Source organism: Monodelphis domestica, chromosome 7 (assembly GCF_027887165.1).
Source record: "Monodelphis domestica isolate mMonDom1 chromosome 7, mMonDom1.pri, whole genome shotgun sequence".
NCBI classification, from domain to species: domain Eukaryota; kingdom Metazoa; phylum Chordata; class Mammalia; order Didelphimorphia; family Didelphidae; genus Monodelphis; species Monodelphis domestica.
The window spans coordinates 278,938,132-279,007,038 of NC_077233.1; the positions used below are offsets into that span (position 1 = coordinate 278,938,132).

The following is a 68,907-nucleotide window of genomic DNA, read 5'->3' on the forward strand; positions in this document are numbered from 1 at the left end:
CTTTGTTGACCACTGTGGCATGGTTATTTTTCTGTGTGAATTTTAGCTTACTCCTCTGTTTTGGTTAAATACTTTGCTATTTGATTTATGGTTTCTGCTTGGGCTATGAAGAGAGAGTGTGTGGCACTGTTAGAAGGGAGATTCAACTCACACCCTATACCAAGATAAATCCAAAATGGGTAAATGACTTAAATATAGGGCAATTATAAGTAAATTAGATGAACATAGAACAGTATACCTGTCAGATCTATGGGAATGGAAAGAATTTAAGACCAAGCAAGAAATAGAGAACATTACAAGATCTATAATGAATAATTTTGATTATACTAAATTTAAAAGGTTTTGTACAAACAAAACTAAAGCTACCAAAATTAGAAGGAAAGCAACAAACTGGGAGAACGCTTTTATAACAAAACTCTCTAACAAAGGTTTAATTTTCCCAATATATAAAGAACTAAGTCAAATGTACAAGAAATCAAGCCATTCCCCAATCGACAAATGGTAAGGGATATGAATAGACAGTTTTCAGATGAAGAAATAAAAGCTATCAATAATCACATGAAAAAGTGTTCTAAATCCCTCTTGATTAGAGAAATGCAAATTAAAATAACTCTAAGATACTACCTCACACCTAACATATTGGCCAATATGACAAGGAAAATAATACATTTTTGAAGGGGATGTGGCAAAATTGGGACACCAATGCATTGCTAATGGAGTTGTGAATTGACCATTCTGGAAGGCAATTTGGAATTATGCCCAAAGGACTTTAAAAGGATGCATGCCCTTTGATCTGGCAATGCCACTACTAGGTTTGTATCCCAAAGAGATAATAAAAGAGGGTTCTATGAAAATATTCATAGCCTTGCTTTTTGTGGTGGAAAAAATTGGAAAATGAGGGGGTGTCCTTTGTTTGGTGAATGGCTGAACAAATTGTTGTATATGATGGTGATGGAGCACTATTGTGCTGTAAGTAATGATGAACTGGAGGATTTCTAAATGAACTAGAAGAACCTCCATGAACCAATGCAGAGTGAAATGAGCAGAACCAAGAGAACATTGTACACAGAAAGTGAAATATTGTGGAATAATTGAATGTAATGGCCTTTGCTACAAGTAGCAGTGCAATGATTTAGGACAATCCCGAGGGACTTATGAGAAAGAATGCTGTCCACATTGAGAGAAAGAACTGTGGGAGTAGCAACACAGAAGAAAAACAAGTGACTCATCACTTGTTTATATGGCTACATGATTTGGGGATTTGTTTTCAAAAGATTGCTCTATTGCAAAAATGAATAATATGAAAATAGGTATCAAGTGATAACATTTGTATAACCCTGTGAAATTGCTGGTTAGCTCTGAGAGGGGAGAGGGAAGAAGGGAAGGAAAGAAAATGTATCATGTAAATATAGAAAAATATTTAAAAATATTTATATAATATACTCTTTGTGGTGGAAAAAATTGGAAAATGAGGGGGTGTTCCTATATTGGGGAATGGCTGAAAAATTGTGCCATATGATGGTGATGAAATAGCTATTGTGCTATAAGGAATGATGAACTAGAAGATTTCTAGATGAACTGGAAGAGCCTCCATGGACTGATGCAGAGTGAAATGAGCAGAACCAAGAGAACATTGTACACAGAAACCGAAACATGGAATAATCAAATGTAATCAACTTATATACTGCCACGGGCAAGGTCCAGCCTCACTCACGACTCCAGGGTCCCAACAGGTGGCGAACGATCAGTCAAGAAAATAACAAATGGAAGACAGCTGTATATTTAAAGCCATGGGCATGCTTTACATCTGATAGCTGCTCTGCCATCCCCAGGCTTGATGTTTATTTTTATACCCATTTTCTTGGCACACAGATATGTTACCTAACACACATGTCTAAATAGAGATAATTGGAAAAGTGATACATCAACTTTTAACAAATCACTGGATTAACACTCTATATTCTTGTATTGTGATTACAGATTCTTGACAGCATAATGGTTTCACAGGTGAATTAATTGTCTCATTACCCTGTGAGGAGTTTTGAGCTTACAAACAATCAAGGAAATTTACTTATTAGAAGTAATCAGTCAGAAGTTCTTAAAGACAATTCAAGAAATATATCATTGAGGTTGAGAGGTACTGGGAACACAATTCAGATTTAATATTAGAATGATAGTTTTTCAGGGTTTACTAGGGAGTTTCTTAAGGGGAAGAATCAAGTCACTGAGGCTTAGTGATGAAGCTTAGTGTACCTGTACATTTTGTATGGGCCTTTATGATTGATTTGTGTGCTGGCTTCATGAGAATAAGTTTCTGTAAGTGGGAAAGTTCTGGGCTTGGCTTATAGCTACAGTTTTATTGGAAATTATGTACCTAAGTAAAAGTTAACCCATGGTAGTCTTTTGGGATTGGGTTTGAAGGTCTGATCTTTGGTCATGTTTTAGAGAAATAGAGTACAGGTATTTTCCTCTTGTATTATTCCTTCTGAGGTTAAGGGGAATGGTAATCATGTCAATTCCATAGGTAAGGGATGTTAATGAGAGAGGTTATGCAAAGGGGATTGAGTGGGCAATCACATCTAGCCAAGGGCCACTCTGTAGCCTCCTTAGCTACCATGAGTGACTTTGTCAAGGCATCTTGGCCTGATGGCTTCCAGCAACATACTACTTATACTCAATCAAAGATGAAGGGTATTTTCCATTAAGATCATTGCAGAAATTTTCCCTCTTACCAACATCCAGTTTGTTTTTTCTTTTTTATTTCTTTTTAAATATTTTTCCATGGTTACATGGTTTATTTTTCCTACTTTCCCTCTTCCCTTCCCACTCCCAGAGCTGACAAGCAATTCCATGTTACACATGTTTTATCACTTAATACCCATTTCCATATTAATCATTTTTGTAATAGAGTAGTCTTTAAAACCAAAACCCCAAATCATATACTCATATAAACAAGTGATAAATCATATGTTTTCTGCATTTCTACTCCCACAGTTCTTTCTCTCAATGTGGATTAACATTCTTTCTCATAAGTCCATCAGGATTGTCCTGGATCATTGCATTGCTATTAGTAGCAAAGTTGATTATATTTGATTGTTCCACAGTGTTTCATTTTTTGTGTACAATGTTCTTCTGGTTCTGGAAAGCAGAAACTTATGACCGAAACAAACTTTTGTTCAATTTCTATTACCATTGGATCACAGATTTTTAACTGGAAGAGACCATTAAAGGAAAAATTTCTGCAATGATCTTAATGGAAAATACCCTTTACCTTGGATGGAGTATAAGTAGTATATAAATGAAAGGCATTGTGTGTGGTATAACATGCTGGACCTGGAGCCTAGAAAATCTGCATTCCAATCCTGCCTTTGACACTTCCCAGATGCTGTAATAATTAAAGGAATTGTTCTAGGATTGAAGAAGTACAGGGGATAAGGAAGGTTTTGTAACAGGGAATGGAGGTTTGCAGGGATAGAGGGAATATGGATGCTGGTGAGGTAAAAGGAGAGAGATACCCCCTGCTGAGAGGTTATCTTTGAAAAATGGAGTTGGGGGAATGGACCAACTATGATAGCCTGAGGGGACATCTTCTCTATTGATTGATGTTGAAGATACCCCAAAGCAGGTAAGCACAGATTTCCCTGAGGGACAAACCTCCACCTGGACCAAGGTCACCTGGCAGGGGTCCAATAAGGACCGTTTATGGTTGAATGGCTGTCCTTAGGTTCTACTTCCTCTACATCCTCCTGAAATGATAGTTTTCCTCTTATCTGACTTTGGGTTACTTAACTCAAGATGAATTTAATAACAAGTTTGGATAGGGAAGATATCAGGGAAGAGAGAATCAGGATTTTCCTAGATGGGTTTGAGTCTCTCTCAGATTTTGAGCTGAGGTCAGGCCTCATAGGCTAGTGGAGGGTTTCTTTTATTACTGACTATGCTAATCTGTGCTAATTTTCTTAAATTAAAAGTCTTTAGTAGTAGACAGCAAGAGGAAGAAAAGGTTCTGACCTTCAGAGCTGGTTGGACCTGTCTCCTTGGGCTGATGCCCCTAAAGACTGGCCTTCCAGTTCAAACCACTCCCCTTAAATCCTTTTGATCAATGGCATGATCACAGGAATCCAGGTAGAGCACAGAGTTGGGAAAATCCAGGAATAGAGATACTTCTATCCAGAGACAGGGAGAGAGGGCTCCTCCCAGTCTGAGGGCCAGGAAAGAAAAAATTCCCTTCAAGAGCAACTGTCACTCCCCAGGACGTGTCCCTACCACCCCAACTGTCATTGCTGTTTATTAATTTCACTCTAACCTTCCAAGTGCTGTTTGCTCCACCCCAGTGGCAGAAAATCCAGAGCTTGATTCAGTTTTCCTTTCTACAATGTGTGACCATGGACACGATCACTAACCTCTTTGAGCTTTGGTTTCCTCATCTATAAAATGGGATAATAAAAGCATCTTCCCTCCTAGGCTTGTTTAAAGCTTCATATGAGATACTATATGGAAAGGGTTTTGAAAACTGTAAAGTGCTATAAAAAATGTCAGTTATCATTATTAAGTTATCACTGCTAGCCAATATGACAGAGATATGTACAGCATGAAAGGAAGGGAAATAGGGAGCCAGGACTGTTTAAGGAAGAAGGAAAGGAAACCAAAACATGACCCCATTCCCCATACCCTTTAACTCCCATCCCCTGCCAATGTGTTTCTTAAATTCTCTACTCTAGTTTCTTTGATTCTATGTCCCTTCTCCCCTCAGTCTTGATATCATACTATCACCAACATTCATATTATCCTAGAGAAAAGAGGAATAGAGGACAAGAGGGTTGAGGGGGGTAAAGGAGGAAAGAAGAAATGGAAGCATTAAAGAATAAAAGATTAACCCAGAAGGTTAAAGTCTAATAAGAATGACAGGGACTTAATGGGTCAAGAATATCCTAGTTGAGGGGTCTTCCTCTACCAATGCAAATCCTTCCAAATTTAGTCTTTAAGAGTTCTTGTGGGCTTGTGGTCAGATAACTTTCCCAATATAACCAATATATGTCAAAGGTGGGACTTGAATTCAAGTCTTCCAGATTCCAAAACTAGATCTTGGTTCACTACCCACATTGCTTCTAATAATAATAGACTACATTTAAGAATTTTTTTATACTTACAAAGCCCTTTCATAAGCATTATAGAAATCAATTCTCAAGAGTAGAGAGAGAGATTTAGCTCTCAAAAAAGAGCAAAATGGCATACAAACCATTTGTTAAGTTTTTCTCTTTCCCTCATCCCCTTATACACCTGATTGTACTGTTCCTAACTGAGAGTTTGATGGAAAGATTAAAGAATTGTTACTTAGTAAGCTTCTTGCAAAGAAGTGCAAGCCAATGAATTAAAAATATGCAGGAGTTATATTGTACTTCTAAATTGTTAGCCTATTCTATAGCACTCTTGGAAGAGCCATAGGACTCCAGTCCTTTTATTGTAAAACTGGGGCACACAGTAACCAAGTGATTTGCCCTAAATAGACTAAACTGCTCTCTTAATGCTCTTCTGAGAGATGAGATACCAGCATGGAAAAACTGTGGTCACTTCTCTGCACTTACTGCCCTCACTTTGGATGTATAGACTGGAGCAAAAATTGGAAATGGGGTACAAATTCAAAGTGAGAACTGGAAGGGATCTTAATGATTGTCCAGTCCAAACCCTTTTAAATTAAAGTTTTATTGATGCCTTTAATTTTACCTAATGGTTATTTCCAAATATATCCTTGCAAAAACATATAAATCCTCCATTTCTCTTCTCTCTCTCTCTCTCTCTCTCTCTCTCTCTCTCTCTCTCTCTCTCTCTCTTTGATCTCTTATTACTCTTTTCTCTTTCTCATGTTTCTGTCATTTCACTTTCATCTTTCTCCTTCTCTCTTTCTCTCATTTCTCTTTCTTTTTAAAAAATTAAATGAACATTTTAACCAGCTCATACCTTTTATTTTTTCAATTATATATAGAAACAATTTCTTTAAACCCTTACCTTCTGTCAATACTACATATTGGTTCCAAGGCAGAAGAGTGATAAGGGCTAGGCAATGGCGGTTAAGTGACTTGCCTAGGGTCACACAGATGGGAAGTATCTGAAGCCATATTTTAACCTAGGACCTCCTGTCTCTAGGTCTGGCTCTCAATCCACTGAGCCACCCAGCTGCCCCCAGAAACAATTTTTAACAATATTTTTTCTGACCTTTTGCAATCCAAATTCTCTCCCTCCCTCCCATTCCCCCTTCCCCGGGAGAGAATATGATGATATAGGTTATTCCAGCATTGTCATGTAATACAAATTTCCCTGTTCCTCATGTTGTTAAAGAAGATATATACCTCACATGTAAGAAAAACATCTCACATAAGATATAAGGCAAGAAATGGCATGGTTCAATATGCATCTTTACTCTGTTACTTTGGTGGTTGTGGATAGTATTTTTCATCATGAGTCCCTTGGAGTTGTCTTGGGCTCTTGCATTGCTGATGATAGTGTAGTCTGTCATGATTGATCATCAAACAATATTTCTGTTACTGTATACAGTGTTCTCTTGGTTCTGATCACTTCACTTTGCATCAATTCATGCAAGTTTTTTCAAGTTTTTCTGAAATCATCTCATTCGTTTCTTACAGTGCAATAGTATTCCATTACAACTATACACCACTACTTGTTCAGCCATTCCCCAACTGATGTTATCCCTTCAGTTTCCATTTTTTTTTGCCACCACAAAGAAAGTTGCTATAAATATTTTTATGCACTTAGGTCCTTTTCCCTTCTCTATGATGTCTTTGGGACATAGCACTAGTAGTGGTATTGCTGGGTCAAAGGGTACACAGTTTTATGGTCTTTTGGGCATAGCTCCAAATTACTTTCCAGAAGGTTGTATCATTGAACATCTTCACCAATAGTGCTAAATTAGGGTTTCATTTTTCCCACATTCTCTCCAGCTTTTATCATTTTCCTTTTTTGTCATATTAACCAATCTGATAGGTATGAAGCGGCATCTCTTTCATCTTTCTTTTCTTCCTCCCTCTCCTTCTTCCTCTTTTCTCTCCTTCCAGTCCCCTTCCCTCTTTTCTTCTCCCATTTCTCTTATCTCTCTCTTTCTCTTTGATCTCTATCCTCTCTTTTCATCATTCTCTATCTCCTCTTTCTTTCACTGTCCTTTTTCTCTCTCTTATCTTTCTCCCTCTAATTCTTTTTCATTTCTATCCTCTTATTTTTCTCTCATTTCTCTTTCTCTCTCCTATTTTTCTCTTTCATCTCTATCCTTATTTCTATTTCTTTCATCTTTCTCTCTCGTACACATACACATGCCACATAGATATCATAAAGGAAAACCGTTAAGAAGACCTAAACAATGCAGTGACCACATCTGGCATCATAAGCAACATCCCACACTCACAGTTTTCCATCTTCCTAATGAAAGATTATCTCATTTCTTCTTTGAAGTTAAGATAGGTCAATGCAATTACACAGTGTCTGGTTTCTTGGTCCCTTATTTTATTTATAAGGAAGCAAAACCCAAAAGAAGATAAATATCTTGCTCATAATTCACATATGGTAAATTAATGGCATGGCCAGAACTAGATCAGAGGTCTCTTAACTCCCAGACCAATGTTCTTTTCATTATACTATGCTTTATCTAATTGATCAGGGCTCATCTCAGATGAACTTAGAAGAAATAGGACTGACATTTGCTAGAGTTCTACAACATACTGTAAGACCATTGTGGTTGGCATCAGTGAATCAGGTTTTTATTTTCATATGTCCATCTTTGGTTCAATTCTATAGACAAAACTTCAGTTTCCTTGATCATTGGCTGTGAATCTTAAAAACTATTCAGACTATACTTTAGAAGATTTTATTTTATCAATTTCCTTATTGTAACAATGGAGATACTTGGTCTAACAAGAATCAGGAATGTATTGGGAACTTTTAAAATTACTCCACCCTAATTAGACATACTTTAGGGGAAGATAAAGTTGTAAACTCCTGACTGAACAATGAAAGTCTCTTACATACCTTATAGTAAAGCTAGAATCTTAAGATAGGCCTATTTTTAGATCTAATACAAAAAAGGTATTAATTACCTATAAAGGTTAAATTAATCACAAAAAGGTCAAATAACTTACAAAAGGCAAGCTTAACAAAGAGATGTGAAGTACTCAGAAGATATAATCTAACCAGAGAAGGTGAGAACCAAAGAAGATGAGAACTAAGAATGGGCAGTCATGGAAAAAAGCATCTACTGTGATTGGTAGATGTGAAAATTCAGGGGAAGTGACATAAGAGAAAATTCTCTTTAAAAGGAGGCTAAGGAATAGTTCAGGAGCAGTTTTGAGTTCGGAGTTGAATTGAGTTAGATTCTGAACTCAGTTCAAGAGATTCCGTGGAGGACTGGAGCTTTCATGGAGACAGTCTTGTGGTGAGTGATAAGTCTGACTCCCTCTCCCTTAGCCTCAGGGAGGCCACTTTGGCCTAGGCCTTTAACTACTGCTTGGCTCAGCCTGAGCCAGAGCAGTTTAAATTAATTCTCTCTCTCTCTCTCTCTCTCTCTCTCTCTCTCTCTCTCTCTCTCTCTCTCTCTCCTTCCCTTTGTTCCTTCTCTCTTTATTAATTAAAATCTCCATAACCCATGGTGACCACTTATTTAGATTTCAAGTCACAACACTAAAAATTATCCTCACAGTTTTGGCGTTTACATCACATTAAAAATTTTAAACTAGTAATAGAAATTTGCATTTTAGGGCTATGAGGCTTAAGGAAAAGAACTCTTTACTCAACCCCCTACTTATCCAATAGAACCAAAATTGTTTCCTATGTTCAAACCACTGCATACCATGATGTCTTTAAAAAAAATTCCAGTATTATTATAGATAATCATAGACTGTCAGAATTGAAGAACTTTTGAAGATATTTAGTTCAATGCCCTCTTTTTACAAAAGAAGAGTTCAAAGCCTAGAAAGGTGAATTGACTCATGTCGGAGACCTGAAGGGAGGTAGGCCATGAGAATGTAAGTAGGAACTTACAGATGTTTATCTACCTGGAGAGGTATGGGACTGAGACAATAAATTCAGCCCCAAACTTTCCATTAGAAAAAAGGGGGAGAGTAGGAGATTTCTCACTTGAGATGATAGTGTCAGACAGGAGAGAAAGGCAAATGCACTGGAGGAAGTTAGTAAGGAACAAAGGGATTGCAGCCCTGATGCTGAGGAGAGGTAAGAAAGGATGCTGCTTCCCTTTTCCACCCTTCCCTACCATACATAAGCTTGAGCCCAATAGCACCTCACCAGAGAGGTGACTCAAGACTAAATAATAAGGAGAGATAAGAACTCAGCACTGCTACAATTCCAACTGGGAATGAGAAAGCAAGAATAATATATTTTAACTGAGCAATCAATGCAAGACCATACAGAATAGCAAAGTATAGTAGTTAGTCCAATTTACCAAGAAATCTTGTGGTAAAACTTTTATTTCCCTGGCTCTTACTTCACTCTCCCACAGATCCAAAATATTCCATTCTGTGTTTCTTTAAAAGTTAAAGAACTACATATATTTTTTGCCTTGTGTTCTCAAAAGGAATGGGTTTATCTAGGATATAATTTATTGTGTTTATGAGTGTCCTTAAGGAAAAAGGAAGGAAACTAAGCAGGAAGCTATGGTCAACTATATAAAAAAGAGAGGGAAGGACATTTTCTTGCTAAATTGCTAGAGTACCTACTGAGGGCTCAAATAAATCAAAGGGATTTTAATGAAAGCATCTTGTTAAGCTCTCCAAAATCAGAAAATGAAATGAGTCTAAACAGTCATGGATCTTCCTGGAAACAATTGAGATAAGCAATCATCTTGGGGTGAGGAGAAAAAGGCTTGGTGATAAAGGGTAGTAATTGTTTCCTCTAGAGGTAGTTGTCTTGGATAACTCCTTGTTTTACTTAACAAAGTTTAAAGAAATCTCTTCCCAAAAAGGAAGAAACTGAGGGTCATGGCTAAAGAGCAAGTCACTCTTGAAAAGAAATGAATAGGAAACAATTGTTATGCTCTCTCTTGCTGTCCAAGGCCTATGATAGCAAGACAACCAGAGCTGTCCATTATGCCCGACAACTAAATTTCAACATGCTATTGTAATTGTTGTTTATTCTTCATGACTCCACAGATTATAGCACACCAGGCCCTTTTGTGTACCACTATCTCTCAGTCTTTTCAGATAAAAATTAATTGTTTCCATGATACTATCTATCCATCTCATCCTCTGTCTTCCTCTTCTCCTTTCCCCTTCAATCTTTCCCAACATTAGGGTCTTTTCTAATGAGTCTCATCTTTATTATGTGTACAAAGTATTGGAATTTCAGCTTCAGTATATGACCTGTAAGTTAATAGTATGAATTAATTTCTTTAAGTATTGACTGATTTGATATTCTTGTTGTCTAAGAGATCCTCATTGATTCCACAGCATTCAGCTTTTCTTATAGTCCAATTCTCCTAACCACACATTGCTACTGGGAACCCCCCCCCCCAAAACATACCTTTGACAGTATAGAATATTGTCAACAAGGTAATATGTCTGCTTTTTTAGTATGCTGTCCAAATTAGCCATAGCTTTCTTTTATTTTTAAAATTTAATTTAGAATATTTTTCCATGGTTACATGATTCATGATCCCCACCCCACTTCCTCCCCCTCCTCACAGAGCTGACAAGCAATTCCACTGAGTTATACATGTATCATTGTTCAAAACCTCTTTCCAGGCTATTCATATTTACAGTACAGTGATCTTTTTTTTTAAATATATTTTATTTTATCATTTCCAAGCATTATTCGTTAAAGACATAGATCATTTTCTTTTCCTCCCCCCACCCCCCATAGCCGACGCGTAAATCCACTGGGCATTAGTTGTTTTCTTGATTTGAACCCATTGCTTTGTTGATAGTGTTTGCATTAGAGTGTTCATTTAGAGTCTATCCTCTGTCATGTCCCCTCAACCTCTGTATTCAGGCAGTTGCTTTTCCTCGGTGTTTCCACTCCCATAGTTTATCCTTTGCTTATGAATGGTGTTTTTTTCTCCTGGATCCCTGCAAGTTGTTCAGGGACATTACACCGCCACTAATGGAGAAGTCCATTACGTTCGATTAAACCACAGTGTATTAGTCTCTGTGTACAATGTTCTCCTGGTTCTGCTCCTCTCGCTCTGCATCACTTCCTGGAGGTTGTTCCAGTCTCCATGGAACTCCTCCACTTTATTATTCCTTTTAGCACAATAGTATTCTATCACCAGCATATACCACAATTTGTTCAGCCATTCCCCAATTGATGGGCATCCCCTCGTTTTCCAGTTTTGGGCCACCACAAAGAGCGCAACTATGAATATTCTTGTACAAGTCTTTGTGTCCATTATCTCTTTGGGGTACAGACCCAGCAGTGCTATGGCTGGATCAAAGGGTAGATATTCTTTTGTCGCCCTTTGGGCATAGTTCCAAATTGCCCTCCAGAATGGTTGGATCAGTTCACAACTCCACCAGCAATGAATAAATGTCCCTACTTTGCCACATCCCCTCCAGCATTCATTACTTTCCTTTGCCGTTATGTTAGCCAATCTGCTAGGTGTGAGGTGATACCCCAGGGTTGTTTTGGTTTGCATTTCTCTGATTATAAGAGATTTAGAACACTTCTTCATGTGCTTATTAACAGTTTTGATTTCTTTATCTGAGAACTGCCTATCCATGTCCCTTGCCCATTTATCAATTAGAGAATGGCTTGATTTTTTGTACAATTGATTTAGCTCTTTATAAATATGAGTAATTAAACCTTTGTCAGAGGTTTCTATGAAGATTTTTTCCCAATTTGTTGTTTCCCTTCTGATTTTAGTTACATTGGTTTTGTTTGTACAAAAGCTTTTTAGTTTGATGTAGTCAAAATTATTTATTTTACATTTTGTGATTCTTTCTATGTCTTGCTTGGTTTTAAAGCCTTTCCCCTCCCAAAGGTCTGACATGTATACTATTCTGTGTTTACCCAATTTACTTATGGTTTCCTTCTTTATGTTTAAGTCACTCACCCATTTTGAATTTATCTTGGTGTAGGGTGTGAGGTGTTGATCTATTCCTAGTCTCTCCCACACTGTCTTCCAATTTTCCCAGCAGTTTTTGTCGAATACAGTGATCTTTTAACACCAAAACCCGACATATCCCTATCCATCTATGTGATTGATCATGTTTTTCTTCTGCATTTCTGTTCTCACAGTTCTTTCTCTGGATGTTGATAGCGTTCTTTTTCATAGATTCCTCTGGATTGTCCTGGATCATTGCATTGTGGCTTGTAGAAAAGTCTATTATATTTGATTGTGCCACAATGTATCAGTCTCTGTGTACAATGTTCTCCTGGCTCTGCTTCTTTCACTCTGCATCACTTCCTGGAGGTCCTTCCAATTCACATGGAATTCCTCCAGTTCTTTAAGCCTTTAAACACAATAGTATTCCATTACCAACAGATACCACAATTTGTTCAGCCATTCCACAATCGATAGACTTAGTTCCTTATATATTTGAGAAATTAAATCTTTTTCAGAGAGTTTTCTTATATAAAATGTTCTCCTGGTTTGTTGCTTTCCTTCTAATTTTGGTTTCATTGGTTTTGTTGGAACAAACCCTTTTTAATTTGATATAATCAAAGTCATTCATTTTACATTTTGCAATCTTCTCTCTCTTGCTTAGTCTTAAATTCCTTCCTTTCCCACAGATCTGACAGGTATACAATTCAATGTTCACCTAATTTATGTATGATTTCATTCTATATATTTAAGTAATTTGCCCATTTTGAATTTATCTTGGTATAAGGTATAAGATGTTGATCTAAACCTATTTTTTCCCATACTGTTTTCCAATTTTCCCCAGCAGTTTTTGTCAAATAGTGAGTTCTTGTCCCAAAAGGTGGGGTCTGGATTTATTGAACACTAGTTTACTGAGGTCCTTTACTCCTAGTCTACTCCATTGATCCACCCCTCTGTCTCTTAGCCAGTGACATATTATTTTTTTTTTACTTTAAAAAATGCATTTAATTAATTTAGAAAACTTTCCTCTCCTCTCTCTCCCATTCCATAGCCAATGAGCAATTCAACTGGGTTTTACATGTATCATTGATTCAAGACCTATTTCTATATTATTAATATTTGCAGTATAGTGATTGCTTAGAGTCTACATCCCCAATCATATCCCCAATTGAACTATGTGATCAAGCAAATGTTTTTCTCCTGTGTTTCTATTCCCACAGTTCTTTCTCTGGATGTGGATAGTGTTCTTTCTTATTAGTCCCTCAGAATTTTCTCGTATCATTGCATTGCTGCTAGTAGAGAAGTCCATTATGTTCAATTGTGTCACAACGTATCAGTCTGTATACAATGCTCTCCTGGTTCTGCTCCTTTTGCTCTTCATCAATTCCTGGAGGTCTTTTAAGTTCACATGGAATTCCTCTAGCTCATTATTCCTTTTAGTACAATAGTATTCTTTCACCAACAGATAACACAATTTGTTCAACCATTCCCCAATCGAAGGGAATCTGCTCATTTTCCAAGTTTTTGCCACCACAAAGAGCGCAGCTATCAATATTTTTGTACAAGTCTTTTTCCTTATTATCTCTTTGGGTTATAAACCCAGAAGTGGTATGGTTGGATTGAAGGGCAGGCATTCTTTTAAAGCCCTTTGCGGATAATTCCAAATTGCCTTCCAGAATGATTACATCAATTCATAACTCCACCAGCAAGGCATTAGTGTCCCAATTTTGCCACATTCCCTCCAACATTTATTACTTTCCTTTGCTATCATATTAGCCAACCTGCTACTTATGAGGTGGTACCTCAGAGTTGTTTTGATTTGTATTTCTCTAACTATAAGAGATTTAGAACACTTTTTATGTGCTTATTAATACTTTTGATTTCTTTATCAGAAAATTGCCTATTTATGTCTCTTGCCCATTTGTCATTTGGGGAATGCCTTGCTTTTTTTGTATAATTGATTTAGCTCCTTATATATTTGAGTAATTAGACCTTTGTCAGAGGTTTATGTTATAAATATTTTGTTTCCAATTTGTTGCTTCCTTTCTAATTTTGGTTGCATTAGTTTTGTTTGTACAAAACCTTTTTAATTTCATGTAATAAAATTTTTAAAAAATATTTTGTGTTATTTTCTATTTCTTGCTTGGTCTTTTTTTTAAACCCTTACCTTCTGTCTTGGAATCAATATTGTATATTGGTTCTAAGGCAGAAGAGTGATAAGGGTTAGGCAATGGGGGTTAAGTGATTTGCCCAGGGTCACACAGCTAGGAAGTGTCTGAGGCCAGATTTGAAACAAGGATCTCCCATCTGTAGGCCTGGCTCTCAATCCACTGAGCTACCTTCTTGCTTGGTCTTAAAATTTTTCCTTTCCCATAGATATGACAGGTCTATTATTCTATGTTCACCTAATTTACTTATAGTTTCCCTCTTTATATTTGTCATTTACCCATTCTGAATTTATCTTAGTGTAGGGTATGAGATGTTGATCTAAAGCTAATTTTTCTCATACTGTTTTCCAATTTCCCCAATAGTTTCTGTCAAATAGTGGGTTTTTGTTCCCAAAGCTGGGATCTTTGGGTTTATCATACGCTATCTTGCTGAGGTCATTTACACCTAGTCTATTCCAATGATCCACCCTTCTGTCTCTTAGCCAGTACCATATTGTTTTGATGACCACTGCTTTACAGTATAGTTTAAGATCCGGTACTGCTAGGCCACCTTCCTTCACATTTTCCCCCATTATTTTCCTTGATCTCTTGTTCTTCCAGGAATTAGGTTAAGGATTTAATTAGAAAATTAACTTAGAAGTAAGGATTTAGTCTAGAGAAAGAATTTTGAATTTTACTTTGACTCCTTTAAGCAGAGAAGGAAAGAATTATATGTGGGTGACTTTAAGAGAATTGCATGATAGGAAAAGAGAGTTAGAGTACTGGGCACTCTCTGGAGCTTACTCACTTGGAGCAGGTGGCCGGAGATTTGCTCTGATCAATCTGTGAAGGATTTTGAGAGAGATAACTTTGGAAGAAGTTGAAAACATGAAAGCTTTTTTCTGAGAAAGGAAAAAGCAGCCAAGAGGGGGTGCTGTTTCCTCTCAATTGAGCAGCATCCATTTCAGGCATGCTGCTGTGTCAGGGGTGGGGTGGGTAGGGTGGGATGATGGGGGATATTACAGATCCTAACTGCCATTTATTTGACAATTAGTTTGAGGCAGCTGTAGGATTTTTATAGATAATTTAAGAAGCATATAAATTTAAGATCATCTATTAGGATAGCTTTAGTTAGATCAGAGTAGATTCACCCCAAAAGAAGCAGTCTGTTGCGGAACAATGGGGTTCTGGGTTATAGTTAGAAATCTTAGTGTTAGATTTAATAGATCTTACTTTATTTCTACCTTTTATCCTGTCCCTACCCTTTCTCTTAATTATAAATAAATAGGAGTTCACTTAAGCTGTGTCTATCTGTAGCATCCCAAGCATATTCACATCTATGAAATATAGATGACTGTATTACTACTGTGTCTCCAAGCATGAGGCTTTACCGATAAGCTTTGTGAAGGTAACCTTGACCTGATCACGAGACCTATTGCCCAACACAAGTCCATTAACATGTTCGGAGACTTGCCCGGGAAAGCGCGGTTATGTCCTACACGCCCAAAAGGTGTTCCATCCATTGTACCACCCAATCATGATTGTCTAAGATATGTGATGTAATTGACTACGTGATTAGAGACATCCCTCCGCCTCCTCATCAATAAAAGCAAGGCAACCCCTGGATTTTTCTCTTTTTTAGGTAGGTTCTTTCACTAGATAGGATTACCCTTTCTCTCTCTCTTTCTCCTCCAAGTTCTTTCCTTCCCCGAGGCTGTAACCATCTCGGCCTGCATTCTCTATCTTAATCTCCTCAACCACATTGTATTCCATTATCCTCATTTTCCTCCTTAAGGAAAATCATAGGGGTTGCCTGCCCTGTCCAACCACTGATTTGTCCGTGTCTTTCATTTCCACCCTGGTTCTCGGTCCCTACCTCTCCTCGGGTCCCATCACAAAGGTGAGCCCCTTTCCTTTGTGGGACCCTGCTGGTCAGGGTAGTTCATTAGGAGCGAACCCACACTATCAGATTCATCAACCACCTTCTTCTACTAGAGCTCCCTAACAACGTTAGACTATCAATATCAACTGGCCATCAATATTTCAATAAGATCAATATTATACCTAACATAGGTGAACTTTGTTATAATTTTTTCTAATTCTATAAAAAAGCTTTTTGGTAGTTTGATAGGTATGGCACTGAATAAGTAAATTAATTTGGGTAGGATTGTCATTTTTATTATGTGCAATTAATGTTTTTCCAGTTTTTTAGATCTAGTTTTAATTTTGCGAAAAGCATTTTGTAGTTGTGTTCATATAATTCCTTTGTTTGTCTTGGTAGATAAATTCCTAAATATTTTATATTGCCTACAGTAATTTTAAATGTATTTTCTCTTTCTAACTCTGGCTGCTGAATGTTGTTAGAAATATATAGAAATGGGGGCAGCTGGGTAGCTCAGTGGATGGAGAGCCAGGCCTAGAGACGGGAGGTCCTAGGTTCAAATCTGACCTCAGACACTTCCTAGCTGCGTGACCCTGGGCAAGTCACTTGACCCCCATTGCCTAGCCCTTACCACTCTTCTGCCTTGGGGCCAATATACAGTATTGACTCTGAGACGGAAGGTAAGGGTTATTAAAAAAAAAAAGGAAATATGTAGAAATGTTGATGATTTATGTGGGTTTATCTTGTACCCTGCAACTTTGCTATAGTTGTTAATTATTTACACTAGTCTTTTGGTTGAATTTCTAAGATTCTTTAAGTATACCATCATATCATCTGCAAAGAGGGATAGTTTAGTTTTCTCATTGCCTATGTGTAATTGAAAATTTGTTACCCTAAAAAAAGAACGACATTTCCCAGGAGTCCACTGACTTCTTGTCATTAGGTACTTCCTGTAGAGAGGGGATATTAGGCAAGGACATGAAGAATCCTGTCTCTTTTTGACCCTTTTGGTGAGCATGGTAGTGGTGAGTGTGTATTTTGAAATGACTAATCAGCCATAGGTTACCGAGAGACTACTACTATAATCAGCCATGGGCACATGGTCTTTATTTTGTATCCCTTTTATCCCTTTATTTCTAATTGATCTAATTGATCATTAATAAATCTCCTAAAATATTATATTTTTATTATTAAGATTTAATTTTAATTTTAAATTAAGATTTAATTTTTACATTGATAGCAACTACTAGTCAGAGAAGAATTTCTCAATTTTTTTTTTTTTAGGCAATGGGGGTTAAGTGACTTGCCCAGGGTCACACAGCTGGGATGTGTCTGAGGCCAGATTTGAACCTAGGACCTCCCATCTCTAGGCCTGGTTCTCAATCCACTGAGCTACCCAGCTGCCCCCGAATCTCTCAATTTTTAAAGACAACCTAGATAAATTTTTTTAAGCCACATTTCTCCTGCCAAGGCTTTTCACCCACCCCACCTACCCTCACAAACCCCGAACTCTCTTTGGAGCGGCTGCCTTTTTCTTTCCCTACTTTTTGCCCATGCAGAAGAGAGAAATAATGAAGGAAATACAAGAACTGGATTTGCAGTGTTATCTCATGCAAAAAGGAGGTAGAACTCTGGCTGCCAACAGGGAATGGGAATGGAATCTCCAGCTAAGAAAAGGAGCTAAGCAGATGGAGATTCAGCTTTTCAGCTTTTTCCCTTTTGAACTGAAGAGGAAGGAGTAATTCTCATTGAGCTTATCTAGCTACAAATCCCTCATTGAACTAAAAAAGATCCAGACTAATCATCTGTCTTCATAGTGGTTGGATAGAGACTTTTCCTGTTTGGGGAATGCAATAGCATATCCATCAGAAAATTTCCTTCAAAGCTATATCGCTATGCCAAGAAATACATCATATTAAACATACAAAGATACTAAGATCATCTGGTACTTAGTCCCTAGACTTGAGCTTCAAACCCCTGAAGAAACTATAGAAGGAAATATTGTTTGGGGACTTCCTGTTCCCTGTTTCTGAACCTATTATACCATGTGAATTTTAAAATCTCTATCTTGGTCTAGCACCCAAAATTGTGCACACCCACACTACACGGGCATGTGCTAGTCAATGACAAATCAGAAATAACTAACTGCCCACCTGGGCTGTCCTAAGCCAAGCTTGAGCCACCATTGGCACTTGTGAGGCACAGGAGGTGACGGAGAGAGCAGCCTCAGGAATTCTCTCACTTCCTGTGGACAGGGTGAGATGCCAGTTTGTGTCAGGAGCTTGAACAGGGAGGAGGCCCGCAGACAGCTTCCCTTCAGATCGGTCACGTGAGTCAAGGACTAATTCTTTTCCTCCTTGGCCTTTTGGGCCTAATCTCCCTCTTCCTTGGTCAGAGGTTGAGTAACCCCTTTCCCTTTTCTCCTCTCTCCTTCTCTCCCTCTCCTTTTCCCTACTCCCATGGTGATTAAACCTCCATAAACTCCATTTTGACTTGAGTGTTTCATTTTAGGAATTTCATAAGTAAATTCCTTGGTGGCCATAGTTCAATATTATAATAATCTTAAAGGGTTAAATTTTCACTACAACAACCAAACCCCTTATCTAATAAATAGATATTTCAACTTATTGAGAAACCAGATATCTTTAATGTGCTAAAGGGGATCATAGATACATTCAGTTAAAGAAGAAAATAGGAACAGGGATTGAAGGGGATTTTCTCTTACCCTTCAGCTCTGGTCAGATCCAACTCCATTTTCTCTTAGATAGCTCTGCCTGGGAGGGAAGTGTTGTTCCTCTTTATCTGTTCCCTCCCTCTCAGTTACCTGTCAAACTTTGGTTCCTGATCCCCCACTAGTACACTCAGTCACTCTCCCTATCAGCCATGCTATTTTTAGCTGGGGGACTCTTGGTAAAGAGGAGTTAAGTGACTTCTCTCACTCATCTGCTTGAGCTCATGTTCCTCAGTTCCTCACTGATGCCTCTGGTGTTGCTGATACTGCTGCCAATCCAGCCTCTTGGGTTGTCCCCTCCATCTGCTACTGACCTTCCTAATCCTGATCTCTCCTCCTCCTGCTCCTGGGCCCAGTCCCAGCCACAGCCCTGGGTGCCAACCCTGGTAGCTCTCCCTGTTGCTGATCCTTTTGGTGCTGCTGATTGCTGCCTCCAAGAAGCTGGGAATCCTTGGAGCCACTCCCTGGGCAGCTGGTAATAAGATCTGGGTGTGCTTTTCTTAGGCAATAATTAGCCTCCACATGGCAAGAAATCTCAGGGGGGAAGGGAAGAGGGAAGTTACTCTTCCAAACAGGAAGTATATTACAAGTATGGCACATTCTATGAAAGAACAGTGCATTACCTATTTCAAACAGCTTTTACCATTCATGAGTACACTGATCTTTTCACTTATATTGCCTGAGGTTCAGGGGAGAAACTCATCTCCCTACTACCCTTTGTCATTTGGGCCTGCCCATTCTCTAAGATTCATCCAGTTTGGGATTCATCAAAACCATGTTCCCTCTTGCTATGGGAAATCCCAGAGTTCTGACAAAAGGAATCTGAATGAATAGGGAAAGGAACTTTAAAGAGTGTAGGTGAAAATTTAAAACCTTTTCAGACTCCATTGTTTTATGAAAGTTTCTGTATTTTATTGTATTTTGGGGATTGTTTTGCTTTAAGATTTAATTTTGTTGTTTTAAGTTCATATGTTAATGAATGCAATACTATTCTGTTACACTGAATCATTTTAATCTACTGTGTTTTAATTACTATTATATTCTGTTACCTTTCCCCTACAACTATACTGAACAAATATTATTGTATAAGCCCATAAAAAGGCATTTTTTTTTCTATTTTGACTTTCTTAATTGTCACATAGATGATGGATGGACTCCGTCAGCCTGGCTAACAACCTTTAGAGAATTTAATGAGCTAAATATCTCAAATTCATTTTAAGAGGTCTTTAGACACGATTGACTGATCATTTTGCCTGCCTCTGAGTTATTTGTAACAAGAGATAAAGAGTCCATTTTAGTAGCTGAAGTGAAGCACTATTATAATCCCCACCTCCCACATTTGTAAAAATGTGAATGGATGCAATTTTCAGATAAAGAAATCAAAACTATTAATAAGCACATGAAAATCTCTTATAATCAGAGAAATACAAATTAAAACAACTCTGAGATATCACCTCACACCTAACAGATTGGCCAACATGAGAGCAAAGGAAAATAATGAGGGGATGTGGCAAAGTTGGGACATTAATGCACTGCTGGTGGAGTTATGAATTGATCCAGCCATTCTGGAGGGCAATTTGGAACTATACCCAAAGGGAGCTAAAAGGCTGTCTTCCCTTTCATCCGTCCATAGCACTACTGGGTTTGTACACAAAAGAAATAATAAGGAAAAAGACTTGTACAAGAATATTCATAGCTGTGCTTTTTGTAGTGGCAAAAAAAAATTTGTAAAATGAGGGGATGCCCTTCATTTGGGGAATGGCTGAGCAAGTTGTGGTATGTGTTGGTGATGGAATACTATTGTGCTCAAAGGAATAATAAACTGGAGGAATTCCATGTAAACCGGAATGACCTTCAGGAATTGATGCCGAGTGAGAGGAGCAGAATCAGGAGAACATTATACACAGAGACTGATACACTGTGGTACAATCAAATGTAATGGACTTCTCCATTAATGGCAATGCAGTGATCCTGAACAATTCAGAGGGATCCATGAGAAAGAACACTATCCACATCCAGAGGAAGAGCTCTGGGATCAGAAACAATGAATAAAAGCAACTGTTTGATTACATGGGTCGAGGGGGATATGATTGGGGATGTGGACTCTAAATGATCATCCTAGTGTAAACATCAACAACATGGAAATAGTTCTGATCAAGGACACATGTAAAACCCAGTGTAATTATGCTTTGTCTATGGAAAGGGGGGGGGAGGGAGGGAAAGAAATATGATTCTTGTACCCAAAAAAAAAAGTAAAAAAAATTGTGAATGGATAGGACATAACAGTCTCATACCAAAGGAGCTGGGAAATTGATCCTAGGGCATGGTACCCCTGGATGGCTCCCAAGAGGGAGCATCTCCCATTTATAACTCTTCAGCTCACTCTACCCTTCCACCAGAATGATCTAGATTCTTGGTGACATTTTTGTTAGACTCAACATCAACAATACAGAGGTTTGTTTTTTTTCTAGACTCCTCATTGAAAGAATCCACAAATCACCCCCTGTACTTAATCCCCAACTGACAATACCCAGAATGTTATAGCCAAATTCAAGAATTATCAGACCAAGGAAAAAATATTACAAATTTCTAAGAAGAAGTCCTTCAAATACCATGGAACCACAGTGAGGATAACACAGGATCTGGCTGCCTCTACACTGAAGTACTGAAAGGCATGGAATATGATATACTGGAAAGCAAGGAAACTAGGTCTACAACCAAGAATCAATTACCCAGCAGAACTGACTATATTCTTACAGGGGAAAGTATAGTTATTTTAAAAAAATAGAAGAATTCCAAGCATTTGTAAAGAAAAGACCAGACCTGAACAGAAAATTTGATGCCCAAGCACAGAACTCAAGGGAATCATCAAAAGGTATTTAAGAAAAGGGAAAAAAAAGAAAAAAACAAACAAAAAACCCAACAACTTTTTAGAGATCCAATAAGTTAAAATGATATGTATCCCCTAAGAAAAGAGGTCATTGGTAACTCTTAAAAATTGTTATTATCACCTGGGCAGTTAGAACAATTATACTTAGAGGGAACAGTGACAAACTGTATAGGATGAAATGCCAAGTCATAAATATGTATATAGATATATGTATGCATGAATACATACATATATATGTATATATACACAACTAGAGCTTAAAAAGAGGGTAATACTAAAAGAAATGGGAAAAGGAACAAAAGGGGATAAATTTATATGTCACAAAGAAGCTCATGATGGAAGAGGGGAGAACATCAATACAATGGAAGGGTAAAGAGATTGTAGATAGGAAATACTCAACTCTTATGTGCATTGAAACTGATCCAAAGAGGGAAGAACAAGCAAATACATTGGGGCAGAGAATTGATTTGCACCCTATGGGGAAGTAGAAGGGTAACAAACAGACTGGTGGGGAGGGAAGCAGTACAAGGGAGGAAGAGGGTGGGGGGTAGTATAAAAAGTCTGTAAAGAAAACAAGAGGGGAATAAGAAGGGAGGGGGATAGAAAGGGAAGTAAAATAAGGGTGGGAATTAGGGGGACTAATTAAAAACAAAAAATTGGTGTAGAAGGGAATAGTGAAAGAAGAAAAGGCAGGAGTAGAAGTAGAAATCAAAATGCTGGGAAATACATTCATACCAGGAATGCAAGGATGGTTCAATATTAGGAAAACCATCCACATAATTGACCATATTAACAAACAAACTGACAAAAATCACATGTTTATCTCAATTGATGCAGAAAAAGCCTTTGACAAAATACAACATTCATTCCTATTGAAAACACTAGAAAGCATAGGAATACAAGGGTCTTTCCTAAAAATAATCAACAGTATCTATCTAAAACCATCAGCCAACATCTATGATGGGGATAAACTAGAAGCCTTCCCAATAAGATCAGGAGTGAAACAAGGATGCCCATTATCACCTCTAGTATTTAACATTGTACTATAAAGACTCTCTGTAGCAATTAGAGAAGAAAAAGAAATTGAAAGTATTAGAATTGACAATGAGGAGACCAAGCTTTCCCTCTTAGCGGATGATATGATGGTCTACTTAAAGAATCCTAGAGAATCATCCAAAAAGCTAGTTGAAATAATCAAGAACTTTAGCAAAGTTGCAGGATACAAAATAAACCCACATAAGCCATCAGCATTTCTATATATCTCCAACACATCTCAGCAGCAAGAACTAGAAAGAGAAATTCCATTTAAAATCACCCTAGACAATATAAAATACGTAGGAATCTATCTGCTAAGACAAACACAGGAACTATATGAACACAACTACAAAACACTCTCCACACAATTAAAAGTAGAACTAAACAATTGGAAAAACTGATTGCTCATGGGTAGGATGAGATAACATAATAAAAATGACAATCCTACCCAAATTAATTTACTAATTTAGTGCTATACCCATTGAACTACCAAAAGAACTTTTTACTGAATTAGAAAAAAAACATAACAAAGTTCATTTGGAAGAACAAAAGATCAAGGATATCTAGGGAAATCATGAAAAAAATTGCAAAGGAAGGAGGACTTGTAGTCCCAGATCTCAAACTATACTATAAAGCAGTGGTCATCAAAACAATTTGGTACTAGCTAAGAGACAGAAAGGAGGATCAGTGGAACAGTCTTGGGGTAAATGACCTCAGCCAGACAGTCTACGATAAGCCCAAAGATCCTAGATTTTGGGACCAAAACCCACTATTTGATAAAAACTGCTGGGAACATTGGAAAAAAGTATGGAACAGATTAGGTTTGGATCAACATCTCACATCTTACACCAAGATAAACTCAGAATGGGTGAATGACTTGAATATAAAGAAGGAAACTATAAGCAAATTAGGTGAACACAGAATAGAATACATGTCAGTTCTTTGGGAAAGGAAAGACCAAGTAAGAGCTAGGAAAAAATCACAAAATATAAAATCAATAATTTTGATGACATCAAATTAAAAAGGTTTTGTACAAATAAAACCAATGTAATCAAAATTAGAAGGGAAGCAACAAATTGGGAAATATTCTTCATAACAAAAACCTGTGACAAAGGTTTAATTACTCAAATTTACAAAGAGCTAAATCAATTGTACAAAAAAATCAAACTATTCTCCAATTGATAAATGGGCAAGGGACATGAATAGGCAGCTTTCAGATAAAGAAATCAAAAGTATTAAGAAGCACATGAAAAAGTGTTCTAAATCTCTTATAATCAAAGAGATGCAAATCAAAACAACACTGAGGTATCACCTCACACCTAGCAGACTGGCTAACATGACAGCAAAGGAAAGTAATAAATGCTGGAGGTGATGGGGCAAAGTAGGGACACTAATCCATTGCTGGTGGAGTTGTGAATTAATCCAAGCATTCTGGAGGGCAATCTGGAACTATGCCCAAAGGGCGCTAAAAGACTGTCTGCCCTTTGAACCGGCCAAAGCACTGCTGGGTTTGTACCCCAAAGAGATAATAAGTAAAAAGACTTGTACAAGAATATTCATAGCTGCGTTCTTTGTGGTGGCAAAAAAAAAGGAAAATGATGGGATGCCCTTCAATTGGGGAATGGCTAAACAAATTGTGGTCTGTGTTGGTGATGGAATACTATTGTGCTCAAAGGAATAATAAAGTGTAGGAATTCCATGTGAACTGGAATGACCTCCAGGAATTGATGCAGAGAGAAAGGAACAGAACCAGGAGAACATTGTACACAGAGACTAATACACTGTGGTACAATAAAATGTAATGGACTTCTCCATTAGTGGCAATGCAGTGATCCAAACAACTTGGAGGGATCTAAGAGAAAAAGCACTATACACATTTGGAGGAAAAACTGTGGGAGTTGAAACACAGAAGAAAAAACAGCTGCTTGAATACATGAGTTGAGGGGACATGATTGGGGTTGTAGACTAAATTAACATCCTAATGCAAACACCAACAACATAGAAATAGGTTTTGTTCAAGGACACATAATACCCAGTGAAATTGCGCATCAGCTACAGGAAGGGTGGGGCACAGGGAGGGAGGGAAACAATATGATTATTGTAACCAAGGAATAATGTTCTAAATTGACTAGATAAATTAATTTAAGTAAAAAAAAGACTTTTTCTTCTATGTTCATTAAGAAGATTGGTCTGTAATTTTCTTTCTTTGTTTTTGGTCTGCCTGACATTGGAATCAATACCATATTTGTGTCATAAAAAGAATTTGGCAAGAGTCCTTTTTTGCTTATTTTGTCAAATAATTTGTATAGTATTGGGATAAGTTGTTCTTTAAATGTTTGATAGAATTCAGTTGTGAATTCATCTAGCCTTGGTGATTTTTTCTTAGGAAGTTCCTTGATGACTTGTTCAAGTTCTTTTTCTGGGATGGGATTATTCAAGTATTCTATTTCCCATTTTATTAATCTAGGCAATTTATATTTTTGTAAATATTCACCCATTTTCCCTAGATTGTCATATTTATTGCCATACAATTGGCAAAATAATTCTTAATAATTACCTTAATTTCCTCTTTATTAGAGGTGAGATTACCGTTTTCATCTTTGATACTATTAATTTTATTTTCTTTCTTTTTTTTATTAGATTAACTAGTAGTTTATTTCTTTTTTCAAAGTACCAGCTTCTAATCTTATTTATTAGTTCAATAATTGTTTAACATTCAATTTTATTAATTTCTCCTTTAATTTTTAGGATTTCCAATTTAATGTTATCCTGGCGATTTTTAAATTTTTCTTTTTTCTAATTTTTTAAGTTGCAAGCTCAATTCATTGGTCTCCTCCCTCTCGATTTTGTTGCTATAGGCTCTCAGAGATATACATTTTCCCAAGTATTGCTTTGACTGTATCCCATAGGTTTTGATCTGATGTCTCCTCATTGGCATTCTCTTTAATGAGGTCCATAATTTTTTCTGTGTTTTGTTTTTTGACCTACAGGTTTTGGAGAATTAGATTATTTATTTTCCAATTACTTTTAAATTTGCCTTTTTATGGACCTTTGGTAAGTCTAATTTTTATTGCATTATGAACTGAAAAAAATTGTATTTATTATTTCTGCTTTTCTGCATTTGTTTGCAATATTTCTATGCCCTAGTACATGGTCAATTTTTGTATATGTACCATATACTGCTGAGAAGAAGGTATATTCTTTTTTAATTTCTATTCAGTTTTCTCCAGATATCTTATTAACTATAATTTTTCTAGCATTTCATTCATTTTCTTTACTTCTTTCTTATTTATTTTTTCGTTCAATTTATCTAATTTTGAAAGGGGAAGTTTGAGATTTTCCCACTAATATGGTCTTACTATCTATTTCCTCCTTGAGCTCCTTTAATTTTTCCTTTAGAAATCTAGATGCTATGCCATTTGGTATATAAATATTTAGTAATGATATTACTTCATTGTTTATAGTATTCTTTAAATAGAATGTAATTTCCTTCCTTGTCTCTTTTAATCAGATCAATTTCTACTTTAGCTTTGTCTGATATCATGATTGATACTCTTGCTTTTTTTTTTTTACTTTAGATGACACATAATAGATTCTGCTCCAGTCTCTTACCTTGAATCTGTGTGTGTCACCCTGCCTGAGATGTTTTTCTTGTAAAAAACATATAGTAGGATTCTGGTTTTTAATTCACTCTGCTGTCAATTTCCATTTAATAAATAAATTCATCCCATTCAACTTCAGTGTTATGATTACTAACTGTGTATTGCCCTCCATCACACTATCCCCTTTAAATACTGCTCTATTCCCTTTCTCTCTGTTCCTTTTCACCAGTGTTTTGCTTTTTGTCATTCCCTCACTACCCCACCCTTCAATTGGCTCCTTCTTCCCTTGACTTATCCCCCTTCTTCTTCTCCCTGGGGTAAGATAGAATTCTATACCCCTCTGAGTATACTTGTTTTGCCCTCTCTGAGCCCTTTATGATGAGAGTAAAGTTTAAGCATTGCTTGTCCCTACCCTTAGAGAGAATGGGGTAAATTATATAACATAAAGAAGTGTGAAAAATCATTATGGAGAGGGGAAAATAAGAGTGGTGACAGGCAATGCTTAAACTTTACTCTCATCATAAAGAGCTCAGAAAGGGTAAAACAAGTATAGAATTCTATCTTACCCTACAGAGAAGTAAAGGGGGAATAAGACAAGGGAAGGGGGAGGTAATTGGAGGGAGGAGAAAGTGGGAGGGTTGCCAAAAGCAAAATGCTGGTGAGAAGGAACAGAGTGAAAGGGAATAGAACAGGATCTGAAGGGGATAATATAATGGAAGGCAATACACAGTTAGTAATCATAACACTGAATGTGAATGGGATGAACTCACCTATAAAATAGAAAGATCATATTGTCCTCAGTAGCAATAAGGAAATTAGAAGAATGGCATCTGATTTGAATATGTTTAGTTTGAGATGCAATGCAATCAAAATTCATGTGGATATATCAAGCAAGCAGTTGGAAATGAGAGACTAGAGCTCAGTAGACTTGTTAGGGCTTTATGTCATTTTTCAGTTAGCCAACTGTCATTACTATATTCCAGGTTTTCATTGGAAACTGAAAGAAAGACAAAAATACAGTCCTTGGTTTCAAGGAGCTTATATTCTTAAAATTTTTTGTTTTGTTTTATTTTATTTTCAATTCCAAATTCCTCTCCCTTGCCCACCCATTGAAAGGGCTCTTTCCATTACAAATGTTTAGAGTTATGCAAAACCAAATTCCCATTGTCAAAAAAAGAAAGAAAGAAAAGAAAATATACCTTAATTTTCTTTCTGAGTCTATCAGCTCTATCTGGAGCTGGAAAGCAAGTTTCATTATGAGTTTTATGGAATTATAGTTGGTTATTATATTGATCAGTCACTAAATCTTTCAAAGTTGATTATTTTTATAATAGTGCTACTACTGTACTAACTGCTCTCCTGGTCCTCATTTTGCATTAGTTCATAAAAGAGATCTTCCAGGTTTATCTGAATACCATCCCTTTTGTCATTTCTTGTAGTAGTAATATCAAACTCAAATAGAAATGGGGTGGCATAATTACTCTGAAAAACCACAAATTAATATTATCTATGTTGTATTATATTTTTACTTATTTTATTAATTCATTTCCCAATTATATTTTAATGTAGTTCTGCTGTTCCTGAGTTGTGATGGGAGAGTTTGACACCTCTGTCTCATAGTTCAATAGTATTTTATTGAATTCACATACTGTAACTTGTTCAGCCATCTTCTCAGTTTCCAGTTCTATGACAGTACAAAAAAAGTGGCTAGAGTTTTATTCACATGGGTCCTTTTCTTTTTTTTTTCTCTTTGGGGTATGGACCTAGTAGCAGCATTACAGGGTCAAAGAGTATGCACAGTTCAAAAGCTTTTTTTGAGCATAGTTCCAAATTGCTTTCTAGAATAGTTGGACTAATTCACTGTTCTGCCAACTTTATTTTCAGGATTTGTCATTTTCCTTTTTTGTTATCTTAGCCAATCTGATGGGTGTGGACCTTAAATTCTTAAAAAAAACATATTCTAAATTTAGACACAAAATAAAATGACATTCCCATATTCATAGTAGAACAAAAAAATTGGATAACATAAGAAACTGAAAATGTCTATTATGTACAACTTACTCTTCTTTTAAATGTACAATAAGTTCAACCTCTATTTTCAAGTGGTAAGGCACATAAACAGTCTCCTTATAGGACCGGCCCAACACATTCTTCACATGCTACCAAAGCTGCAACTGGGGATAAAAGATATGGGATGGAATCTCTAGGGAGGCCAAGAGAGAATGAGGGGCAAAGGAGAGAAAAAGGAAAAAAGAGAGGGAGGAGGAGTCCATGATTCCCACATAGGAATCATGGTCATGCTTGGATGCTAGAGGTCAACCACTTCTTCTCAACAATCTCCATCACTCCCCTCACCACCCACACAAACCCAGCACACTTCTTAACACACATGGCCAGAAGTAGAATTCTTAACTAAACAAGGAACAAAGATGGTCATAAAAGATATAATGAACAATTTCTATTATGTAAAATTGAATGAAAAAAAATTTGCACACAAAAGTGGTTAAAAGGGAAGCAGCAAACTAGGAAAAAAAATCTCTGAAGCAAATTTCTGATAACAGCTTTATGTCCAAGATATTTAGAAAATTGGCCTAATCATAAGAACAAGAGTCATTTCAAAGGTACAAACATTGCTTGTTTGTAACAATCTGACAACGCTCCTTCTCTTGCTTCTTTGGCAAATAGAATCTGGAGTGCCCTGTCTATTCACAGCACAATATTTCAGGGCTTTTCACTTTCCTGCCATTGGGTATCAGGAAATTATTCATGTACTTTTCTGAGTGACCATTCCTTCAACAAATTGACTCAGTAGTCTTTGCAAATATTCCTGCCTTTTGACAAGTGTGGAAGGAATTCTTCCTCTGAAAATAAAGGATCTGGGACCAAATCTTGCCTTTGATCCTCTGAGCCCACTTAGTGGTCCGGTCCCTATATTACAACCCAAATACACTAAACATAGGAAATGGAAATTTCTGGAGAGGTTGTTGTGAATTGCTCCAGTCATTCTGGAAAGCGATAGGGAACCTCAATGTAGTTACCCTTTGGATTCACTCTCTCTCTAAATCCACCTGCAATGTAAATGTAGATCCTTCTGATATGAAATGGTCTTTCTGTGGCAAGTATAGGTAGATATCTGCTGGGGTTTGTCTCACCTTGTTTCCAAGTGAAACTTCAATTTCTGTCTTTGTGGGGAGTAAAAGGAAGGCCAAGGGAACACTCACCTGTCTATAGGTAGGGTAGAATTATAACTTCCATTAATCAACTAGTAGTAGTCTAGGGATACAATGCTTTTGAGGTTCAGGAAAAAAGTTGTTTTCCTTCCTCTTAAGAAGAGAGAAACAACTTCCTCTAACCAGCTTAACTTCTTACCAAGAAACACCGCAACACAGAAGGCAATCATGAATAGCGAGTACAGGTCCTTATTAAGGTAAGAGCAATTTATTAAAGTTGTCCACGTGGAATCTGGAAGTCCCCAGTTTATTTAGTTGGGAGGTAGAAACCCACCCCAGGTTTTGACCTTGTCCTAGGAGAGTTTTCCCCCTGAGGGAAGGTCCTACTTCACTGGTCTCAGGCTAACAGTAGACCTTGAGTTAGTTCAGAGTGGGGATGGCCAATCCCATCAGTTGCCTTTTTTTGCTTTAGAAGCTTCTCCTATCATATCACATCCCCCTTTTGCACTACCTACTGCACTATAACTTATAACACTTACTTTCCTACTGTGTTATATTATACATTATACCTTCAGTGTAATAATTAATTAATCTATTAAATTTTTTCAAAAATTTGAACTTAAAAAACATATGAAATAGGTATTTCCATATTTTTAGTGAACAAAAAAATACATGTACTTTAAACTGTGACTATTATGTATAGTTTGTTTTTCTTTTAAAATAGATTTTTAAGGCTTTAAAAGAATGCTCACCCTTTGACCCAGTTATACCACTGCTGGGTTTGTACCCCAAGGAGACAATAAGTAAAAAGACTTGTACAAGAATATTCATAGCTGCGCTCTTTGTGGTGGCCAAAAATTGGAAAATGAGGGGACGCCCATCAATTGGGGAATGGCTGAACAAATTGTGGTACATGTTGGTGATGGAATACTATTGTGCTCAAAGGAATAATAAAGTGGAGGAATTCCATGGAGTCTGGAACAACCTCCAGGAAGTGATTCAGAGCGAGAGGAGCAGAACCAGGAGAACCTTGTACTAGAGACGGATACACTGTGGTACAAACGAATGTAATAGACGTCTCTACTAGCAGCAATGCAATGACCCAGAACAATCCAGAGGAACTTATGAGAAAGAACACATTCAGAGAAAGAACTGTGGGAGTAGAAATGCAGAAGAAAAACATATGATCAATCACATAATTCGATGGGGATATGATTAGGGTTTTGATGTTAAAAGATCACTCTACTACAAATATGGATAACATATATTTTGAACAATGTCACATGTATAACCCAGACGGACTGCTTGTCAACTCCTAGATTGGGTGGGGGAGGAAAGAGCAGGCAGGGGCGGGGGATCATGAATCACGTAACCATGGAAAAATATTCTAAATTAAAAAAAGGAAAAATTTAATTAAAAATTAAATTAAATAGACTTTTAATAAAAAATCTGTAACATCAAAGTGTCTAGCACATTCCTCAACCTTCCTTAAGTCTACATATCATGAAGATAAAAGAATCATATATTTGTGGTCTCCATGTAAGAGGAACAAATTGTCTAAAAGATATGCTGTCATAAATATATTGTCTTCTACTTTAAGCTTCTACTTTAATCATTTGGATACAGATCGGTTTTTAAATGGAAGAAGGAAAAAAATTCCTAGTCCTTGAGATTGCAGAAGACTTTTTAAAATTGTGATAATTATTAACTATCTAACATTTGTAGCTCTATGTAATTCCCCTGTATAATAACATTTAAGGAGAAAAAATGACATTTTACAACTTTTCACACTCATTGTAAGTAGTAATATCCAGAAACAAGTTTGTCATGACTATTACAGTTTTTACAAAGCAGATGCATTTATAGTATTTGACATCCGCTTGTAAGTCTTGTTCCTTGTCCCTAACTATATTATTTTCAGAAAATAGCAGTAATGCATTCAACTCACCAGGGCTTAATGCGTTTCCAATTTAATTATACACTTATAGGAGTTTGGTTGTATCTATTTCTATGTGAATTGCTTAAAATGGTTTTAAAAACCTTGATTTTTATTGCTGAAACTCATTTTGTTCATAAGTTACAAAACATGTTTGAAAGGAAGAGATGATGGGCATGGATCATCACTGGATTGGAGAATCTCATTGAATCTGGAGTCAAATGAAAGAGAATTGTGGCATTTAGAATTTGGTTCATTCATTCATTGTTTATTATCACTTACTCTTTGTAAAGGAAGTGTTAAAGAGTTTTGTTACAGCCCTACAAAGTATAAAGAAAGTGTGTAAAGAAGGGTTCAAGTTTTCCTAAAAACTTCCTTACAAAGTATGAGCAACTATATAAGGTATGGGGGTGGGACAGGAGGTTGGGGGCACAGAGTTAGGTGCTGACTACCAGAGCAGTACAGAATACAGGGAGCCAGGAAGTTCTAAGGTAGAATCTTATGTCTGAGTCCCTATTAGCTACACAACCTTGTGTAAGTCAGGATAATGTCTGCCTCAGTTTTCTCATCTATAAAGTGGAGATAATAATAGGACTTTCTTCCAGGGTTGTTATGGAAACATCTATAGAGTGCTTTGTAGACCTTAAAATGCCATATAAATGATAGTTATTAATATGATTATATTGATGAGAGTAAAACTATAGAGCTGTATGCAGAGGGACTAGTAGCCTCTTTGGAAGGAAATGGAGATTTATGGAGAGTAATGTGGAATAAGACTGATAAGGAAGAGCCAAGGGTGTAGGGGGTTTTATATGCCAGATTAAGGCAGTGTGGTATAGGGGAGAGTCCAAGATCTTCAGTAAGAATTGAGGTTCCAGTCTTAGTTCTTCTATTTTCTACTTGTGTGGCCTCTCTCAAATGTCCTTATCCACTAAATGAGGGAGCTGGATCAGATGATCTCCTCTAAAGTCCCTTCCAGTTTTTAAAAACAGGTATTTTTATCCTCGAGGCAATAGGGAATGATGCCATTCTCCTCCCTCCCTCCAGTAGGATGTATATATGTATGTGTACCCCTTTAGGACAAGGACTGTCCTTTGTGTCCCTCATCTTTATATCCCCACCATCAAACAGTTTCTCGCTCACAGAAAGGAGTTTCTGTGGTTCAGTGATCTGATTCTTTGGGACCTCATGGACCATAACACCTCAGCGAAATCTGTGGGGTTTTCTTGGCCAAGACACTGGAGTGATTTGCCATTTCCTATTCCAGTAGGTTAAGTCAAAGAGGGTAAGTGATTTGCCCAGGGCCACCCAGCTAGTGTCTGAGGTCAGATTTGAACTCGGGAAGATGAGTCGTCCTGACTCCAGTTCCAGCTCTCTATCCACTGAGACACCTAGCTGCTGCCTATGGTAAGTAGCAGACTTAAATAAATGCTGCTGGAAGCTATAACTTGCCTTTCATCCTCACCTTTCCTGTCCTTTATACCTTATACTCTCCATACAAGGCGGTACAGGGATGCTGACCTCCTTGCTGTTCTTTGAATAAGACCCAGCATCTCCAGAACTTCACCGCGTGTGCACTAAGCCTGGAATAGTCTGCTTTCTAATTTTACTGTGGCTTCCTTTCTGCCTTTTCTTTCCCTCCCTCCCTGCCCCCCCCCCCCATTATTTTCTGACATTTTAGGATTCAGATTTTCTTCTTCCCTCCCTACCCCAAGTTGTAAATAGTTTGCTATAGGTTATACCATTACTTTCATGCAATATCTATTTCTTAGCTTCTTTCAGTTTCCAGTTAAAATTCCATCTTCTGGATCTCCTTAATTCTACTGTCTCCTATTGAGTATATCTAGTGTTCCCTATATATCGTTTGTTTGTATATAGTTGTTTGTGACAGTGAGCTACAAGAGGGCAGGGCCTATCTTTTGCTTTTGTTTATATCTCCAGAACTTAATAGACTATATGGCACATAGTAGGTGCTTAATTTTTTTTGATTGACTGATTGAAATGTTTCCTGAAGGTGGGTTTGAAATCTAATTTTAAAGGCATAGATAGATTGGCAGTGAGTAGAGGGCAAACCAGATGGGAAGAATGGTAATATGGGAAGAGGAATGGAGGGGGTCAGTGTGTATTTCAGGCTTTCCCTAAAATTTCCCCAGCATTTAGGAACCCCAAGGTCAATAGTCTCTAGCTCCCATTCCCTAGAAGAAAACCTCAATTTTCCTGGGAAAAAAGTCAATCCTTGCAAAGAATAGAATTCAGGCTAGACAAGGGGCAAGATTTGGCAGATCCTTCAGGGAGGGTTATTATGGAACCTAATCAATCCAGTGGTACATTACAGGGAACCTACTGTTAAACTTTCAATGAGAAGTATTTCCTCTTTGGAAATCTGCAGAAACAATAAATTAGGGTTTGATTTATTATTTGTTGATTGTGTAGATGGAAGAAAGTGATCAGTAGATTAAATTTAAAAGTGAGTATGTAATACTCAGTTGTGATTTTTTTTTGGAAATATGAATCAGAACACTTCTGAATGGTCTGATCTGAAAGCTCCTTATCATCCTTCTTTGCAGGATCCTCTTTTAGAGCATACCTCTAACCAAGGGTACCCCTCAGGGTTCTGTCCCACCCTCCTGCCCACTCAGAAGTAACTCAAAGGTCTATGGTTAGCCTGAGACCAGTGAAGCAGGACGTTCCCTCAGGGAGAAACTTCCTGTGACAAGCTCAAAATCTGAGGTTTCTACCTCCAAACTAAATAAACTGGGGATCACCAAATTCCTCCAAACTACAAGTTTGGGATTTCTAGATTCCACGTTGACACCCATTACCGTAGAGGGCAGCACCACTGTCCTAGTGCCTCAGGCTGGAAACCAAGAGCTGTGTTCAGTTCTTCACTATCTTCCACCTCATACCCAATCTGTTGCCATGGTCCGGTCCGCAGATTTCACCTTTGCAACATCTCGCAAATACACTGGCATTTCTCCGGCAATGCCACCACTGCTACTGGTCCTCCTCACCTCACCATTGGAATATTTCAATAGTCTGCTTGAGAGTCTGTCCACTTCGAGTCTCTCCCTCTCAGATCAATTCTCCACTCAAACCATGAAAGTAATTTTCCTAAAATACATAGGTCTGAACATGTTCCCTGCTAATCAATAAAGCCCAGTGACTTCCTCTTTCCTCCACATGCGAATACTTGGCATTCAAAGCCCTGCATAACCTAGCTCCCTCCAGCCTTTCTAGTCTTCTTAATCTGTACTCCCAACATATACTCGGGTCCAAAGTATCTGGCCTCCTGGCTATTCCACCAAGATACTCATCTCTTGCCATCTTTTCTGGCCACCCCCATGCCTGGAATGCTCTTTCTCCTTAGCGCCAACTATTGACCTCTCTGGCTTCCTTTAAATCCCAACTAAAATTCTACCATCTATAGGAAGTCTACACCAATCCCTCTCAGTGTTCTCCTTTCTGCTAAAATAATGCTCTTTATCCTATTTATAGCTTGCTTTGCATTTGTTTGCATGTTGTCAATCCCCATTAGACTGGAAGCTCCTTGAGTGCGGGAACTGTTTTTTGCCTCTTTTTGGTATCTCCAGAGCTTAGCATAATGCCTGGCACAGAGTAGGCGCTTAATAAATGTTTGATTGATTGGTGAGAAGGGCTCTCCCTAACAAGTTTACCCTGCTGCTTAGCAACAGCCAATTATTCCGCCCACCTCCGCCCCACCCTTTCTTCGCTCCGCCTCGCCCCGCCTTCGCTCCGCCTTACACACGTGACATGCGCACTAGAAGGCGCAGGAGGGGGCGGGGCGGCGGGCTCGGTTCGCGGCCTCTCCCGTACCCAGCTCGCCCCGGTGCAGCGGCGCACCCAGTGACGTGTAAAAGAAGCGACTCTCGCCTAGGCCCCGGCGAAAATCGACCCAGCGCTGGGTCCACCGGCCCAACGGCCATGGCTTCCGTCGGGGTGGTCTCCGGGAGACCGGCGGAAGAGACGCTGCCGCAACCGCCGGAGCCGCCGTTGCCTGAGCAGAAGCCCCTGCCCGCTCCCCAGCCTCAGCCGCAGCCCCAGCAGCAGCCGCCGCAGCCTCAGCCTCCGGCGTCCGGTCCCCTCCAGCCCCCTCCGCCCCCGGGCCTTAAGGAGGAGGAGACCTATTCGTTCCTGCCTTTGGTCCATGACGTCATCAAATGGTAACGTGCCCTCCGCTCCTCCCCTCTCCCCCCTCCCTTCTTCCTCCTCACCCTCCCCACCTTTTTCCCCCCAATTCCCAGGAAAAAACTGCCCAGGGATGACGTGCTCCTTGGAGCACCCTAAGGATGTGAATCTTTGCCGCGTATGTGTTGCCATGGTAAAGAACGAGCTAGACCAATGGTGGCATTGTTGCTGCCTCAGGTAGCTGTCATCAGGTGGAAAGAGGGAAGGACCCAAGTTTAGGCTGGATTCTTACGCTCTGTCCCACTATACCTGAACATCCTCTGTAAAGTGAAAGGATTGGATTTAGATAATATCTAAGGGTTCTTACAAGTTACAGATATGAACTCCTCTGGCCCATTGAGAATCTTTTCAGCCCATCAGTGATCCTTCTTTTGAAAGTTAAGCATTTATTAGGGGCTTACTGTGTAAGCCAGGTACTGTACGTAGGCAACAGGATATGTTAAGCCCATATATGCTAAGCCAGTTAAGGGCTTATTGTTCAAGCCAGATACTGTGCAAAATTAACTTATCAACCTCTTATATAAACGAGGCATTGCATTCTGAGCTGGAGATTCTAAGAAAGGCTCACATTTTAATGGAAGAGAGAGCATGCCAAACTAGAAATATAAGATGTAGAAAATGTCAGTGGAAGATAATTTCAGAGGGAAGGCACAGTGTCTTGTCACTGGACCAACATAGACCTAAGGGATTCCTAACTTTTGAATTTGATGTCATGGGGGGACATCCAACCTTTGCTACCCTTTCCAAGACTTAATTCAGACATTGAAATTGACCCACTATGACAATTCCTATATCTTTGTGCCTTATGTTAACTAAATTAATGGGGAGAGGAACAGGGGGGCCCAGAATCACAGAACTGAAAGGGGCTAGGAAGTCATGTCCAACCTTTTTTTTTTCTAATCATGTTAAAGAAGGCACAAATTTAATGTCAAAGTATTTGAATTCAAGTACAGAAATTAAGTAACACGTATTTTCAACATTAAAAAACCATAACATTTATTCCAACTACTATATACACTGAATATCACAAACTCAAATGAAATAACTATAGCTAAGCATGGATACCTTTTTTCCTTTCTCTGAAGACCTCTTTCAATTCTGACATTCTAGGGTTCTGACTTTTTTTTTTTTAATTTCTTTGATCAGCCTTCATTTCCTACCCTCCCAACTCCCTGACATGGATTCTGGGCCCACTCATGGAGCAAATCACTCAATCTCTCCTTGTTTTCTTCTCTGGTAATCAGAATCATAAGGTTCAAATGAAATAATGTAGTGTCTTATATTTGTACAGATTTTCATGGCTATCATTATAATTATTTTTACTAAGAATTTAAGAGCCACCTCCCCTTCTCTGTAATTTGGCTGTAGGCTGGAAAGGCTGCATGACATATATAATGTAGAGAGCACAGAAAACCTATGTTCTAATCTTAGGTCTGTGATTAACTAGTAGAATGACAACTTTCTCTTAACTAGAAAATCTCTTAAGGTTCCTTCTAGTTCTAAAATTCCATGATTTTCCATTCTTTCTGTCCCATGTCCCATTACTTCCCAACATCAACTCTATACTACACCCATCTGGATTTAAGGGATCTTTTTTTCTGTAAATAAGCAGTCAGATTTATCACTCTTACTGTTGCCTATATTGTATCCCCCAATTCCATTTTAGTCTTATCAAAATTATATTCATCCCTCAAGGCCCATTCACATGATAGTCTCCTCCACAATGGCTTTCTTGATGTTGTTCAGTACTCATGAATTTAAGAACCAATCAATTTGGTTGTTTATCACAGATTCAGAATACAATTCATCTATGACTATCTCTAGACTTTTATGTGATTTATAAGGATAAGCCCCTCTTGTATCTTTCTCTCAATACATATTTTTCAATACATCTGTTGCCATCCTTCCTTTTTCCTACCTTTGCATTGAGGTCACTGATTGTCACCTGAAGATATTAATTTTAATCTGGATAATTTTGTTAAGTTCTTGTGGAATTTTTCTACTCCATCTCCTGTGATAGATGTTGGTATATAAGCTGCAATTATTTCCATGGAAGCATTTTTGCAAATACTATCATGAGCACTGCAATACAAGATGGCCAAAATATATTCAGAAATAAAGTGTCTTTTTGCCATTGGGCCCTTAATAAAACCTGTTCTTCCAACCCCCTTTTTTTTGCCTCTTCAAGGAGTATTTGGGGCAAGCATCCTTTTATTTAATTGTAACTTCTTCCTCATTTCTTTAGGTGTTATTTATAGAGAAGTTCAAGTTTGAAACAATTTAGTTGTTCCAGAAATATGTGTGATAATTGCAATTTTTTACATATCTACTAGACATTGGAGAAGGATCTTGCATTTAGAGTATTAACAGCCAAATCAAAATTTATAGATAATCTAAAAATTGTGCTCTCTTTGCCTCCTTTTCTGACACACTACTATTACTGTAAAAGTAAAAGGAAGAGGTGTGTAGGTGACTCAGTGGATTGAGAGTCAGATTGGAGGTTTTGGGTTCAAATATGGTCTCAGATAATTCCTAGCTATGTGACTGGGTTAGTCACTTAACTGACATTGCCTAGTCCAGTGATGGGCAACCTTTTGAGCTTGGTGTGTCAAAATTTGCCAAAAAACCAAGCATAACTCAGGTGGTGTGTCACTTTAAGGAAAAAAAAATTTTTTCACAATAGTTATAGTTTAAATAACAAAAAAGTATAATTGCAATATATAACTATTTAATAAACAAAAAAACTAATTATTGAACTTACCTGCTTAGTGACTTCTTTGTTCATCTGTCAGTTTCTTTTGTTGGTCTTGATATTATTTAACTTGTGTGGGGTGCTGTGAACTAAGATAAGTGAGGGGGAGGGGGAATTCTTTAACTAACCTGCCTATTAGTGCTTTTTTGTTGCTGAATTTCATTGGCTAAATCTTCAGTTGAAGGTTGGTATTTTGTACACTTCAAGCCCAAGCAAGTGCTATTAACTTTATCTGTCAATCTTTTTCTTTTGTTGGTTTTGATATTATTTAATGTTGAGAATAAAGTCTCACAAAAGTATGTAGAGGGAAAAATTGTGAGTAAAGCCATTGCTATATCTTTCAGGGTGCTAAAAGTGTCTGGTAATCCGTTCCAGGCAGTCCTCCATTGCCAGTGGGCCGGAGCCCTGCCCAGTCTTCCACAGGCCCAGGTGGCTTCCCAGTCTGCTGGCCCTGGGTGCTGCGAGAACAGCGGCTGTCACCCGCCTGCCTGCCTGCTGGCACTCGTGCCTTCCACGTGTGTACATGGCCATGGCCACGGCTGGGGTCCCTGGGCAGACCCTGAGGCTTGCTGAGCCTTCATGGGCCGCATGTCATCGAAAATGGCTACATGTGTCAGTGCTGACACGTGTGTTATAGGTTCACCATCATGGGCCTAGTCCTTACCACTCTTCTGCCTTGGAACCAGTACTTAGTATTCTCTCCAAGAGAGAAGGTAAGAGTTTTTAAAAAAACAAAAACTAAAAACTACAAAGAAGGTCACATAGAACCAAGAGCCTTTTTGCATTTTTCTTTGTTTTATGTTTTCCATGTTCAAAAAGTTTATCATCAAGTGGCTGATTCTTGGAAAGCAGACTCAGTCTGTTGTTGGGACTATACCCAAAGCTTTTCCAGAATATTATAACCTTGTACTTACACTTATTGTGTATGATCTTTGAGAAAACAGGATCCATTTATATGCCAAATGAGACAGGGGAATAGGACTTTGTGTAAAACTTGTTGGATCTAAAAGTGGTCCTTCATCCTTTTAACTCAAGTATTATATTTATAAAATTTATTAAAACAAAAAAGTATAATTAAAAGGAGTTAACTAACTCAAAACCCAATCTCAAATAAAAAAGAGGGAGAGGAGTCCCAGAAAGTTATTAACTATGACATAAAGATGCATGTAAATGAAGGGAAAAGGATGCTGGGAAATACAAAAGGAATTCTGGGGAACGTAGTCCTGGGGTTCAAGATTTTCCAACTATATATTATATAGTTATTAGGAAAACTAGGAATATAAAAATATTATAAGGAAAATGTTTATGTTGCAGAAAAAGCCTTTTACAAAATGCATGTGTGCTTTTAAAAATTACTAAAAAGCATAAAAATTAAGTTTTTTTCCAAGATCTAGAATTATCTGTGATAGCAACAATGGAATCTTTCTTGATAAGGCCAGGGTAAAACAAGGATGCCCATTGCTTTAATTGCTGTTTGGCAGTGTTAGAAATTTTTTCTCTGGCCATTTTTCCTTTGAGGGGACTTGTGATTTTGTTGATATAGGTAAGAATTCCTTCTACCAATGAAGACTAGTACCTGTTTTCAATTTATAATTTTAGAGAATTTCCTGGGAGCACTGAAAGGTTAAGGGACTTGTCCAGGGTCAGTCACACAGCTAGTAGATCTCTGAATTGAGACCCAAATACATGTCTTCTCAATTAAAACCAACTCTAGCCACTATTGCCATCTGTCTCCCAGTTATAAGATAATACATGTTGTCTTTAGCAATATGATAAAAATAATTTGCAGACATAGGCAACTTTTTGCAGAATATGATGGCTTGTTTTAGAAACTTCAGAGAATAAATGAAAAGACTGAGTAAGATAGCCGATAGCTTCCATAAAATAGAAGAATCAAAGTGACTCAAAGGAGAATTAAAAAAAAGGAATTAAAGTTATTTCATAAAAATAATCAATCTTTGGTGTTATTAGTAAAAAGGAGAAAGATAACATAAACTCCACATAGGGTAACAGAAATGCCCTCAGTATTTAGGAATTAGCCTCTTGTGACACTGATGGGACGTAAGTGAATATGACTACAAAACAATTTTTAAAGGAACAAAGGAAGGCCTAAATAATTGAATTCATTGTTGGTAGATAGAGCACAGCAACAGAGTAAAAGGGACCAAGCTATCCACATTATTGAACAGGTTTCATACTTTACTAATAGTACTAAAATCATCAGCTCCAAATCAAGTTGCCTTCTTTCCTGTCTCATCTCCTTCTGAAACTTCATCTTCCTTTCTCTGGGAATTTCCATGGGTTACTGGTGAGCTTTTGCCTTATGTTACCTTGAATCAGTTACCTTGAATCAGTTCTCTACCACACTTTGTGCTCAACAGCTCCAAACTGTGCTGTCCCCATGACCTTCTTTCTCTTTTAGGCTTCTTTTTATGAGGGTATCTTAAGACCTTTACTAGAATGTAATCTGTCTGAAAGCAGGGATTGGCCTGCTTGCTTGTATTTATGTTCTGTTGCTTAGCATAGTGCCTGAACAGTAAGAGCTTAATGAATACTCCCTCTGGCTTTATGTCCTAATCAAATTACCCTAGAGCAGTGATTGTGAACCTATGGCATGGGTGTCAAAGATGGCACATAGAGTGAATGCTCAGTGGGCACGGAAGGCAGAGCTCCTCTCCACCATGCCTGACCATGTTTTTTTTTACATTTCCCACCCCTCCGTCCAGCAGCCTAATGGGAGTGCTTCTTTTCTCCCCTGTGTGAGGTAAGGGGTGGGGCAGGAGTGTGGTGGTGGTGGTTGTTTATGGCATTCAGGTGGGGGAGGGGGTGGTGGTATGGTTAGGGCATTGGGGCGGGGCATGGCTCTCCATCTCTAAAAGGTTTGCCATCACTGCCCTAGTAGTCTTTATTAATTAATTTATTTTTTTAAATTTTCATTTGGTCATTTCCAAACATTATTCATTGGAAACAAAGATCATTTTCTTTTCTTCCCTCACCCACCTCCCACCACCTCTCCCATAGCCCACGTGCAATTCCACTGGGTATCACATGTGTTCTTGATTCAAACCCATTTCCATGTTGTTGGTATTTGCATTAGAGTGTTCATTTAGAGTCTCTCCTCAGTCATGTCCCCTCCACCCCTGTAGTCAAGCAGTTGCTTTTCATCGGTGTTTTTACTCCCACAGTTTATCTTCTGCTTGTGGATAGTGTTTTTTAGATCCCTGCAGATTGTTCAGGATCATTGCATTGCCACTAATGGAGAAGTCCATCACCTTCGATTGTACCACAGTTGTATCAGTCTCTGTGTACAATGTTTTCCTGGTTCTGCTCCTTTCTCTCTGCATCACTTCCTGGAGGTTGTTCCAGTCTCCATGGAATTCCTCCACTTTATTATTCCTTTTAGCACAATAGTATTCCATCACCAACATATACCACAATGTGTTCAGCCAATCCCCAAATGAAAGGCATCCCCTCATTTTCCAATTTTTGGCCACCACAAAGAGCGCAGCTATGAATATTCTTGTACAAGTCTTTTTCCTTATGATCTCTTTGGGGTACAAGCCCAGTAGTGCTATGGCTAGATCAAAGGGCAGACAGTCTTTTATCGCCCTTTGGGCATAGTTCCAAATTGCCCTCCAGAATGGTTGGATTAATTCACAACTCCACCAGTAATGCATTAATGTCCTGACTTTGCCACACCCCTTCCAGCATTCATTACTTTCCATAGCTATTATGTTAGCCAATCTGCTAGGTGTGAGGTGATACCTCAGAGTTGTTTTGATTTGCATCTCTCTGATTATAAGAGATGTAGAACACTTTTTCATGTGCTTATTAATAGTTTTGATTTCTTTGGCTGAGAACTGCCTGTTCATGTCCCTTGCCCATTTATCAATTGGAGAATGGCTTGATTTTTTGTACAATTGATTTAGCTCTTTGTAAATTTGAGTAATTAAATTTTTTTATGAAGATTGTTTCCCAATTTGTTGCTACCCTTCTGATTTTAGTTACGTTGGTTTTGTTTGTACAAAAACTTTGTAAATCTTGAAATTTCTCAGACTTGTGAATGTTAAAAATTTCCACATTGGGGAATTCTCCATTGGAACAAATTCCCTACTGGAAACATTCCCCATTTTGATGCGAGAACTTGCCAGGATCAGAAATGGAAGGACCTCTACTCCACCTGTACTTAAGACTGCTTTAGGGGAGAAAACTCCTTGCTAAACAATGAAGGTACTTAAAACCATGCTTATAGTAAGGCAAGGAGTTCTTTGAGCCATGCCTGTTTTTAGAATTGATACAATGGGATGCTAGGTACCTATAAAGGTCTGGCAGGTTTTCTCTTGATGGGATTAGTCTCAGCTGTGTTTTCTCTGGTTCAGACTTACTTAGTCGACACAGCAGCATTTTCTCTTGTTCAGACTTACTGAGGAGATTAGTCGATTTAGCAGGAATTCAGATGGGCTGTCTTTTAGAAAACGTCTACAGTGATTGGTAGATGTAAGGACTTAGGGGAGGTGACATAGGAAAAAACCTCCTATATAAGAAAAGGAATCTCTTGAGCAAGGGATCCTTGGAGGTTTGGAGATAGGATCCTTGGGCCCTTGGAGATAGATCCTTTTGGAGGAGGCCCTTTGAAGATCTCTTGAGAAGAAGTCCCTTGGGAGGCTGACTCTGGCTGGAACTCCCTTTGGGGAGATTCTGTTCCCCAGACTTCCTTGCTTAAGACAAATCTTATGGTGAGTGATAACTGACTGGTTTCTCTCTTAAGGCTTAGGCCTGGGTTGGCCAGGCCTGCCCTGGCCAACCTATTTTTTCTCATTAATTCCTTTTCTCTCTCCTTCTCTTTTTCTTTAATTCCTCATTGTATTATTAATTAAATTCTCTAAAAAACCCAGTTGACTTGGGCATATTCAGAATTTGGGAATATATTCCCTGGCGACCACCTTATATTTGATTTAAAAACCAAGACACTGTAGTGAAACATATTTTCTGCGGTCAAATTTACTCACCCTCTCTTATATCTATCACAATTTATACCTTCCACCATTTGAACTCACTACAGTTTACAACATCAACCATTTTAATTATAACAGTTTATGGCTCCCACTCTTTTAACTGTTACAGTTTAAGGCCTTCAACTTATTTTAAATCTTACAACTTTTTAATTTGATGTAGTCAAAATTATTTATTTTACATTTTGTGACTCTTTCTAAGTCTTGCTTGGTTTTAAAATCTTTCCCTTCCCAAAGGTCTAACAGGTATACTATTCTGTGTTCACCTAATTTACTTATAGTTTCCTTCTTTATGTTCAAGTCATTCACCCATTCTGAATTTATCTTGGTGTAGGGTGTGAGGTGTTGATCCAAACCTAATCTCTCCCACACTGTCCTCCAATTTTCCCAGCAGTTTTTATCAAATAATGGATTTTTGTCCCAAAAGCTGGGTTCTTTGAGTTTGTCATAAACTGTCTTGCTGAGGTCACTTACCCCAAGTCTGTTCCACTGATCCTCCTTTCTGTCTCTTAGCCAGTACCAAATTGTTTTGATGACCGTTGCTTTATGGTATAGTTTGAGATCTGGGACTGCAAGTCCTCCTTCCTTTGCATTTTTTTTCATGATTTCCCTGGATATCCTTGATCTTTTGTTCTTCCAAACCTAGTAGTCTTTAAAGTTAAGCAATAATAATAAATTCATTTGGCATAATAAAAGACCAAGAATAAAAAAAGGCATAATAAAAACAATAGGAAATTTGTGGACTTGGCATGACTAGATTTTAAATTATGCCACAAAAAAGTAATTATCAAAACTATCAGGAAATAGATTAAAAAATATAATTCTAAATCCATTAAATACACTAATCAAAGACTTACAAAATTATACAGCAGTTCATAAAATCCAAAAACATGAACTGCTTTGGGAAGGAATTAATTAGTTTAATAGGAATTACTATGAAAACTTAAAAGCAGATACATGAAAAATAGGTTTTAAATGAGTAACTTAAATCTAATATCTTATCAATTCCAATTGGATAAATGACCTCCATCTATAAAAAGGCACACCATTAAAAAAATGAGGGAACAGCTAAGTGGCACGTTGGTTAGAGTGACAGGCCTTCAGTCAGAGGTATCTGGGGTCATATGTGACCCCAGATACTTCCTAGCTGTATGACCCTGGGCAAAACACTTAATTCCAGTTGCCTAGCCCTTGCTGCTCTTCTGTCTTAGAATTGAGAGTTATTTAAAAACAAATATAAAATGGGAAAATAGAAGGTCATGTCTTTTATAGTTCTGGATAGTGGAAAAATTTGTCACCGGCTAAGAAATAGAAGAGATTATAAGCAATGAAATAATCTCATTTGTATAACTTGTTAAAACTTTTGTACAACTAAAAATGGATATATTTAGAATAGGAAGAAAAAAAACTTTGGGAGAAAAATCTTTTAATTGTTATGTGTGACTCATGACAGTATCTCAGGGATTGATAAAGTTGATAAATGATTAAAGAATATGAATAGTTTTTAGAAGAAGAAATACAGGTTTTAAATAACCATCTGAAAAACTTTCAAAATTGTGACTCTGAGAAATGCAGATTAAAGCAACCTTGAGGTTACCACCTCATACCCATCAAGTTTGCAAAAATGCTAAAGGTTTGGAAGACTTATTAATTGTTGGAGAGGCTTTGGGAAGCCTGGCATGATAATTCATTGCCGGTAGAGCCATGTTTGGAAAGCAGTTTGGAGTTGTGCAAGAAAAATTATTAAATTTGAACCATTTGATCAAGCAAACCCAATACTGGGCCTGTACCTAAACAGGTTATTGACAGAAAGATAAAACTTATATGTATAAAATGCTTCTTAGAGAAACATTATTTGTGATGACAAAAAACCCAGTGATTACAGAATAGCTGCATAAATTATGGTGTATGAATATAAAGGAGTATTAATGCTCTGCAAGGAATGATGATTGAATTCAGAGAAACAGCAGAATGAAGAAAGCAGAGTCAGAACAATGAAAACAATAACTGAAAAAATATAAATAAATTCAATTTGCAGAGGCAGCAAAACTCCAGTCCTCCGTAGTGATCATTGTTAGTATCATATTGCTAGCAATAAAAGATATAGCCTCCTTTCTCTTGGAGGAAATATACTTTATAAAAGGCATGTATCTAAATATATTTTTGTTTTTGTTTTTTAACCTTACCATCTGTCTTAGAATCAATACTGTGTATTGGTTCCAAGGCAGAAGAATGGCAAGGGCTAGGCAAGTGGGAGTTAAGTGACTTGCCTAGGATCACAGAGCCAGGAAGTGTCTGAGGTCAGATTTGAACTCAGAACCTCCATTCTCCAGGCCTGAATTTCTATCCACTGAGCCACCTAGCAGCCCTGCAAAAAAGAAACCAGAAAAAAATTTGTATGGTTGAAATAACATTATTTTAATAGTTGTAACAGACCTTAGAGATCATCTAGTCCAATCTCATTTTACAGATGAGAAAATTGAAACCCAGAAAAGTTAAGGAATTTTGCCCAGGATCACATTGGAATTAACTGACAGTCAGGATTCAAGCATAGGCTTTCTGGCTCCTGATTCTTTACAGTATAGCACCCTGCCTGCAAATTGCCTCTTTCTCTACCTTAGCTAAGCAGAGACAGCTTCCTTAGAGCACCTGAGCAGTGAGAACTGGAGGTTTGAAACCATGCTGACCGGAGCATGGCCTCCAGAATGAAAGTTGATGTAGGCTTTGGGGAAGGCAGAGGATGCTGAAATTGAGTTTGGTTTCTCTTCCAGACACTGCTGGATCTTCTCTCTGAGCTAAGCCTGCATCTATGATTCCTTGGGAGTAAACGTGGTTATAAAATAGAGAATGAAATGGGCAATGCTTTGTTTAAAAAAGTAGATTTTTATTGCCTTTTGTTTTGTTTTTACTTCACCTAGAGCCACCTCCCCGCCTACCCTCCTCACCCTTCTATTCCCTCGCAAACAGCCATTCTGTTTTTTTGTTTGTTTGTTTGTTTGTTTTTAAGAAGTACAATCCTGGCATGGTAGTTCTTTGCCCGTGATCCCTGCTACCTGAGAGGTTTGTGGATTACTTGAATTGAAGAGTTCTGACATAGCATAGGGCCAAATCTGATCTGAGTCTGGCACCAAAATGGTGAGTCTCCAGGAGCAGGGCCATCAGACTGTCTGGAAAGGAGCCTGTTGGCCCAGGTTGAAAAATACAGTAAGTCAAAGCTTCTTTGCCAATACTGCATTTCATGCCAGGACAAAGTAGGGGTACTCGATCTCTTTAAGAAACAAAAACCAGCCCCAAATCTAAAAGCTACAAGAAGAAAAGAAATCACTAAAACCAATCAATACATTGAAAAAAATCATCTGCAGTATTTCACAATGTTTTGTTCTCCCTAGCTTAGCAAAGAAGCAGGGTGAAGTAGCTTCTCATTTTTTTTTCCAAGTCAAATTTGTTCTTTATCACTTTATTGAAGTTCGTTTGGTGCTGGTTCTTTCCATTTGCATTGTTGTAGGCACTGTACATGTTGTTTTCCTGTCTTTGCTTGCTTAATTTTGCATCAGTTCTAAGTCTAGTATGCATCATCTTTTTCATTTCTTACACCATAGAAATAATTCATTATATTTATATACTATGATTTGGTCCACCATTTCCTAATCAGTGGACAGCTACCACAGTAGCTAGCTGTCCACTGGGTCTTTTCTAGGTCTTTGCTACCATATAATAGTACTGCTGTAAATAATTGATGTATAAAAAAACTTTTCTTTTTGTCAGTGACAAATACATGCTCAGCAGTGGAATCTCCAAGGGCACAGACATTTTAGTTCCTTTTATCACATAATTTCAGATTGCTTTCCAGAATGATTATATCAGTTCATAACTTCTCTAATAGTGCATTAGTGTTCTTGTCTTTCCACAACCCTTCAAGCATTGACTGTTTGTGTCTTTTGTTATCTTTGCCCATCTAGAAATACATTTTAAAGTTATTTAAAAAAATTTTTTTAAGCCCTTATCTTACATCTTAGAATCAATACTATGTATTGGTTCTAAGGCAGAAGAGTGATAAGTTTAGGCAATGGAAGTTAAGTGATTTGCCCAGGGTCACACAGCTAGGTCTGTCTGAGGTCAGATTTGATCCCAAGGCCTCTCTCATGACTAGGCCTGGCTTTCAATCCCCTGAGCCACCTAGTTGCTCCTTCAATTATTTTTTTTAAACCCTTGATTGATGTTGCCCAAAATTCTTTTTGGGCCCCAGTTTTGATTTTTCTAATTTTAGAATTCTGTTTTTTGGTTTTTCTGCTTGGTTTAGAGTGAATTATTTGCCTCAAGTTACAAAAATAAACATACTTAACTTGACTAATGGAAGAGGTAGGAATCTACACAGAGGTGATTTGATCTCATTTTGAGAATGCCAGGAGAGAGAAAGCTAACCTGGTCCCGGGTGCCGGGTGCTATTCTAGCAGGACTTCAACATTTTCTTGAGCTATTTGGCTTAAAATTAATCCAGGGATGGTTGGAGTGGGTTAGCAGGGTCTTTGAGATCTCAGCTGGATTTGGATCTTTAGAACATGATATTGCTGACCTATTGCTGCACACACTAGTCCCTCTTTTAAACTGAGGGGCCCTTTATGCCAGCTGGGAGCTGTGTAGAACGTATGGCTTTGCCAGGCCAACACAGTACAGTTGATGAGTATTTTGTACATTAGTTGCATATTAGTCTTCCTATAGTACTCCAGAAACATTCCACCATCTTGCTGTCCATTGTCTCCTCTCAACTTTCAGCAAAGAAAGTGAGTGACTAAAAAGTGCTTATTTGTGGATATCATTTGAGAGAACCATCAAGTTATACCTTTATAAAGGCTAACTTTGTACTTGCAAGGATTACAACTTTATGTTCCAAAGTAGTCATATTTGATAAATTTGACAATTCTCAAACGTCACTGTCTAAAACTTGTGGTATAGCAAAATTCTGGACTTTGGTGATGAGAGAATAAAATGTTTGTATCATATTCATAAATAATTGGCTTGGTTTCTTAATAAACAGTTTGATTTTTTAAAAAAATAAATGTGTATTGTTGACTTTTGTTTTTTACATCACTACAGTTTCCCTGAGTGACCTTCTACTTCCCGTTCCAAAAACCATCTCATGTAACACACAACTGAAAAAATGACAACTTCTTACCTTCTGTCTTAGAATCAGTACTGTGCATTGGTTCTGAGGCAAAAGAGAGGTAAGGGCTAGGCAGTGGTGGGTTAAGTGACTTGCACACAGAAATGTCTTATATCTGATTTGAACCTTGGACCTTTCATCTCTAGGCATTGACTCTCAATCTACTGAGCCACCTAGTTGCCCCCAAGACATAATATTTTTAAGACAGAAGAAATAGGAAAAAAAATCACCATAACTGGTCAGAACATTGAAAAAGTGAAAATATGTGCAAGAAGTAATACTTGTGGGCCTCTTACATTTTGCAAAGGGGAAGATTAGAAATGTCTCTTCATATCTCTTCATTTGAGCCATGCTTCTTCATAATTTTGCAACATTCACTTTTGTATTTGTATATGCTTGTGTTGTGGTTATTCTTTCTGTTTTGTATGTGTTGTTTTCTTGGTTCTGCTTACTTCACTCATCATCGGTTCATCTAGATCCTTATGCTTCTCTGTAGTCATCACATTCTTATTTCTTAGTAATATTCAATGGAGGTCTACTTTGTTTTCATTTCTTTACTATCACAAAAAAGGCTGCTACTGGAGTATCAATGCAGTAATGGCATTTCATGGTCAAAGGGTATGCATATTTTAGTCATTTTATTTGCACAATTCTAAATTATTTTCCCAAATGGTTCATGGCTCTGCTAACATGCACCAGTTTGCCTTTCATTTCATAACCCTTCCAACACTGATTATTGCTATATTTGTCATTTTTGCCAGTTTCCAGAATGTGAGATGAAACCTTATGGAGGTTTTGATTTGCATTTTCCTGTAATATATTAGTGATTTGGAACATTTTTTCATCTGTTTGTTAATGGTTTGCAAATCTTTTGAGAACTATTTGTTTATATCCTTTGATTACTTATCCATTTATTATCTATTGAGGAATGACTTTTGGTTATATATATCACCCAACACACACACATAAATATGAATATAAATTGTATTTCTTGAATATTACTGTTCAGTTATTTTCAGTCATGTCTGAATCTTTATGACCCCATTTGGAGTTTTCTTGGCAAAGATACTGGAGTATTTTGTCATTTCCTTTTCCAACTCATTTCATAGATGAGGAAACCAAGGCAAACAGGGTTAAGTGACTTGCCCAGGATCAGAATCACACACATAAATGGTCTAAGATGGCTTTGAATGCAAGTCTTTTGGACTCCAGGCCTGGCATTTTATCCACTGTATCACCTAGTTGCCCTATTTCTTTAATTCCAAAATCTTATTGGAGAAATTTACAACAATTTTTCCTATTCAACTACTTCCCTTCTTATCTTAGGTGAATACATTTTTTTCTGAACAGAAGAAGCTTTTCAGTTATATGGAATTGTTTATTTTGTCTTTTGGAATTGCCTCTATTCATTGGTTGGTAAAGAATTCATTTTGTGCCCATAGTTGTGAGATATATGATGTTTCTCTTCTAATTACTTTTGATAATGGCCTAATCTTTACTAGTAAGATCACTTATTCATTTAGAATGTTTTGTAGAATCTGGTATAAGGTGTTGGTTTAAGTCACAATGCTTTCCAGTTTTTCCAGAAGTTTTTAACAAGTAGAATTTTCTAAGTAATTTTTGTTTTTTTATGTTTTATCAAATTCCATTGTTTCTGATCCTTCTTCATCTAGTCTGTTATATTGATTTCCCCTTTTTCAACCAATAACATGTTTTTGATAAATACTGCTTTATAATATAGTTTGAGACTTAGAAGTCCTAGTCCCCTTTAATCCCTACCTCTTTTAATAATTTCTTTTGATAGATCTTTTGTTTTTCTAAATGAGTTTTGTTATTTTTTTCAGGTTCTATAAAGTAGTCCTTTGATAGTTTGATTGGTATAGCATTAAAAGTATACATTAACTCTGGTAGTATTGCCATTTTTACCATACAGGAATGGCTCAACCATGAGCACTGAATATTCCTCTTTTGTTTAAGCTTTTTATTTCTTGAAGAATCACTTTGTAATTGAATCTTTATAAGTCTTTTGTTTGCTTTAATAGATTGATCCCCAGATTCTGCATCTTATAATTTGGATTTAGGTCTCCTGTTCTCTTATTGTCTTTTGAATTTCATTATAATTTTATGGAAAGGCAGTTGATTTTGAGGATTTATTTTGTAGTTTTTAACTTTACTGATGCTATTGTCTCATTTACTCTCTTTGCTCATTCCCTAGAGTTTTCCAAGTATACAATCATCATTAAATCCTATCTTTGTGCTTTTAGTTTCTTTCTACCAGGTTGACTTTTGAGAATGAAAAAAAAGTATCTCCTAAAAGAACTAATATTCCAATACATTTCTAATTGTCAAATGAATAGCTGTATTTTCTATCTTTATTTTGGAGCATATTGGGATGATGCTAAGATGCCCTTGACTTTGGCCTTATTTTATTCTTCCTATTCTTCTTGACTCCCATATGCTCTACTAATCTTTTTTTTTCTGTAGGTAGGGTTATGACTAACCTTGAACACAAAAGCCCAGGCCCATTTAAAGACTGCTTCTTTTGTTCACTTTTGAGGATTGGGAGCTGCATGAAAGGCTTTTTTTTTCTTCTTCTTTTAGTTTGTTTGAATGTTTTAAAGTAGTCCTAGCTTAGAAGGGACCCCACTGAGTGTGAGGCATTTCCTGAATATAGTGTTTTCCTCACCCTAAGAGAGCTCTGTGCTGTTTTGACAGTACAGAAATACTCTGCCATTGGGGCTGATTTCAGAGGAGGAACACTCTTCCTAGCATACTGTTTGACCTCCTTTCAGTTCAGCATCTCTCTTTGTAAGACAATTTCATATTGATTGTTATTATCTTTAGACCTGTTTTACTTTTCTTGAAGCCTAAGAAATGGGGTGACCTTGGAGATTTGGAAATTTGGGAGCATGTGAGTGTCTTTAATAAAAAGTAATCCAATTACTAGTAATTTAACCAGTTATTTTTATTTTGAAACCATCTTCTTCTTTGGGCTAAGAAATAGCATAAATTGCCCCTTAAACTAATTTTAATTGAAATCCTTTTTTTTCCCCCATTATATCACACTAGACCAGCTTTCCTTTCATTATTTCTTTTAGCCTTAACTAAATGATAGTTGCCTAGGAAGCTGATATAATTTGAGTTCATTTGTGGATCTCAGTTGAGATTACTTCTTTTCAAAAAAGAATTTCTTTTTCATTATATTCAAACTTATTTATTAATTCTCAAGAACACGAGTTACCCTTTTGCTGGAATTGAGCATGAGATGAAACATTGGTTCATTTCTTCAGTCGAGTCTATAGCAGATTGAAGGTGGTAGTTACATGGTTAGATGACTACTTGTTCCTAAAATAAAAACTGTTCTTGAACTGATAGAGACAATCAATAAGTAGTTAATAGTCAGTGGCAGTTATTTGACTTAGAAGGGAGTAATATGTTACCTTTGGAAAAAACTACCCTGTCTGCGTAAGCTCAGGAAAATGAATAATAAAATGAATTAGCACCATCTGGTCTGAAATGTCCCCACTAGGAAAGAAAATTTATTAAAAAAACAATAATTGACAAATTTTCCCCTTTTCTGCCTCAATAGGCTAATTTTAGAACAGCTTATTGAATTAACTGTTAGTTTTCATTGAATCAGCTGCTTGTTTTTAAAAAAAAGACTTATCCACACTTTTTTTTTTTAATGTGCATGAGCAGATTGTCAGGTGGCTACATTGATCTAGGTGAGGTGGAATAGAGATGGTATAGAGTAGACTACATGGAAGCCAATGACTTCTCTTACTACCACATATGATGATCTTTTCTCAGTCCTTATCCTTTTTTCTTACTCTATTTCATCTGACACTGATGACCATGCTTTCTTCTTTCTATGGTTATGTGATACTGCTCTCCTGATTGCCTTCCTACCTATCTGACCACTTCTTCTCAGTCTCATCTAAGGTAAGATAACATGTAAAGTACTTTGCAAAGTGCTCTCTAAATCTGCTAGATGGTCAGCACTCCAATCACCATCTCCTCAATTGGGTGTGTTCTCTAAAACTCTGATTTGGACCCTCTTTATCTTTTCTCTGTTCTCTCACATGCGGTGACGTTATAAACTCTGGGAAGTTTAATTATCATCTCTGTGCAGATATCAGAGGCAACTAAGAGGCATAGTCGAGTCACGGACTGCAAAACAGGGAGACCCGAGCCCAAGTCTGGCCGCAGATATTAGTTATTGGGTAAATCACTCTGTCGTTTCATAGCTATAAAATAGTGATAATAATAGCACCTGCCTCCTACAGTTGTTGTAAGGATCAAATGAGATAACATTAGGAAAGTACTTTGTAAGCCTTAAAGCCCTGTATAAAGACCATTATTACTAATGCTATTATCTTTAGCCATCTTCAGTTGCGTGTCATCAGCTGTTTGTTGGGCATTTCACACTGAATGTCCTGAAGAGATCTTAAATGCAACATGTCCAACACAAGACTCATGTTTCCCTCCAGACCCACTCCTCGTCCAAACTTGAGTAAATACATGAAAAAGGATTTGTTAAGCACTTACTCTGTACCCAACTCTATACTAAACACTGGGGATACAGATATAGAAATCATGATAGCCTCTGCCCTTAGGAGCTCCTATCCCAGTGGGGGAGGGGAAATATGTAAAGAGGAATCCTGGCCAGAGAGGAATATTATCATTTGAAAATTGAAGGTGTGTTCACCGGAGCTACCAGGTAGGACTGAGTTAATTGTAATTCTACAGCTGGAAAGGGAAGGTGGGAAGGACGGTGTGGCGATTATATGTTCAGTGGCTAGGCAGCTGATAAAGAGATGGCCAGGGAGCAAAATGAGGCACGGTTGGAACTGTCCTTGTAGAGTGGGACAGCTAGGTGACTCAGTGAATAGAGAGCCAAACCTGGAGTTGGGAGGACATGGGTTCAAATCTAGCCTTAGATACTTCTGAGCTTTGTGACCATGGGCAAGTCACTCACAGCCTTCACAGCCTAGCCCTTACTGCTCTTCTGCCTTCAACTGATAATTCATAGCAATTCAAAGACAAAAAGGGTTTAAAAATAAAATAAAGCAATTTAAACAAAGGGGCTCCAAAGTTGGAATTTTTGAGATGGTCTCCGTTCAGCTGGTAAGACAATTGGTGGAAAGATGACATATTTCTGTGGAAGGTCGCCCCATTCTTTCTACTCTTTCAAGTTTATAACCTCATGTTATCCTCAACTCCTCACTCCTACACATCCAGCCAAATCTTACTGCTTCGGCCTCCACAACATTTCTTGCATCTGACTGCTTTTTCCACTCAGGGCTATTACTACCTTAGTTCAGGCCCTCATTATCAGCTCTCATTTAGACTATTTCAGTGGCTGCCAAGTTTTGCCTCGAGTCTTGGCCCACTCCGATTTATTCTTCAAACAGTTGTCAACATGGCTTTTCATTAGGCCGATCATTTCAGTCCTCAAGAAATTCCAGTGGCTTCCCATTGCCTCTAGGATAAAATGCATTTTATTCCTCTTCCCCTCCTGTCTTTGCAGCCCTATTAAATACTACTATTGTCTCCTCATTCTGCAGTCCAGCTAAACTGACCTTTTCTTTGTTTCTCACATATCACACTCCATCTCTTTCCTCTGAAATGTATCCCTCCCTCAAATCAGCCCCACTGAACTCCTCTCTTTTACTGCCTCTGACATGAAGCCTTCCCTGCTCTCCCCAGTTGCTAGTGCCTCCCTCCCCAATTACCTTGTATATATTTTGTATCTACCTATATGTGTGCGTGCTGTTCCCCTGAGAGAATGTAAGCTCTTTGGGAGTAGGGATTGTTTCATTTCAAAAAAGATTGGGCCTAGAATAATGCCTGGCCCACGATAGGCACCTAAACACCTGTCGTTTGAGTGATTGCTTAGCTAAAGTACAGTGAGTGTTTAAAAGTATATTAAAAGTTCTGAAGCCAGGAATCGGAGGCTAGCTGGCTTTATTAGGTGAATATATTCAGTTACGGTCTTATTTTTAGTGAAGATATCTAAATAGAGGCAGCTCGGTGGCTCAGTGGATAGAGAGCGAGGCCTGGAGATGAGAGTTCCTAAGTTCAAGTGTCACCTCAGACACTTCTTAGGTAGGTGACCGTGGGCAAGTCACTTAGCCCCGGTTGCCTCGCCCTTAGTATTGATTCTAAGGCAGAAGGGAAGGGTTTTAAAAAAGAAAAGGCCCAAATAGTAGAATTAATTTTAAAAACAGAGTCGTCCTTGGAGTCGTGACAAGCCTTTATGGTAAGAAGTTAAAGCCCCAAGCCTTCGAGACTTGGGCTGTTGCTAGCTTGCTAAAAATCTCATAGTCGATGGTACCTGTAAGGAGTGCCCTAAATTGAAGCAGATTCCATATTTTCGCTAACTTTGCCATTTGTCAGAGGCTGCGTGTATTAAGTTCAGTCCCACAAGTGCTGTAGACACAAGATAGCCTTGTTCTCAGCCCTCAGTGCTAACCTTTGGTTTCTGCCTTCCACAGTATGGACAAAGACAGTGTTGACATGCACCAGGAACTGACTGCTCTTAAGACCAAGTTCCAAGAGATGCGAAAAGTGATTAGCACAATGCCGGGGATCGGTTCGAGTCCGGAACAGCAGCAGCAGCAACTGCAGAGTCTTCGGGAACAAGTCAGAACCAAAAATGAACTTTTGCAAAAATATAAGAGTCTCTGTATGTTTGAAATCCCCAAAGAATAAAGCAGGCATGTAACAATGGCAGAAGTGACAAAAACTGAACCAGGAAAGCCAAGATTGCATTCTCTCCTCCCTCCCCGCCCCTCTGCTGTGGCGCTGTATGGATCCCAGCGACATTCTCTCGAGCAGCTCTTTTCAGACATCTTTGTTGCTTGTGCTCGGTGGTTAGGTCACCGGGGCTGGGTAGAGGCTTGCAGATAAGCATTTTCTGGTGTGAATTAAAGGTCTACTAATGGCAGTGAGCAATATACTTTCATGGGGCTTGAACCTCTATGGCTGCCTCCTGGGAAGTAACCATCTGTCACATCTTCTGGTTCTGACAGCAGTACTGGAAGACACAGTGGGAAAGAGGGTATTTGCTCCTTTCCCCTCCCATCCCACACTCCCTTCCTCTTGGCTGTGTTCAGGGTGTACAAGGTACATATTGTTCTTATTATGGAAGTTTCATGAAACTTTTGCATAGAATTAATTGGCCAAATTATTCTTTGTGCTGCTTGGATTTAATATGATTAATAGGTGGCTCTGTGAGAATGAATAAAATTTTGAATGCATGGAGGCACCACAGGGAGGATTTTTTGTTGTTGTTCATGGCAGTGTCAGAGCCCTAAATAGCTTGTCTTCTTTGTGTAAAGATAGCAGTGTCAGTGGGGGTGTCAGTCATTGAGTCTCCTGTGAGGCGGCTTCCAAAGCCCTCATACTGTCCAGGTCTTGCTATGCCTACACATTTTTGCTACTCGGATTTTCCCCTGCTGTCTTCATTTAGCACATTTGGCCACACTTTTTAGTGCCAGAGTAAACAGTTATGCCAGGATGGCCAAACCAGCTCTATTTATGTGGCTGTACCCTTTGGGATGGAGAGAAGCAGGTGGGTCTGTACTAAAGCATTTGGGTGCACACAGGACCTCTCCCGGCCCCTGGCCCTGCTGATGTTTAGATCCAAACTGTTAAACTGGAAAAAAATCAATCATTTTTCTGCTGGTCTTCTATGACTGACTATTAACCAACACATATAACTGGAAGCCTCATCTAAATGGCCATTCTCATGTGCAGGTGCCAGAGGGAAAGAGTGGCTCAGACACTGTAGCTGTACATTTGGGTTCATTTTACAAATAGTTGTCAAGTGCCTTCCTGGTTTCCTAGACCTGCCTCCTATTTGTCGGGTTGACAGCTTTGTACCGACTTCCCTGGCTGTGCAAATCGGCATCAGAGTTGCTTCCCTGCCTCTCAAAGGCAAGTCAGCTAATATTATTTAGGACAAGAGTTTGGATTCCTGATGCCTGCTAAGCCATCCAAGTAGCTGGTATAATGCTGTGTCCCCACTGGAAGTCTGCTGACAAGGGTGTCCTTTGAGGTCTTTTGGGAAGGGATTAAGTCTGAGAAGTCCCTGTCTTCAGCAAGTAGAACTTCCGTGATCTGCATTCCTGGGAGCCAAGAGCTCACCCACAGGAGCTAGACTGTGCCGGTACAGGAAGGCAGCAGGGGACACGGTGGCGGAGGAGGACACTAGCTCTTGATTGCTTTCTATAGAACAGGGAGCTCTGAATTGAACCAGGTTAACGAGGTTGTCAGGGAAAAGCCAAGGCCATTGAGATGAGCTCTACCTTGTGACACTGGACTAACCAAATCCCACAGACCTGTGCCTTCATGGGATAGGGAATGGCTGGCTGAGGAAACTCCCTGTACCGTGACGGGGCAAAGCCTTCCTGGAAATGAGTCTGAGAGTAGCCAAGAGGTTAAATGAAGTCTTGCCGGGGGTCCCAACGTGTGTGTCCGAGCTGGAAGGTGACCAGCCCTTCCTGGCTTTGAGGCAGCCCCCGCTACCTCTATATTTCCGTATTAGCTCTCAACCAAACCCCTGATTTCCTGGCCATTTGATAGGGATTCGTACGTGGACCTAATCTGACAGGAAATAGAAAGGAGCTGTGTCAGGTTCAAATACCAGCTTGCAAGAATTGGCCCCAGCAGGGCACCTCCGACTTTGACCACCTCTATGTGTGAATACCCATGTTGAGGGCTAATGAGAATGTCTGGTCTGGTCTTGATGACTTTTTTAGCATGTCATTAACGTCATGTATCAAAAGCCTTTTGCTATGGTTTTTCCCCTCTCTGTCTATTTAGATTTTGTAAAAATGAGTACAAGAAGTCTTAATGTCGTCTCCATTTTGAATGTCCCTGTAAAAACCTCACTTGGGAACAGGCACGGTGATATTTAACTTGAACCCCCCCCCCCCCAGAAATTGGCAAATGTAAAAATTGGGATTTGATTTATTGCTTTCTTGATGATCAAGACTTAAGAAGACATTAGAGAAAGTGTCAGTAATGTAGATTTAACAGAAAAGGGTGTCCTGTGCACATTTCTTGAGAGCTGGTTATTAAATATTTACCCACACACTCCTATTTCCTGGATAGTACTGTTTGTCCCATAGGAGCGGCTTAACGAACGTTGACGGGGAAGCCTCTGTTCCTCTGTATCCCGCCATGATTGTGTGATTTTCATAGGTAGACATTTTTTCATATACCAAGCTTGGGTCCTATACTGCTTTTGTGGCTTGGGAACCTTGGGCTCAGTGGAACATGGTTGAACCACTCAGGACGTGTGCTGCCTTTGTGCTCTTCTTTACTCCAAAGAAAGTTTTCATTGCCCTGACACCGGCACCAAAGAAAAGAACTCGTACAGTGTAGGGACCACACGGAATCAGAAAGGGAGGAGTGATATTTAAAGCATGAAAGATCACAGGATTGAAAGCTGGAAGCAGTCTTAGAGAGCTGATCCAACCCCTTCTTTTTACAGAGGAAGAAACAGGCCTGGGGAGCGAGCATGCGTTCCTGGTCCAAGGTCATTGGCACTAACTGTACACACAGCATGGAAGACACTACATTAAAATAATTTGAAAACGAGTTTAAGAAGATACTGAAATCCTTCCATTTTTCTTAGCACTCTCTATGGTCTTTTTACATATGGAAGTTGTAGAGCACTTTTGATTCCTTGAAGCACTATTTTTGCCTTTGAATGATTATCTGCAGCTTTTTTTTTTTAGGGCAGTTTTCCTTTTAATAAAAATGCTGATGCTATTTTCAGAATGCCAATTTTATAGCAGAGTTCTGGCAAAAGTCATAACACTGGCTGGAAATTTAAATTCCACAGTAGTGGAAAACAGTTGTCTCTACTCCTCTGCACCCACCATTAAAAAAAAAAAAGGCAAACCAAGTTTTCCATTTTAAATGATTTTATTTTGCTTTAAAAAAAAAATCATAACATTTCCACACATACACAGTATAAACACTTAAAAAAGATTTTGTTCATGTCCATGACAACACATTTACTATAAAGTGCAATTTTCCCTCTTTTTTCCACTGAAAACACATGTAAACACAGTTTGGTTTTTGTTGGGGTTTTTAACCCACCATCACATCCCAGGTTTGGAACCTGAAGGAAGAGGATCTTGCCAGATGCTTGTGGCAGTTCAGGAGTCTCATATTAGAAAATACCTCCCTTTTTTTGGTATTCTGGCAAAATACACACCAAGTTGCACACTTCCAGACCACTACCCCCATCCCATGCACCTTTCTGTCCTTTCCTAGACCCCCATGATGGGCATTTCTCCTTCCCCACCATGACAGATATGGCCCTCTAGGCATCTCTTCCCTTCTCCCAAGTTTCAGGCACTCCAAAGGAAGAGCACCACTAGTTCGCCATGACCTCATCCTAGGAGAAGGGGAAGGGCAGATGGTAAGTGCCCCCAGGGAAGCCGACTTGGAGGTCAGATGCCAACCTGGAGCCCATGCCACCGGGAAAGGGTCAGCCGGAACATCTCACGTTTTACTTAAACAAAAAAAACCTTTTGTTTTAGTTACTAGTTTGGTGAAGGAGAGGAGCGGGGGCTCCTAGCTGATGACGCAGCGCTCTTTGTCCTTGGCCTGGCTGCCCCCGATGGCTTTCTCCCGGATGTACATGAGGTCGCTGTGCACGCTGGGCCTGCGGGCGAAGGGAGCCACGATGCCGTAGGCCTCCCCCGAGCCGCCTCCACTGCCCTCTCTCAAGAGCTTCTTGTTCTTGAGAGCCTTCTTGTGCAGGATGTCGCAGTACTGGATGGAGACCTTCCGGTGAAGGTCCGGGCTCATTTCGCTGGGCAGCTTGGCCATGGTGAAGAGCGCCCGGAACATCTGGTCCAGGCTGCTGTTCTTCTTGGCCGAGATCTCGAAGTAGGCGCAGCGCTGGGGGTCCTCGCCCACCAGCTTCTCGATCTCCCGGGGCTCCACCTCGCGGTAGAAGTCCCGGTCCCCCTTGTTGCCGCAGATGACCAGGGGCACGTCCACGTTCTCCTTGGTCTTGTTCTTCAGGCAGGACTTGGTGTCCAGGATCTGCTGCTTGAGGCGCTGCACCTCCTCGAAGGAGTCTCGGTTATCCAGGCTGAAGACCAGGATAAAGACGTCTCCTGCCGGGGGGAGAAAGACACCACAGATTAGGACCACTGAGTAGACCGGCCGGGGAGGCGCCGAGGGGCCCCCTTTAGAGCGGACGGGGGGGGGGGGCGGGGACCGGGCAACCCCAGAGCCGAGCTTGGGAGAGTCCTGGCTCGGGAAGGGCGCTCCGAGTTCAGACTCGGAAGTCTCCCAGCTGGAGGGCAGGACGGGACGGAGAGACTTGAGGGGGAGGGGGGGGGGGAAAGGGGCGCTGCCGGCGGAGGAGCGGCCGTAGCCCCCACATACCTGTGAGGATGGAGAGGCGCCGCATAGCCGGGAAGGGGTGGTTGCCCGACGTGTCCAGGATGTCCAGCTGATAGACTTCCCCGCGGATGGAGTAGAACTTGCGGTGGAAGTCCTCGATGGTGGGCGTGTAAGCCTCGTCGAAGCGGCCCGTGAGGAAGCGCGACACGATGGCCGTCTTGCCCACCTTCGACGAGCCCAGGATGACCATCCGGTAGCAGTTCTTGGGCGGGATGTTGAGCTCCGACTCGCTGGGGCACATCTTCTTGATCATCGCCGCCAGTTTCATTGGTGGTGAGAGGAGACGGGGGGGGAAGAGAGAAAGTGACGGCTTGGAAGGGCAGCGGGCGAAGGCGGAGGAACGTCGCCTGGACCCCGGGACGCGGCGGGACGCGGAGACCCGGAGGGCGGCAGGGGAGCGTGAGAGAACCGCGGGGAGGAGGGACCGGCTGGGCTCGCTGCGGACTCTCTGGCAAAGAGCTCGACTGGGCTTTCTCCCGCCGACGCCGCCTCTTTTATAGAGAGAGCCCAGGGCAGCCGCCCCGCCCTCCCAGCAGCTGTGCGTCAAGCCGGGGCTGGCCGCCCGGGGCTGGTGAGGGCTGGGCAGGGGGGCAGGGCTGGGCTTGGCGAGAACCGAGCTCCGGGAAGAGTGGCTTGGCTCTGCCTTGGTCTGACCCCCGGGTCCTCGGAGGGGGAAACTGAGGCCCGGTTTCTGTCCGGGCAGGGTCTGTTTCTGCCTTCAATAACCTGGGGAGAACAGAAAGAAAAGGGATTTGGGGGTGACGAGATGATTGCCAGAGGGGCAAGACTTGGGGCGAGGGGCTCCCGGGGAGAACGGTTCTGGGGTGATGCTAAGGAATAGAGGGGGACCCGGGACTGCGAGGCCAGATAGAAGTTTGGCTTCTCTTTGCTCCGAAGAGGCACTCTCCACGGAGAGATCCGGGGAGCCGAGGCCCGAGACGTTGCCTTTCTTTGGAAAGGATTCCTCGGGACAAAGCTGAAGGAGACACAACAACCCCACACGAGAGCCCCGAGAGCGAGAGAGAAATTCCCCTTAAAACAGTTGTAGAAGGACCCCCTCGGCCAGACGGCGGGAGGGAGACCAAAGTTCGGGGAAGTTCAACTTTGAGCTACTGCAGTAACTTCTCCTTTCCTGGCCCGAGAATAGCGTCCAGCCTGGGCCAGTGACTTCGGATTTCTCTCTTTTTTTTGGCCACAGCCCCCAGCGCTGCCTCCGTACCTCAGGGAGCTAAGGTGTCGAGCCAGCCAAGCCTCAGGGCGAGGGCCGGAGAGCTCGTGGGGTTGCGCCGCTGCGGTGCGCTAGGGGGCGGCAGAGGGCCGCCGACGCTACAGTGCTGAGCGTTCTCCTTGAGCCTTCTCTCAGTCCCATTACTAGCGGCTGGGGGCGGGGGCGCTGGGCGGAGGGACCCGGGGTTAAACCCACTTTGTTTTCTTTGCTCTTATCTGCTCTTTGGGAAGCAGAGGGGCTTCTTGACCCCAGAAAGTGCCGAGGCAGGAGTTGTGGCCCGGAGAGATGCTGCAAAGCTAGTGGCCAGGTGGGCAGAGGATGCTAAGGAAGATTCTGCATTTCCATCCCCAACAAGGGCACAAATGCGGCTCACCAGCTGGCCCCACCTCACCTTGGAGGCCTTTTGCCTCTCTGCTTCCCAACTCACTGTTGAGCTTATTGGCTCACTGCCCTGAAGATGTCGGCGGCGCTTTGTATCTTCACCTCCTCTGATGCCTTCCAGGCCAGCTTCCTAACTCCATGTCTGACTACCCCCCCCCCCCCCCATCTCTCTTCCATGAGCTCCCAGAGGATTTACTGTTACTGCAATACATTTTGGGCCCTCAATTTGTCTTCTTCATGATAGGAGTTGGAACGGTTCCTCCTAACAGCTGGCAATTATCTATAGACGGATAAAAAACTGCTCCAAATCACTATTAATTGGAGAAAAGGAATTTTAAAATGTATTTATTTTTAAGAAAGATTTTTCTGTTACATGATTCCTTTTCCTTCCCTCCCCTCATCCCATCCGCCTTCCAGAGCCAACAAGCAATTCCATTTGGGTTATGTGGAAGAGGCATGAAGAAAGGGAGGATTGGCAGGACAAGCCAGGCATGCAGACCAAGGTGAAGGACCTGTCTGTCGATCACGGGGAAGGTTCCCAGGAGAGGTGGTTGGAAGCTGGCCAGGGGAGGAACTGATTCTGTCTCTCTGGGGGTAACTGACCAAGAGAGAAACCTCTTCTCTGGGTTCCTGACCCAAAGAGACTGGCTTTTTTTGATCTAGGCAGAGAGAGACCTTTGTGGATTTTGATAGAGTCTGGACTTGAATTACTCAAGCAGAGATCATCTGTCTAAAGAAAGAAGAAAAGAAGAAAAATACTTGTCCTCCATCTCTGAGTCACAGCTGTGGCTGGACTGACATTTCCCACACCCTCCTCATTCTCCTTAGAGATTAGGGACACCCTCATCCCTCTCACCTCAATCCCCATTCTGTTTGTTACCTTTACTTGAGAAAAGAAGAGTAAAGAATATTTCTCTGAAATCTCATAGTTCCCCTGGATTACTTAGACGGTGGCTGGCTAAGACCAGGGGAGGGGAAAGGGTGGCAGGAGAGCTTCAGGTGGAAGACTGGGAGGTAAAGGGTGGAGGGTAGGAAATACTTTGACTTATTAACCAGTAGTGATCAATAGGCAGCTCAAGAGCACCCCTTTAACAGTATCTATCTAGCAATATTTCTCATCTATCTCCATTATAACTAGGCAGCCTTGGGTGTCCCTAGTAGCCAGAGTATATTCCAGTTATTACAACCAGAAATAGTTCCACACACATCATCCATTTATTACAGTTATACAAATGTTATCACTTGATACCTATTTCCATGTTATTCATTTTTGCAATAGAGCAATATTTTGAAACCAAAACCCCAAATCGTGTAAACAGATGATATGTCACTTGTTTTTCTTCTGCATTTCTACTCCCATAGTTCCTTCTCTCAATGTGGATAGCATTCTTTCTCCGAAGTCCTTCAGGAGTATCCTGGCTTGTTGCATTGCTACTAGTAACAAAGTCCATTACATTAGATAGTTCCACAATGTTTCACTTTCAGTTTACATTGTTCTCCTGGTTCTGCTTGTCTCACTCTGCATCAGTTCATGGAGGTTCTTCCAGTTCATATAGAAATCTGGAGAAATGCAAATTAAAACAACTCTAAGGTACCTCCTAATACCTATCAGAAATGACAAATGCTAGAGGGGCTGAGGTAGAGAAAATACACCAATGAACTGCTGGTGGAATAGTGAACGGGTCCAACCATTCTGGAGAACAATTTGGAACCATGCCCAAAAGGCTATCCCTTTGACCCAGCAATGCCACTACTAGACATCAGAAGATCAGAGGAGAAGGAAAAGAACTATATGTGCAAATATATTTAGAGCAGCTCTTTTTGTGATGGCAAAGAATTGGTAATAGAGAGGATGTTTGGCAGTTGGGGAATGACTGAACAAGTTGTGGCATGCGATTGTGATGTCACATGGGGCATGGTTTCAGAAAAACATGCCAAAAATGAACTATATGAACTCATTCAAAGTGAAATGAGAAGATCCAAGACATCATTGTGCACAGTAACAGCAATGTTGTAATGATAATCAACTGTGATAGACTTGGCTACTCTGATCAATATAGTGATCCAAGATAATTCCAAAGGTCTCATGAGGAAAAAATGTTCTCCACCTGCAGAGAGAGAGAGTGCTAATGAAGTTTGAGTTCAAATTGAAATATAATTTTCTTAGTTTCTTTATTTTTCTTGCTTTTAAAAAAATGACTAACATGGAAATACATTTTGCATGATCTCACATGTATAATTGATATATTGCTTGCCTTCTCAGTGAGTGGGAGGTAGAGGTGGGAGGGAAGAAATTTGGCACTCAAAATTTAAAAAGAAAAGAATGTTAAAGATAAATAATAAAAAATTAAAAGTAGTAACTAGCAGTTATATAGTTTTGTTTTGCAAAGCATATCTTCATTGCATATCATTTAATAAGAAAAAAACCAATGCTGGGCCCACAGGGACTGGAGTATTTCACTTATACCCGTGTCCAAACACATGCTCTGGATGGGCTTCAATCCTAGAGAGCCTAGCCTGTAAAGAGAGGAGTAAGGTAGGCACCAAGGCTAGGTTCATTATTCCTACACTCTTTAGCTGATTAAGCTTCCAGTCTGAAGGGGGGGGGGGTTGATTTAATCATAGCTTAGACCAGTGATGGTGAACTTTTTAGAGACGGAATGCCCAAACTGCAATCACATTTGCAACCAAATGCAACCAAACATGCAAACTGCTTCATGTGAGCCCCCTGCCTTACCCCAGACAGGGGAGAGAAGTGCTGGGCAGCAGAACAGGTGAACTGAGGAATGTCCTCAGGAATGGTGGAGAGGGGGAGGGGGAGGGGAGAGGCCCCCACCGGCATACTCTGGCATGTGTGCCATAGGTTTGCCAACATAGGCTTAGCCTATGGCTTATCCAGAGTTTGGCTTATTTAGACTCGGGCTTAAATCCAGAGTTTCTCAAAAGTGGAAAATTAAAAGAGGATACAGTGTATGATGTGAATTAAGTATGGGATAAGTAATTTATTTTTGTATACAAAAGAAATGCTAAGTATACTAAACTCACAGTGAAGCCTTAATAGATCAACTAAAAACAGGATTTAGTGATTTATAACTCCTGTTATAATCTCCTAGGAGATGGTCAAAGCTCACCCAAACATAGTCATTTGCAGGACTGATAATTAGGCATGTTATATTTCATCTCAGCTCTGTACTATCCAAACAACCATGCCTGGTACATCATTTAAAAGGCCATCTTCTTGCCTGTGGCCATTGCCTCCAAGTGTACTGGAACAGTTTCTGCAGAATCCTCCCTTGACATTTAGCTTCCAACCTAGGGCACCCGAAACTTCCAAATCTCTACAACCCACAAGGTTGCCTCTGAGGCTGGACTCATCCACCTGAAGACAAGTCACACCAAAGGGGCAGTCCAAATGCAGGTTCGGTTTTGCCTAGGCAGAACATGTACTTCCGATGCCATGTCATAAGATGTTTAATGTGCCCACTCTTCCCTTTCTTCAAATAGTATCTCTATTAATGGACTCATTATTATCTCTCTCTAACTTATAAACTCATAACATTCTTCCCAATTTCCCTGTTTCTGTTGAGGCTATTCTCTAGTTCATCCATGTTTGTGACATTGTTGCTCTCTTTTGACATTTTTCTCTCCCTGTTGTTCAGTCTTTTTTTATCTATGTCTAATTCTTGGTGACTTTATTTGGATTTTTTTTTTTTTTGCTTTACAAATTTTTTTTTTAATTTTTATTTGGAATTTTCTTGACAGAGAAATTGGAGTGATTTGCCATTTCCTTCTCCAGCTCATTTTACAGATGAGGAAACTGAGGCAAAGATTTAAAGATCTTTCCCCAAAAGTGTCTGAGGCCAGATTTGAACTCAGGAAGATGAGTTTTCCTGACTCCAGGCCCAGCACTCTATCTACTGCACTACCTCACTGCCCTTTCTCTAATATTCCATATACGATCTGGAGTAAAGCCTTTTTATTTTTTAAAACTCTTACTTTCTGCTCTAATAATAATACTAGGACAGAAGTTCAAGGGCTAAGCAAATGAGATTAAATGATTGGCCCAGAGTCATACCAGTTAGGAAATGTCTGAGGCTACATTTGAACCCAGGTCCTCCTGACTCCAAGCCTGCCTCTCTACTGTGCCACCTAGCTGCTGCAATGGTCAAGCTCTTCCATCTGCTCCTTTCCCTCCATTTACGATGGCATCACATTAGTTTATATCCTCATCCCTTTTCTTCTTGCCTCCTCACTTCTGGTCTTTCTTCCCTTCAATCCCTCCTTACAGTTGCTGCTTGAGAAAACCTCAAGTAACCATATGATAAAATACAAACTTCTTGCTCCCAAACCCCTCCCCAACATGGCCCTATCCAGCCTTTCCAGCCTTATTTCACATGCCTCTTCTCCAAGTATTTCCTATTGCAGCCAAACTGGACTACAGACTCAGCATGCTTTCCTTGGCTCTCTTTACTGATTCTAATCCATCAAGCTGAGGCCCACCGTGTGAGCCAGGAATGAACTCACTCCCTAGCATGGCCTTTTAGACTCCTTATCTTTCCCCCAAACTCAGCTCATAGTTCCTCTACAGTGGGCTGTGTGAAAGGCTAGTGTGGAGCCCAGCTCCTCTAAGAGATTCACCAGCTCAGACTTTAGAGTCCCAACAGCCACGTCAGGGATCCCTAAACCCAAAGGGAGACACCGAAGAGCACCTGCATTCGGTCCAGGACTGCACAAGAAGCAGACCGAAGTCTGGGCTATGGGGGACATGAAACCAGTCAGATGTCTGGTAAACAAGGTCCGAAATCAACGAGTCTTTTGGAGCAAGAGCAAGGGACAAAATCTCACTAGGTCATTGTGCAAGGACACCTCGATGATTCATCCCCCAGCCTGTATCCATGCCTGTGGGCCCTCCAGGAGGTCTGAAGCCAAAGTAGCCACAGCAGGGAGCACGGCCAGCTGCCAGGAGAGGTCTGCCTACAGAAATGGGGGGGGGGGAGGGGCAGTGCCTTCCGGGAGACTGAAACTAGCCCGATGGCTGATCTTTGGTAATTTCCTTGAGGATCTAGGAGGCAGAGCCAGAAGAGGCTCCCTGAGGCTCTCTAGGAGTCATGAAGCCAGCAGTGATCCAGAATATCACATTGGGGCCTGTCAAGAGTCCAACAGGGTACCAAGCCAGCTTCCTTTTGGTGATTGTGCAAGGCAAAGGAGACAACATGAGGGATGAGGCCAACACTTGTATTGGGGATCCAGGAGACCAAGGCAGAGGCCAGAGGTTGCAACAGAGAATGAGGCATAGTCTCAGCTCTGAGACTCAGACCCATGTTGGACTAGGATTGCAGAAGAGAGTGGAAAAGTAGTCATGTAGCCCCAGCAGCCTCCAGACTAAAGTAGAGGTAGAACCAAAGAAGCTCTGCCCATCTCATTAAGAAATACGAAGTGGGGGGGGGGGCAGGTAGGTGGCTCAGTGAATAGAAAGCCAGGTCTAGAGATGGGGGTTCTGGGTTCAAATTTGGTTTCAGAAAATTACTAGCTGTGTGACCCTGGGCAAGTCACTTAATCCCAATTGCCTAGCCCTTATCACTCTTCTGCCTTGGAACCAATATTTAGGAATAAAAAGATAAAAACCTTTACCTTTCATCTTAGAATCAATATCACAGCAGAAGAATAAAAAGGGTTAGACAGTGGGTTTTAAGTGACTTGCCCCCAGTTACATAGCTAATGTAATAAGTAACATAGTTGTGAACATAAACTAGTGAATAAAATAGTGGAAGATATACATTATAGTAGATATAAGAGTGGGTGAGTAAATTGTGACTGCAGAAAATATGTTTCACTACAGTGTCTTGGGTTTAAATCAAATATAAGGTGGTCGCCAGGGAAATATTCCCAATTATGAATATACCCAAGTCAACTGGGTTTTATAGAGAATTTAATTAATAATACAAGAAAAGAGAGAAAGAGAGAAAAAGGAAATAAGTATGAAGGGCCTTAAGCCAACATGGCCTAGACCTCAGTCTTAAGAGAGAGAGATCAGTCAGTCTTTTATCACTCAGCACAAGGTCTGTCTAAGCAAGGATTCTAGTGACAGAGTCTCCTCAGAGAGAGTTCCAGCCAGAGTCCTCCTCAAAGAGCCTTCCAGCCAGAGACTGTTTCAAAGGGCCTCTCTCAAGAGCTTCCAGAGGGACAGAGTCCCCTCAGAGGAGCTCCAGCGAGACCTCCTTAGAGATTGTCCTCCAAGAGCTTCCCTTCTCCAGAGCCTCTCCTCAAGTGATCCTCCAAAAGGATTCCTCTCAAGCGATCCTCATAAGAGATTCTGCTTTTTCTTATATAGGGGGTTTTCTCCTATGTCACCTCCCCTAAGTCCTTACATCTACTAATCACAGTAGACGTTTTCCAAAGGACTGCCCATTCTGAATTCCCTGCAGGGTTGACTAATCCCTTTAGTAAGTTTGAATCAGAAAAAACACTGCTGGGTCGACTAATCCCTTTAGTAAGTTTGAACCAGAGAAAACTTCTGAATAAGTTTTCACCTCTTTGCTCCTGGCAAGTTTACAAGTTGCCTGACCTTTAATAGGTACTTAGCACCCCATTGTATTAATTCTAAAAATAGGCACGGCTTAAAGAACTTTTTGCCTCATTATAAGTATGGGCCCAAGTACCCTCATTGTTTAGCAAGGAGTTTTCTCCCCTAAAGCAGTCTTATGTAGGGTGGAGTAGAGGTCCTCCCATTTCTGATCCAAGTAGAGTTTTCACTGTCAAAATGGGGAATGTTCCCAGTAGGGAATTGTTCCAATGGAGAATTCCCCAATGTGGAAATTTTTAACATTCACAAGTCTGAGAAATTTCAAGATTCACACTAAGAAGTATGTGAGGTCAAATTTGAACCCAGGACCTCCTTCTTTAGGCCCATATCTCTATCTACTGAGCCACCTAGCTGCTTCCCAATATATCAGATTCTAAACCAGAAGGTAAGGGTTTAAAAAAAATTAGGTAAAGAAATATATAGCCCAAAGGACTATAACACTGTGTGTACTTTTTGATTCAGAAATACCACTGCTCGGACTGTATTCCAAAGAGATCACAAAAAAGGGGGAAGGACCTACTTGTACAAAAATTGTACCAAAAAAAGTCCATTTTTCACTTTATTTTTTCCTGAGTTTTTTCCTGTATGTGTGATATGTTTTCTTTCATGACATGATAAATACGAAAATCTTTATATTGCATGATTCAAAAGAAAAGAAATATGAAGTGGATCAGATTCTGACCATGGTATGAAATTC

At 39.6% G+C, this 68,907-nt stretch overlaps 2 protein-coding genes across 3 annotated transcripts; one reads left to right on the forward strand and one right to left on the reverse strand.

Moving 5' to 3' along the window:
- The first annotated feature begins 35,204 nt into the window (after positions 1-35,204).
- On the forward strand, positions 35,205-55,849 carry MED9 (mediator complex subunit 9). Its single transcript, XM_001363310.4, has 2 exons — positions 35,205-35,629; positions 55,077-55,849. The coding sequence occupies exons 1-2, from the start codon at positions 35,220-35,222 to the stop codon at positions 55,291-55,293; spliced, it is 627 nt and encodes a 208-aa protein (XP_001363347.3). The 5' UTR covers positions 35,205-35,219; the 3' UTR covers positions 55,294-55,849.
- A 2,650-nt stretch (positions 55,850-58,499) lies between these two features.
- RASD1 (ras related dexamethasone induced 1) lies at positions 58,500-60,739 on the reverse strand. 2 transcript variants are annotated; one of them, XM_001362256.4, is made up of 2 exons: positions 60,001-60,739; positions 58,500-59,726 (listed from the first exon to the last, which is right to left on the reverse strand). In XM_001362256.4, the coding sequence occupies exons 1-2, from the start codon at positions 60,284-60,286 to the stop codon at positions 59,176-59,178; spliced, it is 837 nt and encodes a 278-aa protein (XP_001362293.2). In that variant the 5' UTR covers positions 60,287-60,739; the 3' UTR covers positions 58,500-59,175. The 2 variants fall into 2 exon arrangements, with proteins under 2 accessions (XP_001362293.2, XP_056659894.1); XM_056803916.1 differs by having other exon boundaries at positions 58,500-59,652; positions 60,001-60,502.
- Positions 60,740-68,907: the final 8,168 nt, after the last annotated feature.

Bases quoted from the DNA above. Each gene is read 5' to 3' on its own strand.
- MED9 (XM_001363310.4), top strand. From the start codon at position 35,220: ATGCGCACTAGAAGGCGCAGGAGGGGGCGGGGCGGCGGGCTCGGTTCG. The intron at 35,630-55,076 runs GTAACGTGCCCT...TGCCTTCCACAG, and splicing joins GTCCATGACGTCATCAAATG to TATGGACAAAGACAGTGTTG.
- RASD1 (XM_001362256.4), bottom strand. From the start codon at position 60,286: ATGAAACTGGCGGCGATGATCAAGAAGATGTGCCCCAGCGAGTCGGAG. The intron at 59,727-60,000 runs GTATGTGGGGGC...TCCCCCCGGCAG, and splicing joins GCGCCTCTCCATCCTCACAG to GAGACGTCTTTATCCTGGTC.